The sequence below is a fragment of the Tamandua tetradactyla genome, chromosome 8, assembly GCF_023851605.1.
Source record: "Tamandua tetradactyla isolate mTamTet1 chromosome 8, mTamTet1.pri, whole genome shotgun sequence".
Classification (NCBI taxonomy): Eukaryota; Metazoa; Chordata; class Mammalia; order Pilosa; family Myrmecophagidae; genus Tamandua; species Tamandua tetradactyla.
In genome coordinates, this window is record NC_135334.1 from 1,159,880 (window position 1) to 1,231,968 (window position 72,089).

Genomic DNA, 72,089 nt, shown 5'->3' on the forward strand with positions numbered 1-72,089 from the left:
ATCAAAAGTCTGAAAAAACAAATCACAGAACTTATGGGAATGAAAGTCACAGTAGAAGAGATGAAGAAAACAATGGAAACCTACAATGGTAGATTTTGAGAAACAGAACATAGGATTTGTGAACTGGAGGATGGAACATCTGAAATCTGGCAAGAAAAAGAAAATATGGGGGAAAAAATGGAAAAATGTGAGCAGGGACTCAGGGAACTGAAAGACAATATGAAGCTCACAAATATACATTTTGTGGGTGTCCCAGAAGGTGAAGAGAAAGGAAAAAAAGTAGACTAATGGAGGAAATTATCACTGAAAATTTCCCAACTCTTATGAAAGACTTAAAATTACAGATCCAAGAAGTGCAACATACCCCAAAGAGAATAGAGCCAAATAGACATACTCCAAGACACTTACTAATCAGAACATCAGGTGCCAAAGAGAAAGAGAGAATCCTGAAAGCAGCAAGAGAAATATAATCCATCACATACGAGGGAAGCCCAATAAGTTGATGTGCAGATTTCTCAGCAGAAACCAGGGAGGCAAGAAGACAATGGGATGATAAATTTAAGATACTAAAAGAGAAAAACTGCCAACCAAGAATTCTATATCCAGCAAAATTGTCCTTCAAAAATGGGGGGAGGGGAAATTAAAACATTTTCAAACAAAAAATCACTGAGAGAATTTGTGACCAAGAGACTGGCTCTGCAAGAGATACTAAAGGGAACATGAGAGACAGATAGGAAAAAACAGGAGAGAGAGGAGTGGAGAAAAGTGTAGAAATCAAGACTATCAGTAAAGGTAAAAAGAAGAAGAATTAGATATGTCATATAAAATCCCAAAGGCAAAATGGTGGAAGAAAGTACTGTCCATAGAGTAATAACACTAAATGTTAATGGATTTAACTCCCCAATCAAAAAACATAGAATGGTAGAAAGAATTAAAAAACAGGACCCATCACTATGCTGTCTATAGGAAATGCATTTTAGACCCAAGGATAAACATCAGTTGAAAGTGAAAGGTTGGGAAAAGATATTTCACACAAATAACAATTAGAAAAGAGCAGAAGTAGCTATACTAATATCCAACAAATTAGACTTCAAATGTAAAACAGTTAAAAGGGACAAAGAGGGACACTATGTATTAATAAAAGAAACAATTCAATAAGAAGACATAACAATCATGAATATTTATTCAATGAGCTAGAGTGCTCCAAAATATAAGGCAAAAAAGAGAAATAAACTCATCTACCATAATAGTTGGAGACTTCAATTCCTCACTCTCATCAATGGACAGAACATCTAGACAGAGGAGCAATAAAGAAACAGAGAATTTGAATAATACAATAAATGAGCTAGATTTCATTGACATTTATAGAACATTACACCCCACAACAGCAGGATGCACTTTTTTCTCAAGTTACTCATGGATCATTCTCAAGGATAGACTATATACTGGGTCACAAAGCAAGTCTCAATAAACTTAAAAAGACTGAAATCCTACAAAACACTTTCTCAGATCATAAAGGAATGAAGCTGGAAATCAATCATGGCAGAGGGCGAGAACATTCACAAATATATGGAGGCTCAACAACACACTCTTAAACAACCAGTGGATCAAAGAAGAAATTACAAGACAAATCAGTAAATATTTCAAGGCAAATGAAAATGAAAACACAGTATTATCAAAACTTATGGGATGCAGCAAAGTCAGTGCTAAGAGGGAAATATATTGCCTACATCAAATAAGAAGAAAGATAAAAAATCAAGGAATTAACTGTCCACTTGGAAGAACTAGAGAAAGAACCTCAAAGCAAGCAAAAGGAAAGATATAATAATGAAGATTAGAGTAGAAATAAATGAAATTGAGAACATGAAAACAATTAAGAAAAACAGCAAAACCAGAAGATGGTTCTATGAGAAAATCAATAAGATTGATGGACTCTTATTGAGATTGACAAAAAGAGGAAGAGAGAGGATGCAAATAAATAAAATCAGAAATGGAAGAGGAGACATAACCACTGGCCCACAGAAATAAAGGAGGTAATGAAAGGATACTATGAACAACTTTATGCTAATGAACTAGGCAATGTAGATGAGATGGGCAACTTCCTAGAAAGGCATGAGCAACCAACATTGATTCAAAAAGAAATAGATGACCTCAACAAACCAATCACAAGTAAAGAAATTGAATCAGTAATCAAAAAGCTCCCAAAAAAGAAAAGTCCAGGACCAGATGGCTTCACATGCAAATCGACAAAACATTCAAGAAAGAATTAGTACCAACCCTATTCAAACTCATCAAAAAAAATTGAAGAGCAGGGAAGACTACCTAAGTCATTCTATGAAGTCAACATCACCCCCATACCAAAGCCAGACAAAGATATTACAAGACAAGAAACTACAGACCAATTTCTAATGAGTATAGATGCAAAAATCCTCAATAAAATTCTTGCAAATTGAATCCAGCAGCACATTAAAAAAATTATACACCATGACCAAATAGGATTCATCCCAGGTATGCAAGGATGGTTCAACATAAGAAAATCAATTAACATAATGCACCATATCAACAAATCAAAGCAGAAAAACCACATGATCATCTCGACTAATGCAGAAAAGACTTTTGACAAAATTCAACATCCTTTCTTGTTGAAAACACTTCAAAGGATAGGAATAGAAGGGAACTTCCTCAAACATGATAAAGGGAATATATGAAAAACCCAAAGCCAACATTATCCCCAATGGGGGAAAACTGAAAACTTTCCCCATAAGATCAGGAACAAGACAAAGATGTTCACTATCACCGTTGTTATTCAACACTGTGCTGGAAGTTCTAGCAAGAGCAATTAGACAAGAAAAAGAAATACAAGGCATCAAAATTGGAAAGGAAGAAGTAAAACTCTCACTGTTTGCACATGATATGATACTATATGTCAAAAAATCCACAGCAAAAGTACTAGAGCCAATAAATGAGTACAGCAAAGTGGCAGGTTAGAAGGTCAACACTCAAAAATCTGTAGTGTTTCTATTCACTAGTAATGAACAATCTGAGGGGGAAATCAAGAAAAAATTCCATTTACAATTGCAACCAAAAGAATAAAATATTTAGGGATAAATTTAATTAAAGATACAAAAGACCTATGCAAAGAAAACTACAAGAAATTGCTAAAAGAAATCACAGAAGACCTAAATAAATAGAAAGACATACCGTGTTCATGGATTGGAAAACTAAATATAGTTAAGATGTCAATTCTACCAAAATTGATTTACAGATTCAATGCAATACCAATTAAAATCCAAAAGACGTACTTTTCAGAAATAGAAAAACCAATAACCAAGTTTATCTGGAATGGCAAGGTACCCTGAATAGCTAAAAATATCCTGATAAAGAAAAATGAAATCGGAGGTCTCACACTACCAGACTTTAAGGTGAATTATGAAGCTACAGTGGTCAAAACAGCATGGTACTGGCATAAAGATAGATATACTGACCAATGGAATTGAATAGAGTGTTCAGATATAGATGCTCTCGTCTATGGACAACTGATCTTTGATAAGGCAGTCAAGTCAACTCACCTGGGACAGAACAGTCTCTTCAATAAATATGCCTAGAGAACTGGATATCCACATACAAAAGAATGAAAGAGGATCCATATCTCACACCTTATACAAAAATTAACTCAAAATGGATCAAAGACCTAAACATTAGATCTAAGACCATAAAACTTTTAGAAGAAAATGTGGGGAAATATCTTATAAATCATATAATAGGAGATGGTTTCCTAGACCTTACACCCAAAGCACGAGCATTAAAGAAAGAAATAAATCAATAGGAACTCCTCAAAATTAAACACTTTTGTGCATCAAAGAACTTCATCAAGAAAGTAAAAAGACAGCCTACACAATGGGAGTCAGTATTTGGAAATGATATATCAGATAAAGGTCTAGTATCCAGGATATATACAATCCAAGATTGTTCAATTCAACAACAAAAAGACAAACAGCCCAATTACAAAATGGGCAAAAGACATGAACAGACACTTCTCAGAAGAGGAAATACAAATGGCCAAAAGACACATGAAAAGATGCACAACTTCCCTCCTATTAGGGAAATGTAAATCAAAATCACAGTGAGATATCATCTCACACCCATCGGAATGGCCATTATCATTAAAACAGAAAATGACAAGTGCTGGAGAGGATGTGGAGAAAAAGGCACACTTATCCACTGTTGGTAGGAATGTCAAATGGTACAACCACTGTGAAAGGCAGTTTGGCAGTTCCTCAGGAAGCTAAGTATAGAATTGCTATATGACCCAGCAATACCATTGTTAGGTATCTACTCAGAGGACTTGAGGGCAGGGACACAAATGGACATTTGCCCATCAATGTTTATAGCAGCTTTATTTGCAAATTGCCAAGAGATGGAAACAGCCAAAATGTCCATCAACAGATGAGTGGTTAAAAATCTGTGGCATATACATATGATGGAATACTATGCAGCTGTAAGACAGAATAAAGTTATGAAGTATGTAACAACATGAATGGCCCTTAAGGACATTATGCTGAGTGAGATTAGCTGGAAACAAAAGGACAAATACTGTATAGTCTCACTGATATGAACTGACATTAGTGAATGAACTTGGAGAATTTCAGTTGGGAACAGACCATCAGGAAACAGAAATAGGGGAGATATTGGGTAATTGGAGCTGATTGTAAAAAAATGGATAGCACAATACTACCTAACTGTATACAATACTGTTGGTATGCTGAATGAAGCTGAATGTAAGAATGATAGAGGGAGGAGGGCTGGGGGCACAAATGAAATCAGAAGGAAGGATAGATAATAAAGACTGAGATGGTATAATATAGGAATGCCTAGAGTATACAATGATAGTGACTAAATGTACAAATTTAAAAATGTTTTTGCATAAGCAAGAACAAAGGAATGTCAGTATTGCAGGGTGTTGAAAATAGATGGCAATTCATATTTTTAAACTTTAACTTATATGTAAGGCTAAAGCAAAAAATATTTGGTACAAAATTTATAATTTGACTACTGTATTTCTTAATATAACTTATGTGGACACTTTAATTGAACACCATAAGTATATGGAACCTTGAGTAGGGCATGAGATTTTGTAGGTTTGTCCAGAGTGATTCCCTGATAAATGCCAGAGTGGTTCGAACAGTGAATAAAAAAGTATTTGCAAAGTCCCTCTGGGGGAATGACAAGAAAGGGGAAAAATTCAACTTCCCCATGTGGAGAATTCCTGATATTCTCACAAGCAATGGGGACAACCAAAGCAATAGGACAAGTCCTCACTCTTGGGGTTTGTTCATATGAATATTATCCCCACAAAGGGTAGGCTAAGCCTACTTAAAATTAGGCCTAAGGGTCACCCCCAGAGAACCATTTTTGCTGCCCAGATTTGGCCTCTCTCTCTCAGTCAACATGACAAGCAAACTCACTGCCTTCCCCCTCTCTACATGGGACATTCCAGGGGGTAAACCTTCCTAGCAATGTGTGAAAGAAATCTTGGTATGAGCTGGGACTGAGCATCAAGGAAATGAGAAACCTTCTAGACCAAAAGTGGGAAGAGAGAAATAAGACAAAATAAAGTGTCAATGACTGAGAGATTTCACAGTCAAGAGGTTATTCTTATGTATTATATAGGTATCATCTTTTTAGTTAAAGTATATTAGAGAGGCTGGAGGGAAGTGCCTGAAAATGCAGTGCTGTATTCCAGTAGTCATGTTTCTTGAAGATGATTGCATAATGATATAGCTTTCACAGTGTGACTGTGTGATTGTGAAAGCCTTGTGTCTCATGCTCCTTTTATCTATGGTATGGACAGATGAGTAAAACATATGGATTAAAAATAAATAAATAATACAGGGAACAAACGTTAAAATAAGTTTAGTATATTGAAATGCTAGTGATCAATGAAAGGGAGTGATAAGGGATATAGGAAAAAAAAAATAGGGGACCAAAAACATGAGAGGAAAGTGTAAGGGGTATGATGTGTAAGAGTTTTTTTCTTTTTTCTTTTTATTTCTTTTTCTGAACTGATGCAAAAGTTTTAAGAAATGATCATGGTGATGAATATACAACTATGTGATGATTTTGTGAGTTATTGATTATATACCAAGAATGGAATGATCATATGGTAGGAATGTTTGGGTTTGTATGTTGTCATGCTTTTAAAAAATTAAAAAAATAAAAAATAAATTAAATTAAATTAAAGAAAGAATATATGTTCATAAATTAAGGTTTTACAATGAAAATATTTTTTTTTAATTTTTTTAATGAACAACCAGGTGCACTACTCGAAGTTCTGCCCACTAGGAGGATTTTCCCTCACCATTGTCCTTCAGGGATGTAGCACTGCAGCTGTCCACTTTTGGATGGTACCTGCATATCATGCAGAACCATATGCAACCAGGACCAAGTTTTCTGTTCCCCCATCAACTCACTGTAAGCAACTCCCCAAGAGGCCATAGCTCTGGTTTGGGAAGGAGAAGGTAATGTGGCAGAAGTACAGACCATGGGTATTTGGGACACTCCCTCATGTAACTTGTGCCTTCAGGATCTGCTCTGGCCCTATCTTGTATATACCATTTTCATGTTATAATGGAGTGCTGCTTTGCACACCCAACTTTATGGCTTGGTGGATCAAACAACACCCAGCTCATGATAGGCAACTCAGGTCTCATGGTAACTTGGTGGCCTATGGTTAAGTATTCAGTGTCTCCCAGTAGCAGGCTAAAAACTGTTTCTCAAAAGAACAGTTGTTATCTGCAGCAGACAGTAAGGCTTTGCTCCAAAATTCTATGGGTCCGTATTGTGATTCTCCTATAGAGGCCTGTCAAAGGCTCTAGATAGCTTCTCTATTTGCCACTGACACTTCCAGCACCATTGAATCTGCTGGATCATATGGTCCAATTGGCAGAGCAGTTTGCACAGCAGCCTCGACCTGTCATAGAGCCTCCTCTTATTCAGGTTCCCACTCAAAATTGGCTACTTTTCTGGTCACTTGATAAATGGACCAAAGTAGCACATCCAAATGAGGAATATGTTGTCACCAAAATCCAAAGTGACCAACTAAGCATTGTGCCTCTTTTTTTTTGGTCATAAGAGGGGCCATATGCAGCATATGCAGCAACTTATCCTTCACCTTAGAAGGGAGATCTCAACATGTCCCACACCACTGGACACCTTGAAATTTCACTGATGTAGAAGGCCCCTGTAATTTTGTTGGATTTATCCTCTATCCTCTGACACACAAATGCCTTACCAATAGGTCTAGAGTAGTTGTTACTTCTTCCTTACTAGGTCCAATCAACATGATATCAATATAGTGGACTAGTGTGATGTCTTGTGGAGGGAGAAATGGTCAAGGTCTCTGTGGACAGGATTATGATATAGGACTGGAGAGTTTATATACCCCTGAGGTAGGACAGTGAAAGTATATTGTTGACCTTGCCAGCTGAAAGAAAGCTGTTTCAGTGGTCCTTACTAACAACCATTAAGAAAAAAGCATTTGCCAGATCAATAGCTGCATACCAGGTACTAGGGGATGTGTTGGTTTGCTCAAGCAATGATACCACATCAGGAACAGCAGCTACAATTGGAGTTACCACCTGGTTGAGTTCTCCACTCTCATTCTCCAAGAGCCATCTGTTTTCTGCACAGGCCAAATAGGAGAGTTGAATGGGGATGTGGTGGGAATCACCACCCCTGCATCTTTCAAGTCTTTAAGAGTGGTACTAATATCTGCAATCCTTTCAGGAAGCTGGCATTCTTCTGATTTTGCTAGGAAGGGGCAGTTCTGTAGGTTTCCACTTGGCCTGCCCACCATAATATCCCTTACTCCATGAGTCAGAGAGCTAATGTGTGGCTGTTTCCAACTTGGGATCTGATCACCCCCATTGTGTTTAAGGATGCTAACTTAGTAACAGCAGTTCCCACAGTAATATCTGACCTACAGAGAAGGGTGACTATAGAGCTCTTCAGGGATGATTGAGCTAGTCTCACAAATTTATTTCTCACTGTTCTAGTAAAAGATGCATCCTCCAGACATTCCTGGGGTGTAAGAGCAGGCTTTGCATGATAAATATACTCTAACATTCCAATCTCTCTAAGCCTCTGGATCCCCTCATCTACATTATACCAGGGTAGTTCTGGCATTTCAACCTCAGGTAATGCCGGCCACCTTTTGATCCATGTTTCAGCCAACCATCCGAACAAGCTGTTAATGCCTTTACTAACCCCTCGAGCTATAACATTGAATGCAGAATCTCTGCTTAGTGGGTCCATATCAATAAATTCAACCTGATCCAGCCTTATATTCCTCCCACCATTATCCCACACCCTTAAAATCCATTGCCACACATATTCCCCTGATTTCTGTCTATATAAATTGGAAAATGCATGCAGTTCTTTTGGAGTATAGCATACCTCCTCATGGGTGACACTTTGTACCTCACCTTTTGGAGCCTGTTGGGACTTCAGTCTATTTATAGGTCTGGAAGAAAAGAGGTGTGTGTGGGGGAGGGAGGGTCATGAAAAGAATTAGAAGTGTCTTCCAAGCCAATTGCTTTAGGGCATTCGTTTGCAGATTCTTCTGATGAAACAAGATTAATCACTCCAGGCAGAGGAGAAAGGCTATTTCCCCATGGGGGTAATTACATGCTTCACAGGCACTGAAGGGTTAATCCCTTCAGGTGGAGGTTGGGTGGCCAACTCCTTAGGACTGACTAGAGGTCAAGAAGCCACTCTCTCAGGGCAGGCTGGAGGTGGGGTGGCTATGTCCTCAAGGCAGACTGTTAGAGGGTTATCAAGAAAAAAACTCAGCATGATCTAGGATTTGTGTTCCCACAGCCATCATTGTCAATCCGTATGTTGCCATCCCATTTTTCAGTGTCCCACTCCTTTCCAATCAATGCCTTTGCTTTAATGGCAGACACCATGCAAGGCTGAGATTTCAGTTTATGTTGTAAAGTTGCTCCTTTAACAATAAGATTCTGAGTCTGATTTTTGGAGATCTCAAGTCTGTGGCTATGGGAAATACTCTAACAACAACCAGCCAACAACTCTATACCTCCTAATTCCACAAAACTCCTTAAAGGTGTCAAAACCATTACCACCCAGAGCCTGGCTTCATATAAGTGTACAATTAGCAGAATTGAATGGTGATATTTTGTCTATCTCTTTGCCAGCTCACCCCATGGACCAGTAGTGCCATTCTGATTATGAGAAACAGAGTGCCTTTGAGTCTAGTCAGAGTAGAAAACCAATTGTAAAAACACATTTTTAAAATTCTGTTTCTTAGGAACCACTCCTGGCACCAAGCTGTATTAGCTAGGGTTCTCTAGAGAAACAGAATAAGCAGGAGATCTGTAAAAATAAAATTTACAAAAGTGTCTCATGCAACCATGGGGATGCAAGAGTCCAAGATCTGTAGGGCAGGCTGCAAACTGGCAGCTCCAAAGAAGGTCCTCAACAAACTCTCAGGAGAGGCTGGCTGAAGCATGAAGAGTGACTCTCTCTTCTATATCCTCCTTAAAAGTCTTCCAGTGGTTATATCAAATGTCACTCATTGCAGAAGGCACTCCCCTTAGCTGATGCAATCAACTGTGAATGTAGCCAAGGTGGTCATGATTTAAGGCCACAAAATGTTCTCACAGCAACAGACAGGCCAGTGCTTGCCCGATCAGACAACTGGGCACCACCACCTTGCCAAGTTGATGCATGAGCCTAACCATCACATCCTTCACTGTAGGAGATCTTTCTGTCCAGAAAAGTCCATCTTCATTTCCTTGCATCTCTGGCCTGGTTCTGGCTTTGAGTGGCCCTGAAGGTTACAAACCTCTCATTTGTAAAAAAGCCCTTCAAGGTTTGAGCAAAAAATGTTCCAGAAAGAGAATTTCCAGGTGATAGAAGTGTTTTAAAATGGTCATTCAGAAATGTCAAAGTCATAAAAAATAAGGAAAGGTTGCGCAATATTATATACATGATTTCCTGTCTAATGTTTAATAAAAAGTATAATATATATTTGTCTAGAGAGAAAAAAAGGGGGGAAAGTAAAAAATGAATGGATCTGAGTAAAGGGTATAGGTGTGGTTCTTTCTTATTTTAGCAACTGTCTATAATTTGGAAATTACTTCAAAATTAAAAAGAAATGTTTTAAAAATGGCCCATAGACTCAGTACTCAAATGAACCCTGTATATGAACAAGAGTCTCTGACTGCTCCCCAAGCTGGATCTTCAGATGTGCAAATGAATCCAGCTTGAAAGGACACATGCCCCAGGGACCAGGCTGGAGCTCATGAGTCAATAATTCAAGGTCTTGAGCTTCTCTGCAAGGTAGGTGATTGACAGTGCTATATCCCTTGTGGAAGTTGTAGGAGAGAAGCAAGAGGAAAAAAGTAAGTAAAATGTCAATGAGAGTGGTTTAGGTTAGAATAATACTTAGTAAGTGTTTTAGTTTGCAAGCTGCCAGAATGTAATATGCCAGAAATGTAATGGCTTTTAAAAGGGGGAATTTAATAAGTTGCAAGTTTACAGTTCTAAAACTGTGAAAATAGCGAAGGTAAAGCAAGCCTATAGAAATGTCCAAGCTAAGGCATCCAGGGAAAGGTATCTTGATTCAAGAAGGCCAGTGAAGTACAGGGCATCTCTCTCTCAACTGGAAAGGCACACAGCAAACATGGCATCACCTGCTAGTTTTCTCTTTAAGCTTGCTTCATGAAGCTCCCCCGGGGACATTTTCCTTCTTCATCTCCAAAGGGCTCTGTTGCTCTTTTGAAAATGTTTCCTCTTTTAAAGGATTCCAGAAAACTAATCAAGATCCACCTGGAATAGGTGGAGTCATATTTCCCTCTAATCAAAGATTAATACCCACAGTTGAGCATGCCACACCTCTGTGAAGATAATCTAATCAAGTCACCAACCTACAGTACTGGATAGGGACTAAAGGATGGCTGCCTCCACAAGACAGATCAAGATTAAAACAGGTTTTCTAGGCACATAATCCTTTCAAACAGGCACATTCCACCCTCTGGACCCTAAAAAAGACATGTTTTTTTTCCCATATACAAAATGCATCCATTCCATCACAATATCAAAAAGTTTTAAACCATTTCAGCAACATTGCAAACACAATACAAAGTCAGAAATAGTACAAAATCTCACCAAAGTCAGCTACAGGCATGGTCTGTCCTCAGGCAAGATTCTCCTCTGGCTCTGGACTTACAAAAATCAGAACAAGTTATTTGCTACCAACATACAAATGAGGGACAGTCATAGGATACATTCCCATTTTCTGAGGGAGAAGTTGAAAGGAACACAAGGGTCACTAGACCCAAGCAATTTAGAAAACCTGCAGGGTAAAGTCCATTCAATTTCAAAATCTAAGAGTCATTTATCTTCAGGGCTTTAGAAAACAGCGTTCCCACCCTTTCCAAGCATCTACACAGTGGCCCACCTCTCTCTGAATCAACCTTGGGGGACACTGGGGAGACCACCTTTTTCTCTGCTCCACCCTCCCCAAGCATCAGGGCCACGCTTGAGCTCTCTGCCATCTCCGGGGCACATGCTCAACCTCTCCATGTAGTGGCAGCCAGGCTTCCCCAAACCCCAAGGAAGGTGCTCCACTCTCCGTAATGCCTGCAGCAACACAACTCTTCCACTGCAACAAGATGGAGGGTCCATCCTCTGCCTTCCAGGCAAACTCACCCTCTCCAAGTGCTTCGGTGGATCTGCTCTCCTGGCCTGAGGTCTACTGACCTCAGACCTTAACCTCCATGGCTCTGTTGCTGAAGACATCCTGCCCTCACTTTATCCCTGAGTCTTTCAGTCCAGACTGGCAGCAGTTGCATTTATACAGATCTAACAGCACTCTCGTTGGCTTTCTATGCCGTAGACTCAGATAATGCCCATCAGACAGAAGGAGTTTCCACAAATTCTCCCTGAATAACCCCATCTCCAATAGTCTTTTTCTGAAATGCTGACTGGTTCCACATTTGGTTAATTCCTCACTTGAGGCACCACTATCAGTGGTCTCCCTTCCTGGAAGCCCAGAATTTTTCAGAACATCAACTTCTGGTTTTTTTGTGCCTGAGAATTCAGTTCTCAGCATATATCTTTCCTGTAGCATTTCTCTGTAAGCTGCAAGGAGAAACCAGGCTGCACTCTCCTCATTTAATGTGGAAATCTCTCTTGTTAAATATCCGAATTCATGGCTTTTTAAATCTGCTTTCCAGCCACAGCCACTGGTCAATATTGCTGGGTTATCTGCCATTTTAAAACAAGGATCACCTGCCTTCCAGTTAGCAATAACACACACCTCATTTCTGTCTAGAGCTTCATCAGAGGTATCTTTAGAGTCCACGTTTCTACCAACAGTCTCTTCAAAGCATTCTAGGCCTTCTCTATCAAGCTCCTCACAACTCTTCCAAAATCTTCCCCTTAAAATTTAAAAAGCCATTCCAACATGTTTGGCATTTGCAAACCACAGCACCCCACTTCTCCTGTTTCAAAATCTGTTTTAGCTTGCAAGCTGCAGGATGTGATATGCCAGAAATGTAACAGCTTTTAAAAGGGAGGATTTATTAAGTTGCAAGTTTACAATTCTAAAACCCTGAAAATGTCTAAAGTAAAGCAAGGCTAAAGAAATGTCCAAGCTAAGACATCCAGGGAAAGATATCTTGGTTCAAGAGGGTCAGTGAAGTACAGGATTTCTCTCTCAACTGGAAAGGTACATGGCAAACATGGTGCTGTCTACTAGCTTTCTCTCCAGGCTTATTGTTTCATGAAGCTCCCCCGGGGGTATTTTCCTTCTTTATCCCCAAAGACCTCTGGCTGCATGAACTCTGTGGCTTTTTTCAGAATGTTTCCTCTTTTAAAGGATTCCAGAAAACTAATAAAGACCCATCTGGAATGGATGGAGTCATATCTCCCTCTAATCAAAGGTTAATACCCACATTTGGGTGTGTCACATCTCTGCAGAGATAATCTAATCAAGTCTCCAACCTACAGTACTGAATAGGGATTAAAAGAAATGGCTGCCTCCACAAGATGGATCAGGATTAAAACATGGCTTTTCTAGGGTACACAACCTTTTCAAACAGGCACAGTAGGTGATTTCTCTTTTTCTTTTTTGACGAAAAGATCCATGGCATTCAACCACATGTAGAGAAGTGTGAACCTCAGGAGGTTAAGAAGCCTCTGGATGGGGATTATTGAGATGGCACCCATGTGTCTCTGCATCTCCTGCCAGCAACCCCTCCATGTTGTCTGAAAGTAAGGCAGGAAGAGAGAACCTCCATGGACAATGGCTGAGACCTCCCAAGACAGCCCACACTCACCCTACCCCAGCACCACTCGGCCTCAGCACCAGGACACCATAATTGTCTTTCTCTATGTCCTTGGGTCCAAGCAGGGGCCTCATGCACTCTGTTGAATGAATGGATAGGTGCAACACTGTGATGTGGATGGAGAGTGGATCCCATGTTTCACATTCTGCTCAAGACCGAGGAGGCCACTTGCTCACCCCATGCCATTGTAATGGATTGAACACTTGTATGATCCTGCTGCTCAATGGAACTAACCAAACCCCTATAACATAGGACCCATGATAACCCTCCCTTATACCAGGTGCCAACATTTCTGGGGGGAAGAAAAACGGTTGCCTCTGCTTTTTAGCTCTGAATGCGCAGACCTGGCAATTGCTTCTGAGAAAATTATTTTAAAGGATTCTACTATGCACTTGTCCTCTGAACTCATGTGGTCAGGGAGACTTCCAGAGCCTTCCTGTACAAGGTTATCCCTCCAACCATCACCCAGCCTTCAGAGCCTGTCATGGCACCACTGGACTGTCTGCTTGTCCTGCATAGCCTGAAGTGTCCACCATTTGAAGGTCTCCTTGGCTTGGGGAGCGCCCATCTACTATCTTCAAAAAGCCCATGTAGGGCATGAGAAGATGGCTGGGGAGGTCAGAGAGTGTGTAAGTCTCTCCCCCAGCCCACCCCAAGCCTCCAGGAGCTCATACCTGTGCAATGAGGTAGATTGAGAAGACCCCTGTCTCCTCTTCCTATACCTGCTCAGCACTACCCTTGCCAAGAGCAGAGGTAACAATGGAGTAAGGTTGCAGAGCTTACCAGGGGCTCCTAAAGCAGAAAAGGAAAATAACATAAGTCCCCACTGTGCTAAACAGGGGGGCTGAGCTATAAGAAAAAGGGCATCTTAACTCCATCCTCCTGTGAGAAAAGGATTTGGTCAGGGTCTCTGAAGGAGTGGAGGGCTCCGAAGAGACCCACAGGACCCTCTCTGGGAGTACACACACACATATGCACACACACACACACACAAACACTGCCCCTCAGAGGTGTACTTAGGTATAAAATACAATTGCCTTAAAATCCCTTGGAAGTCTCTCTCATTTGACTCCAGGCATAATCATGACACATTTGGAGTGCAAGTAAGGGGAAAGAGCCCTCAACCAGAGCAGAAAGGGAACCAGGCTTATGACACACAGCCTGTGCCAGGTAACTCTCATGGTAGAGTTCAAATCTTCACCTCCTGACCATGTCTCCCCATGAGGCAGCAGTGTAGCTGCCATAGCTGTGCCAAGAGCATGGGGAGCTGGGTCTGTGCAGCAGAAAGGCATTTATTTTTCTTACCCAGTGATTTATTCACTCCTTGTTGACACATTTCTGTGTGTCCATCCCTGTGATAAATACTGGATGTGCAGTACAGAGTCAGCATGGCATGGGGCAAAGAGGAGAGGAGTCAGGAACATGCCTGTCCTAGGAGATGAAACACCTTCAAAGCAATTGGAGGGTGCTCAGTTTCTTACCTTCAGAAGAGAAAAGCTGTACCAGACTACTTCCTAAGCTCATCCAGCTGGGAGCCTGCAAACTGAATGCAAGGAGGGTTGACAACACTAGCACACAGCCTAACATCTGCAACAAAAATGATGGACAGCAACCCCCTTGTCATGGTCAGGTTCATGTGTCAACTTGGCCAGGTGAAGGTACATAGTCCTGTTGTTGTGGACATGAGCCAATGGTAAGTGAATCTCATCTGTTGCTCATTACATCTGCAGTTGGCTAAGAGGCGTGCCTGCTATAATGAATGATGTTTGATTTAATTGGCTGGTGCTTAAATGAGAGACCTCAATGTAGCACAGTCCAAGCAGCTCAGCATACCTCATTTCAGCACTCGCAACTCAGTCCAGGCCTTTGGAAATGCAGAAAGAAATCACCCTGGGGAAAGTTGTTGAAACCCAGAGGCCTGGGGAGAAGACCAGCAGAGATCACCCTGTGCCTTCCCACATAAGAAAGAACCTCAGTTGAAAGTTAGCTGCCTTTCCTCTGAAGAACTTATGAAATAAATCCCCTTTTTATTAAAAGCCAATCCATCTCTGGTGTGTTGCATTCTGGCAGCTAGCAAACGAGAACAGATTTGGTACCAGAGAGTGGGGTGCTGCTGCAGTTTGCAAATACCAGATATCTTGGAACAGTTTTTTGGATGGCTAAGGGGAAGATTTTGGAGGAACTGTGAAGAGAATGATGGAGAAGTCCTGGAGTGCTTGAGGAGACTGTTGGTGTAAATGGAACCACTGCCAATCTGGATAAAGGGGGACACAAAAGGGACAAATTGGAATTTTCAGAGTGAGATCCATGGAAGCTCAGGTCTGAAGCCAAGTAACCTCAGCCAGGAGAATGGATCCACACATATACATGGAGAGGGTGAATTTACCCTGAGGGGCAAGGATAGGTCTGCCACCTTGTTGCAGTGGAAGAGTCATGCATTCTCAGGCCTTGGAGACGGTACAGCATGCTCCTTGGGTGACTGGGGAGAGCCTGGCTGCCACCACATGGAGGGGTTGAGTGTGTAACCCGGAAATGGCAGAGAACCCAGATATGGCACCAATGCCTGGAGAGAGTGGAGCCAAGAAAAAGGTGGTCTCCTCAATGTCCCCCAAGGTTGATTCAGAAAGAGGTGGACCACTGTATAGGCCCTTGGAAAGGGTGAGACTGCCACTTTCTAAAGCTGAAGGATAAGTGACTTTCAGACTTTGAAATCCAATGGTCTTTGCCCTACAGGTTTTCAGAACTATTTGAGTCTTGTGACCCCTGTGTTCCTTCCAATTTCTCCCTATGGAGATGAAAACCTGTACCTTGTGAATGACCTCCTTTGCATATTGGCTCCAGATAACTTGTTTTGAGATTCATAGGTCCACAGCCAGAAGAGAAATTTTTGCACCTTAATATTGTTTAAGGTGATGCGTATAGCTACCAAGTTGACAAGGGGTGGACTGTCATGGTCAGGTTCATGTGTCAACTTGGCCAAGTGGTGGTACCTGTTTGTCTGCTTGGGCAAGTGTGGCCTGTCTGTTACAATGTGGACATTTCATAGAATTAAATCATTAACACATCAGCTGCATCCACAGCTGATTCCATTTGTAATCAGCCAAGCAGAGTGTCTTCTGCAATGAGTGATGCTCAATCTAATCACTGGAAGCCTTTTAAGGAGAATTCAGAAGAGACAGGCTCTCTTCCTGTTTTGGCTGGTGAGCCTCTCCTGTGCAGTTCATCCAGACCCTCCATTGGAATCGTTGGCTTCACAGCCTGCCCTGTGGATTTTGGACTCTGTGTTCCCATGGTCACGTGAGACACTTTTATAAATTTTATATTTGCGAGTGTTCCCTGTTGATTCTGTTTCTCTAGAGAACCCTAACTAATACAGCTCTCCTACCCTCAGGCTTTGGGAGCCAAGTGAAGCCCTAAATATTGGAGAATTTTATTGCTTTGGTTCAGTCAACCTCTTCTCTGCTATAAATATCTGACAGGTCAGTAGCCACCATTTTAAGCAAGAGTTCTTTCAGGCCATCTCACATCTACTCCACTGGAAAGCTATCTGGCTAGCCTATTCCTCTTGCTACAATGACAGAAAAATGGGGAAAGGAATAAGACTGATCTAGCTTCTGGAAAAAAACCACTCAAAGCCCATCATGTGACCACCTTTGAAAGAATCCCACCTCATGTGTTAGACAGTGATTCTTTTATTCCCAAGGTTGCCATCTTTCTATAGAAGATTTGCCTCCAATGGATGGAATTGAGTCGATGGAATTGAGCTCAATGGAATTGATCAAGGAGGGCTGTAAGTTGGTTTCTCCAGGAAAATGATTCTGAAATGGGTGTGCAAGAGCTGTATTTGGGAGCTTTCTCAGGAGCAGCATCTATGATGCATAAGATAAGTTGGAGTGGTCAAAAAGAAAGTTTGAGTGTAATGCAATCACAACAGAGACCTCAACAGATCCTGTGAGGAGCTCTGGAGCTAGAAGGATGACCAATTCATCCCTGTTGGTCCAGGACATTCCTCATTTTTTCATTGAAAGTCTCATAGCCCAAGAAAATCCTTAGTGCCAAATAAACCAGAACGGCTGGTCACCCTATCCAGGATGGTCCTTCAGAGTTCTTCCAATTAAAGCAAAGGGGTCAAGCCTGTGAACTCCCACACTGATGAGTCATTGGGTACAAGCCTGTATCCAGAGAGAGAGTCTAATTTGGGTGAAGAAGCTTCCTTCATTAAGGACCATTTCTGGAGAGGGATTCAGCTGTGAGACACTGGCAGTCAGCAATTATAGCAGCTGGGGAAGTGAGTGTTGAAGTCCTGAATGGGATCTTGGCTTTGCACCACAGCATCCACTCCCAGCTACCTCTTGTGCCATGAGGACCCACTTGTTCCATATGGTGATTTCACTCTATGTGAAAACAGCTGCTCCAGGAAACTGCTTTGTGTCTTTCCTGAGAACATACAAGGAGAAGATTAGTAGGATGAACTACTACCCCTAGCATTGCAGCTGATCTCAAGGCTGCAACTAATACTCATCTCCTCCCCACTCTACTTCCCATTTAAGATTTCCCTTGTCCTTAGCTAACACCTCTGGTGGACTTAAAGGTTTACCTGGTGGGGTGGCCTAGACTAACATTCCTGAGGGACCTACTCCTGCTCAGACCGTGGCCACTGCATTGGCCTACTTCCTGTAGAGATTGGCACAGAAATACCACAAGTCACCCCAGTGGATCATCTTGTTGCCAAATGAATTCTTCACTGCTACTCTTGTATGGCATCACACCTGCATTAGTTAGGGTTCTCTAGAGAAACAGAATCAACAGGGAACACTTGCAAATATAAAATTTATGAAAGTGTCTCACGTGACCGTAGGAATGCAGAGTCCAAAATCCACAGGGCAGGCTGCGAAGCTGATGACTCCGATGGATGGCCTGGATGAACTCCACAGGAGAGGCTCACCAGCCAAAGCAGGAATGGCACCTGTCTCCTCTGAGTCCTCCTTAAAAGGCTTCCCATGATTGCATTTAGCATCACTAATTCCAGAAGACACTCCCCTTTGGCTGATTACAAATGGAATCAGCTGTGGATGTAGCTGATGTGATCATGACCTAATCCTATGAAATGTCCTCATTGCAACAGACAGGCCAGCGCTTGCCCAATCAGATGAACAGGTACCACAACTTGGCCAAGTTGACACCTGTCCCTAACCATGACAACACCTAACTCTTGATAATTGGGAAAAATTACTCCTGCTACAATGGTTTCTCCATTTCTTGTTTGCTCTTGACACAGGAACCCAAAGGGAGTCTCTAGGTCCAGCATTATAGAACAGAGGATCCAGTGTTGTTAGACCGAAGGCTATGCAAGCCTTCAGGTGGTACTACAAACTCTTCCTCAGAAGGTATTAGTTCCAGTAAAGAGGAATGTCTGCCTTTGCTAATTGGGAGGGATGCAACATAATGAACCTGCCACTGAGTGGTTGGTTCACCTCTTAAGTGATAGTGTGGTATCCGGGACTCTGCTCATCTCTTTTGGTAATAGGTTGGACATATGACAGTGGTAGTAATTAACTCCAGTGAGTGGGAGTCTCTCCCTGCATAGCTTCCAACCCTGCCACCCTAACTACTCTACTCGGGGGCTCATTGTGTTAGTACTGGGGTGGGCAGTATAAAGTTTCGCCAACGCCAATGGAGAGAGCATTCTGTCTGTTTGGTTGCTTTGTGCCTCTTTAGAGACACATGCTCTCTGGTGGACATTAACATGTTAACTCCATGTGTTTTGACATAGGTCCATTCACATTTTTCTTCTCCAGATCTCCTTCCTCTAAGGATATAGTATTTTCTCCTCCTGGCCCCTGAAGAACCAGCCAGTTGCTCAACACTGTCTTTCAGTGCTGAAGTACATCAGCAGTCTGTGGTGCCTCGTACCCACTTACCAAGACACCTATCTGTGAACCAAGCATGGCCTATTCAGCCTCCAGCTTATCATAAGGTACCACCCACATAGCCATAGATATAAACTGAAGGAGAGATACTGATGCAATGTTTGTGGATGACACAGGGGTCTCACAGCATCACAGCTCACCTGTGCTCTCTGGCCTTGCCATCACCTGGTCCCAGATGTCCTGCTTCCATATTACAATGGATGGCTGCTGGACCTTCCTGACTTTATGATTTAGTGAGCCAGACATACTCCTGCTCATGCTAAGCATGACTGGCCATATGCTCATTTGTCATTTCACAGTAAAGCACTTCTCCTCTACCCAGGAACTATAACAGCCAAGATCTGTTTTTCAAATGTGTTTATAATTTTCTGCTTCAAATGACATGGCTTTAATCCAGAGCCCTAGGTGTCTCCACTGCAATATCCCTATTGTAGCTGGCCAAAAAACATGCGCAGCCCTCCTTCTGACAATATACAATATTGCCCAGTGTGGAACATACCACCCCAGAACCTGAAGGAGCCCAGAAGGCATTGTGTTTCTTAGTGTTGGGAAGTACATAAGACAATGATTTGTCCTTCACATTTTTTGTTTTTTGTTTTTTGTTTTTGCTTTTTGCATGGGCAGGCACCTGGAATCAAATTGCCCAGGTTTCTGGCATGGCAGGCGAGAACTCTGCCTGCTGAGCCACCCGTGATCCACCCCCTGCCCTTCACTTTTGAAGAGGATTCTCTGGCATGTCTCAGGCCAAACATCTTCACTGATAAACTGGCACATTTCTATTGCATTAATAAATCTTCACCAGCACATTTCTATTGCATTTATAAATGGGGTTTCCCCTGGGAAATTCTCAAAACATGGTCACTTTTGGGCTTCTGGCCTTAAGTGGTTCATTCACTTGAAATACTTAAGTCTCTGCCTGCTTCCACCATATACCTTAGAAGTTTTTGCATTCTAGTTTTCTTAACATGGACCATCACTTTTTCCAAGCTTCTAAAAGCCAATCTAACAGCACATCAGCACCATACCCTGGAGTGCAAGCCCAGATATTTAATTCTGGATCAAGGGAGTGTGTCCTTACATCAATAAAGTCTTCCTTCTCCAACTTTACATTCCATCTCCCTTGATCTAGTACCTCCAGGATTCAGTCCCAGAGCTCCCAGATCCTGCCAATACATGTGGGCAGCCCTGTCCCTACTTAAGCATATTGTCTTTTCCTTTTCTAAATAGGCCAAGACTTCTAGGACTGAATTTCTGTGCTGGACCTACGTTGTGGATATAATGGCCCAGAGGAAAGGTGGGATGCATCGCAAGGGGGCATGTGCCACCTTTTAAGACAGCAGCCTTTACAGAATCTGCCAATAATAGCCATCTTCTGGGAGGAATAGACTGCTTGTGCAGGGTCAAAGGCTTCATAGAAACCTGAGGATTCAGTATTTCATGGATTGAGGTAAGTACCTCCATCTCCAGTCTCTGGGTGTCACACCTTCTTAACCACAGCCTGAACATGGTGTACAAATCTGCAGGGTTGAGAATTTCAATTCTCTGGAGTTGTCTACTCATGCAAAGGCTGGGTCTGACACTCAGCTTTGCTTTCCCGTGGGCTGCAGAGGTGAGAGTCTCTATACATACTGCCAAGAAGACTTTTACACTGGTGATCACTCGCCATGTTTATCATCTTTCTCCAAGGCATGGGTGACTCCTAGCAACAGCAACCACTTCCATAGTCTTTAATAACTACAAATTCCCCCAAATCTGGCTGATATTTAAGGCAGTTGCTTGCAATGGATACAAGTGCACCTGTAAGTCTCCCCTTTCCATCAACATTCCAGCCCAGATCACACTGGTGGACATTTCCACAATTCCCCTGCAGCTGCATGCCAATGATTCTTAGACTGGCCACGGGGCCTCATGACCAGCCCCAGCAGTGATGTCTTTCCCAAATTCCACATCAGAGTCTGTGTAATAAGACCACTTCTGGAGCCCACTGTAGTGGGGGTGGCTGCCAGGGAAGCAGAGTGATATTGAGGGTGCATATAGGAAGTTTACTGAAAAGCTGTCTGGAATAAGCTTGTGAGAAGTGAGAGCACCAGAACCGGGCAAAAGCAGAGGTTTAACTCTGATACAATTGCCCATGGGAACTCAGTCCATCCTACTGTCTGTGTCAGAGCTGGGAAGGCCTTCATTGTCATCCCATTGAGGGAAGAGAGCTGGGTCTTTATAAGCCCTAATTTGACAGTGATTGGATGTTGGCTGTGCCCAGAGAAGGCTATAACCATGAGGGGAGCATCTTCTTCCAGGTGATTTACTTTCAAGTGAGATCGCTGCCAGAAAAGGATGCAAATGTGAGATGCCAGCACTTCTGGGAGCTAGAGAAGTAAACACATCAGACCTGAGAGTTTCAGTGCAACTTACACACTTGATAGGATCAGGAACTCCTCAGGTGCTCACATACACTTGTCAGAAAAAAGCAGGTTGTGCCACTGCCTATGAGCTCAGCAGGGATCCAGCCTGGCCATCTCCCCCTGCCTCCATTGCAGGGACAACGTGAGCCAGTGAGGTGCTGGGGAGAGGAAATCAGAGCAGGCGAGAAGGAATGCTAAGCTTCCCAGGGGAGGGAGGGGCTGACAGCATTTTTGAATGAAAAGGCAAAATGTTAAGAAAAGAGAGGCAGGCAGACACTTGAGAGAGATGATAGCAAGTGTCATTCAACCAGCAGTCTAGGGTGATAAGCCCCTCACTGGAGCTTATCCATTAGACCTTCTGAAGCACTAGGGCCCACCACAACTGCAGGATCCAGCAGAGGGGCTGGGAGGGAAAAGGGGCTGCGGGAGGGCAGAGGGTCCAGCTGTCTGACCTCCCAGGGGCACTCTCATGGAACCAGACCATCTTTCCCACAGCCAGCAGCGTGTGGGGTAGGATGGAGAGGAGAGACCCAAGGGACAATTCCCAACCTCTGTCCGGACACTTCCCTTCTGCAGCCCACACTCCCTCTGCATGATTCCTGCTTAGAAAAGGGCTCACATAGCTGCTGATCGCAGAGACCCAGGTCCACGTCAGGAAAGGGGTGGCTAGGGACAGTTCCAAAGGCTGGCAGAAGGCCAGCCAACCTGTCAGACAGGGACTCTACTCTGTTGGAAACTCTGAAAAGATATAAGTAAGTGAGAAAGAGGTGGCTTAGGATATGTTCAGATAGTGATAATTCCTATCCTACTTTGTCTTAATAGCAAATAATGCAGTTATAAATACTGGTGTGCAAATATCTATTCAACTCCCTGCTTGCAGTTCTTTGGGGTACATACCAAAAAGTGGGATTTCTCGGTCATATGGTAATTTTATTTTCAGCTTTCTGAGGAACAACCAAACTGATTTCTACAATGGGTGCACCATTCCACAGTGCTACCAGCAATGTATAAGGGTTCCTATTTTTTTCTACATCCTCACCAGCAATTATTATTACCTGTGTGTTTTTATTAAAATAACAGCCATCCTAGTGGGTTGTGAGGTTGTATCCCTTTGTGGTTTTCATCTGCATTTCCCTGATGAATACCGATGTTGAGCATCTTTTTGTGTCCTCATTTGCCATCTGTATATCTTCTTTGGAGAAATTTCTATTCCAGTCCTTTGCACATTTTTAACTGTGTTATTTGTTTTTCATTGTTGAGTTGTAGCAATTCTTTATATATCCTGGATATAAAACCCTTATCAGATTCATAGTTGCTTCAAAGAATTTTTCCCATTCTGTAGGTTGTCTTTTCACTTTTTGATGGTGCTCTTGACATACCAAAGTTTTAATTTTGACAAAATCTACTTTCCCTTTCTCTTTTGCTGCTTGTTCTTTTGGTGTAATATATAACAAATCGCTACCAAATTCAGGTTTTGAAGGCCCTCTTAAGTTTTCCCCTAGGAGTTTTGTGGTTTTAGCTCTTGTGTTTAGGTTCTTGATCAAGTTAGAGTTAATTTTTGAACATGGTATGAGGTAGGGGTCCAACTTCATTCTTTTGCAAGCGGTTGTTCAGTTTTTTCCAGCACTATTTGTTTAAAATACCATGTTCCTCCAGTTAATGTGCTTGGCATCCTTTTCAAAAATTAGTTGTCCATAGACGTGTGAATTTAAATCTGAAATTTCAATACCATCCCATTGGTCTATAAGACTATCTTTATAACATTACTGTACTGTTTTGATTACTATGGCCTTATAGTACATTTCAAAATTGGGAAGTGTGAGACCAACTTTGTTCTTCCTTTACAAAATTGATTTGACTATCTGGAGATATTTGCAATTTTTATAGGAATTTAGGAATCACATTTTCCATTTCTGCAAAAAATAGGTTGTTGGGATTTTGCTTTGTAGTGTGTTGAATCCATAGATAGCTTTGCATTGTGCTGACATCTGAATAATATTTTGTCTTTCTGCCCATGAACACAGGATGTCTTACCATTTATTTAGGTCTTCTTTTGTTTCTTTCAACATTTCATAGTTTTCAAAACAAATCCTTCACATAATTGGTTAAATTTATTCCTAGATATTTGGTCTTTTAGTAGTCATTGTGAAAGGGATTGTTTTTATTTCTATTTCAAAACCCTTTTTGCTAGTATATAGAAACACAGCTGAACTTTGAATGCTAACCTTGTAGCCTACAACTTTGCTGAATTTATCACTTCTAGTAGTTTTCCTGTGGATACTTTGATATTTTCTATAAAAGGGATCATGTAATCTGTGAATGCAGACAGCTTTATTCTTTCCTTTCTTATTTTCATCCTTTTATGACTTTTTCTTGCCTAATTGCTCTGAGAAGGACTTCCAGTACAATGTAGTATAGCACTGGTGAATGCAGGCATGTTTATCTTATTCTTGACCACAAGTCAGTTGTGGGATTTTCATGTATGCCCTTTGTTGTCTACTCTTATTTTTCTGAGTTTCATTTTTCATGAAAACATGTTGAATCTTGTGAAATGCCTTTTCTGCATAAAATGGCATTATCATTGATTTTTTTCCCTTCGTTCTGTTAATGTGGTTTATTATATTGTTTGATTTTCTTATGTCGAAACACCCTTGCATTCCCAAGGTAAATCCCACTTGGTCATGGTGTTTAAGCTGTCTAATATGCCATTAGATTTGGTATTCTAGTTTTTTGTTGAGGATTTTTGTATCTATAGTCATAATGGTAATTGATCTGTAGTTTTCTTTTCTTGTGATATCTTTATTTGAATTTGGTATTAGGGTAATGTTGACTGATAGAATGAGTTAGGATGAGTTCCCTCCTCTTCAATTGTTTGAGAAATAGTGAAAAGGATTGGTGTTCATTCTTCTTTGAATGTTTAGTAGAAAAAATCAGGTAAGCAATCTGGTCCTAGATTTTTCTTTGTTGGGAGGTGATTACCAAACCATTCTCTATATTTATAAATGGTCTGTTAATATCTCCTATTTCTAATTGTGTTAGTTTAGGTAAGTTGCATGTTTCTAGGAATTTATCCATTTCCATTAGGTTATATAATTTGTTAGTATGAAATTGTTCATAGTATTCTCTTAAAGCCCTTTTAATTTCTGCAATATTAGTTCTAATATCCAATCTTTCATTTTGAATTTTAGTTATTTGTACCCTCTCTCTTTTTCTTTGTCAGTCTAGTTAAAAGTTTGTCAACTTTATTGATCTTTTCAAAGAACCGACCTTTAGTTTCATTGATTTTCTTGATTGTTTTTCTATTCTTAATTTAATTTCTCTCCTCTCTGATCTTTTTTCTGTTCTATTTCTTCCATAGGTTTAGTTTGATCTTCTTTTTCTAGTGCCACCAGATGTGAAATAGGTTATTGATTTGAAATCTTTCTTTTTTTACATATAGGCATTAATGTTTGTAAATTTCCCTCTAAGCACTTCTTCAAAGAATCCCATAAGTTTTGGTATGTTGTGTTTCTGTTTTCATTTATCTCAGGATATTTCCTGATTTCCCTTGTGAGTTCTTCTTTGGCCCATTGCTTGTTCCTCAGTGTGTGGTTTAATTTCCATATATTTGTGAGTTTTCCATCTTTCCTTCTATTACTGACTTCTAGCTTCATTCCATTGTGATTGAAGATACTTTGTATGATGTCAAACTTTTTTAAATTACTGAGACTTGTTTTGTGACCTATCACGTGGTTTATCCTGGAAAATGATCCACATATACTTGAACAGAATGTGTCTTCTACTGTTATTAAAGCAGAAGACATAGTCTATTCGAGCGTACGTGGATCATTTCGAGTGTACGTGGATCATTTCGAGTGTACGTGGATCATTTCGAGTATACGTGGACACTACATATGTAGTGTCCATATACGTCTGTTGGATCTAGTTTGTTTATAAAATCGTTCAAGTCCTCTGCTACCTTGTTAATCTTCTGCCCAGATGCTCTATCCATTTATCAGAATGGTATGTTGAAGTCTCCAGCTGCTTTTGTAAAAGTGTCTAGTTCTCCCCTTCAGTTTTGTTAATGTTTGCCTCGTGTACAGTGGGTCACTGTTATTAGGGGCATAAATGTTTATAATTGTTTTATCTTCCTGTTGGAGTAATCCTTTTATTAATATATAGTGTTCTTTGTTCCTTTTAACAGTTTTTTGATTTAACGAATATTTTTCCCCAATAGGATAGTCACCCCAGGTCTCTTTCGGTTACTATACATATGGAATGTTTTTTATCATTTCACTTTCAACCTATTTGTGTCTTTGTGTCCCAGGTAAGTCTCCTGTAAACAACAGATTGTTGGGACATGGCTTTGTATCCATTCAATTTCTCTTTTGGGTGAAAAGTTTAATCCATTTACACTCAGAGTAACTACTGATAAGGCAGGAATTATCTCAGCCATTTTATCCTTTGCTCTTGTACATCTTAGATCTTTTTTGTCTCCTTTTCCTTTATTGCAGCCTCCTTTTGTTTATATTTGACCTTTTGTAATGAAACAGATTAATCTTTTTTCTAATTTCCATATATTTTAAATAATTTCCTTGTTTATTTAACAACCTAAATTTATAACCAAGTATTTTGAAATGATACCAACTTAGCTTCAATAACAATTTCTGCCCCATACCCCTCTGTTCCTCCTCTTTATTTTTGTCACACATTACCATTTTATATTTTGCATGTCCATAACACAAACATATGATTATTTCTTATTCATATTAATAATCCTATAAGAAATAAATGTAGAGGTACATATTGAGTATACAATTATACTGGGAATTGTATTTGTCCAGGTAGTTACCTTTATTAGAGATCTTTATTTCTTCAAACTGCCCCAAATTGCTGCCCACTGTCTATTCCTTTCACCCTGAAGAACTTCCTTTAATATTTCTTGTAAAGCAGGTCTCTTGGTGATGAAATCTTCCCGTTTTTTCTGTAAACATCTTAAACTCATCCTCATTTTTAAAGGATAGTTTTGCCAGATATTGAATTTTAGCTGGTAGTTTTTCTCTTTTGTTACATTAAGTATGTCATATCACTGCCTTCTCACCTCCATGGTTTCTGAGGAGAAACTGGCACTTAATCTCACTGAGGATCACTTGAGTGAGACAAATCACTTCTTTCTGGCTGCTTTCAGAATTCTCTATCTTTGGCATTCAACATTTTGGTTATGATACATCTTGGACTAGGTTTTTTGGGTTCATTTTGTTTGGAGTTCATTGGGCTTCTTGGTTGTATATATTCATGTCTTTTGTCAGTTTGGGGAAGTTGTTGGCCATTATTTCTTCAAATGTTATTTCTGCCCCTTTTTCTTTCTCCTCTCCCCCTGGGTCTCTCATAATGCATTTATTGATAAATTTCATGTTGTCCTACATGTCCCTTAGGATACGCTCAATTTTTTAATTGTATTCTCTACCTGTTTTTCAGACTGTATGATTTCAATTGTTCTGTCTCCTATTCCACTGATTCTTTCTTCTGCCTGTTCTAATCTGTTGTTGAACACCTCTACCCTATTTTTAATTTCCATTATTATGCTTCTCATCCCCAAAAGTTCTATTTGGCTCCATATTAAACTTTTCAATTCCTCTTTGTATTTATGTATTGTCCTCTTGAGTACTATTACTTCTATGTCCATACTTTCCTTTAGCTCACTGAACTTAGGAGAGTTGACTGAATGCCTTTGATTATTTGTTACATCTTTACTTCATCTACTGTTTCAATTTGTTCCTCTGTGTGAGTCATCTCTTCCTGTTTCTTTCTTTGACTTATGATCAATTTTTGCTACCTGGGCATTTGATTATTTTGATGTGCTAATTCTGGAAGTTAGTTTCCCCTCTTACTCACAGTTTTAGTGTAGGTTGATTGTATGTTACGTTTCTTCTTCAATAATATTTGTGGGTTAACCTTTCAGTTCTTCTTAGTCTCTCAGTGTACATTTTGCCCTGGGCATGCACAGTAGCTTTCAGGAATTCACTAGTATGACGAATGATTACATGCTAGGAGAGGATTTCCTCTCCCCAGCTCCTCCTCCTGGATCCTGGCCTGGGCTCTTTGTAGACAGTTTTTCTTTCCTGGCAGCTATTGTCATCTCAGCTCCACTCCCACAAAATAATTTGTCTTTTCACTCCAGCTTTCAGCTGTTGGTCCACACTTCCATTCAGTGGTTCAACTCTCCAAACTCCATGCAGCTTTTTGCCTCTGGTATTTCTGGGCCAGGAACCCAGATCCATGCCCAAGTCTGTCTTCCATGGAGTCAGGTGGAGTCTAAGTACAAAGATCCTGAGTATTTTTATTTAGGTTCACCAGTAATCAGGCCCTAGGGACCTGGACTGGGAATATGTGTGTGGTGTGCTAAAGCACAATTGTGGGAAAATTTAGCCTCAGAGAGCCACATTGGAATGCACTCAAGCCCAGTAGCCACCACCAGGAGTGGCACAAACTGCTGAATGAATCTAAGCATGGGGGAAGGGCCTGGACTGGTAAATTTGTCCCATTGCTTTCCTGCCATTTTTAGGTCTTTTTCATTGTGGTTTTCTGTGTTCTTTTCTCTGATTCAGCTCCCATTAAATTGTTCTCTAGTCTCAGTTGTCCTCCAGGCTTCTTAGAGAATTGAATTTACCTTTTTATTTTGCTGCTTCTTGGAGGGAATGTTCACAAGACATTTTATGCCACCCCCTTGATGACTTCACCCCTGGTAAAACAACTCTTAAGTGTTGTTCTGGGTTTTTAAGACAATTTAAGTTTGCTTAATAGGGTAGTAAAATGCTATACAAATATAAGAAGGTGCTCGAAGGAAAAGGACAAATCCTACTTGTAGCACTTCACATATCACACAGAACCACAGAGACATTCAGAGCTGGAAGAGACAATGCCCAAGCAATAAAATATGAGGCTTAAATTTTATAGCATCCTTCTTTCTCCTCCAAATGAAAAAGTCCTCTCTTTCTCAAAGATAGGGGAAATTTGGAACAGAGAATGAATTTGAAAATAACTTAGAAAAGACTGATTCAAAACTCCATAGCAGACTTCCATTTTTAAGTAGGATGGTGTCAATCTGATTCAAGAAATTAACCTAAAGAGAAGGAAAGTTATATAGTAATCTTAATAAATGTATTAAAAGCCATTTGATAAACTTTATTCATGATGAAAAAAATCTTAGTACATTAAGAATATAAGGGAACATAATTAATTTTATAAATTTTATCTATTATATAAAACCATATAAAATTGCTCTTCTTGTAGATCAAAACCCAAAAGCCAATATCATACTTACAGGGAATAATTGAATGAACAGAAAAAATGTCTACTTTTATTGCTTCTACTCAACATTGTACTAGAGGTTGTAGCCCTGGTTTTAGCCAGGGCAGTAAGACAAAAAAACAAATAAATAAAATGCATAAGGATTGGGAAGAAATCCTTTACTTATGAACAACATTATTGTGAACATAGAAAATCTAGAATTCGCATAAAAATTTCCAGAATTAAAGAATTTTGTTATAAATATTTACACACACACACGTATACATACCGATTCTGTTACAGATTCTCTTCTCTCTCTCCATCTATCTATCTATCTGTCTGTCTTTCTCTCAGCTGTATGCTTATTTAACAGTGCCTGGCATACTGAGCACCCAACTCAAGTTTGTTAGGGAAACTTTAGGAGAGTGCAGCTTGTGTCAGTGGCTCTGACGGAGAGCACGTGATCCATGATTCAGCTGGGCAAATTCCCAAGCTATCAGGGATGTAAAAAAGTGTTTCCAGTAGCGTAGTGTGCTACTTCCCTCACTACCCTAGTAGAAGGTGTAAGTTTGCATTGCTGATAGCATGTTTGAGCATGTCAGGCTCCACTAAATCAGTATCTGAACTAGCTTTAGCACAGTGGTAGCCTTCACTCTATGGAACCTCAATCTAATAGTTGCTTGTCTGTCATTCCTGAAGGATTAAGAATTCATTTTGTGAAGATTTTCTCTGTCTTCCTGTAAAACTCATTTTGTGGAGCAGATTTGTTCATTTGAGAATCCCCAGCACCTAGCGAAAGATCTGGCTCATGGGTGAGGACACCCAGTGTTTATTGATGACTGGATAGCTTTAATTTATTTCTCTCACTTTTGGGATAGGAATATAGTATTAATGCTTTTAGGTATAAAATTCAAAGGAGCTCAGTAAAAACTGTGACACTTACCCAGCTCCATATCCTACATCACTTCTGACATCTATATGTAGTGTCAGCACTTGAGAGAAATCTGCCTGCAGTCTTGAGGCTTCTTTCTCTTATGTTACATGTATACACTGTCCGCAGTGGAGTATCAGCTTCCAAGGTCACTTAAAACTGTTGACTATTGCATGATCCAGTGACCATCCCTAAAATAGAATGTACCCAACAGTCCTGAGGAAATATTCCACAGAGTGAAGGACATTTATCAGTCTAGAAACAAGAAAACTTTGCCAATGTTTTCTAGTCAATCCCATTTTCAGCATACTCACTAAGATAATGCATCCAATCAATTAGAGCAGGGACTCAACTTTCATAAATTGTTGCTTCTTTGTTGAATCCAATCAGAGCTTCAAAGGAGTTACAGAGGAAAAGTGAACTTCAAATGCCCCTGAGGGATCAATTCACACCTTGAAAAATTCATCTAAAAGGTTTCTTAATGGATACCTACCTAATGCACGTTTAAATTCTAATGAAAGCCAATAATAGAATACTAATAGAGTTGTTTGGGTTTAGTTTTGAAAAAGGCAATACCCATTTGCTAGTCTACATTGAACAGCAGAGAATCTTAATATGCAGAAGAATCTGTTTTGAAATAAATTAATTAGTAAATAAGTACCCAGTTCTTCATGAGTAGAGAAACAAATCAACAACAACAAAATTTTTCGTGTAGCCTTTCTAGATAGTATATTCTATTAAATATCCAAATCATCCGTACAGTAAATGATTATATGTTTCATGGAAATGTAAATATATTTTAATATTCATGATTGTAAAATAAACTTTCAAATTGAAAAATGGTGTACAGACATAAAAATGCACAAATAATTGATGTACTTTTGATGGATTTCACAAAGTTAACCTACCCAAGAAACAGAGCGTTAATGGTTCCACCCAAGCACCCTGCCCTTCCCATCTTCTTCCAGTCGCTGCTCCCATTCTCCCCAAAGGTAACACTACCTGACGTCTAATACAATGAATTAGTCTGAGCTGTTTTGATGTTGAAATAGAATCATATGGACTGGCTTTTTTTGCTCAGCACTTTGATTGTAAAGCTCATCCTTGTTTTTGCATATAGCAATAGTTTGCTTTCATTGCTGTATACTGCTCCTTTACACAAATCTACCACAATTTTTAAACCATTCTACTGTTGATGAACATTTGAATTGTTTCCACTTTGGAGCTATTAATAATAATGCTGTCACATTCAGCCTCGTAGATGGTTGGTTTTGATGCATGATGCATGTGTGACGGGTATATTCCCAAGGTATGAAATTGCTGGATCACCAGAGGGCATGCATATTTTCAACTTTAGTAGAAGTCATTGACCAGTCATCCAAATGGTTCCACCAATCCACACTCCAATCAGCAAGGACACATTTCCCAGTTGTTCTAGGTGTTCTCTGATATTAGATGTTGCCAGCATTTTTTATTTCAACCATTACAGTGGGTGTCACCTTATCGTGACTTTTATTCGCATTTCCCTGATGGTCAACTAGCTTGAGCACTTTCCATATATACATATTGTCCATTGAGACATCCTGTTTTATGAAATACATATTTGAGTATCTTTTCCACTTTTCTATTGAGGTTTCCATCTTTTTTGGATTGATAAAAAATTTCTGTACATATTCTGCATACCAGTCCTTTGTTCAATATATGCAATATAAATATTTTCTCATATACCTTGGTCTGCCTTTTCACTCTTGTAATGGTCTCTTTTAGTAAATAGGAAGTCTTCATTTTAATTTCCAATTTGTCAGTCATTTGCTTTGTGCTTCATGCTGACCTAACCAAGCTTATGAAGCTTTCTCCTATGTTACTCTCTAAAAGTTTATTATTTTACTTTTCACAATGATCTACAATCAAACTGAAGCTTAGTTTGTTTGTGGAGTGAATTAAAGATTAAAGATTCACTTCCCCTCCTATTACCCTTTATTTATCTTCAGACATACTCTGCTGGATTAATTTTCTGTTAGATTCCTTCTAGTTTAGTCTTCACTTTTTAATTTGTTTTTTTTATTCCTAACTTTTTACTCATTTATGTCACCTCCTCTCTGAGCTTTTATTTTATTTTGATTGTTCATATTTTATGAAATTTTCTTAAGTATTCAGAGTTTGTTCTGAAATATTAAGTTATAGTTTTCATCTGTTTTGTGGACATGCATTTCTGACATTCTTTCTTTGTCTGTAAGGATATTATTCTGTCCTTTATTCTCACTGCATGGTAGTCAACCATTATCCTTTTCTTTTGCTCATTTTTATATGACGTTCGCTTTCCTGGGTTTTTAGATTTTTTTAGATCAGGAGAGTTTTTCTAGCTTCACGTCTAAAGTTCCCTATTCTGTTGTTTTGTCAAGTGGCAAAATAAAGTTCAGAAATTTCTATGGTCCCCTAGTTCTTCCCCCTCCCCTCAGTTTTCTGGACTGTCCATTTCTTTGCCCCTCGTGGCCCTGTCCTGCAGGGTTCGATGTCTCTTCCCAGCAGAGTATTTGCTCAGGGAGGCGTTTGGTCTTGGGGGGGATGGCTATTTTTGGAGTTCCTCAGGCACAGATTTCTCAGTCCCTTCAGACACTGGAGAGGTCCCCTTGCAATCCCTTGTGTGTTGGAGCTAGCCCCATTGCTCCCAGTTCCACCAGCTTTCATCAAGTTGGGCAACTGTGTCTAACAGTGTTTCTAGTTTTTCTATTTCGGGATTCTGTTCTTAGGTCCACCAAACACGCTTGTGCTTCCCTCTGTTTCATCTCAACAATGCTGATACCACGGAAGACTAGAACCAGTTGACTCCTTCCTACCTGTTCACATTCTGAGGTTCTTAGAGATAACTTGCCACTTATTTTTACACATAAATAGTCTTTCATTTTTTTCTTCCTACCCTGCATCTTTTTATGATAGGTTTACAGGACATTAAAATCTAAGTTGTAGCTGCTGGCATCTTCTCAAAGTTCTTTCAGAAAGATTTATTCTCATTTCCTCAAGGCTTAGTTATTAGAACAATGCCTAAGTTGAGTCACTTGTTCAAGGTCACAGAATTTGTAAGTAAAAGAGCTAGAATTCAAATCAGGGAGCCTGACTGTAAAGCCTGCTCCTTTCATCACTACACTATATAGTACTTCTTCTGTTGGATCCTCAGAAAAGAACCTACTTTTGTTATGACCACAAATCCCCACCTCCCCAAGCCCACACTCACTCAGACAGTCCTTGGAAGACTGGTTTGCTTTCTAAGATTGTCCTTGCTTATAAAGTCTCTAAATTTCACTGGGGATACGTGGGAGGAAGGAAAGGAAAAGTAGCCGGGAACCAAGTATTTGGACTGACACCACAAACTTCCTTCTTTCCTCTCACCTGCCAATAACCCTCTTTCTAGCTACAGAGTCTTTCAGGCCTTCTGCTATGCCATTAACCAACTCCTAGAAAAAGGAGTCATTTTTTGAGGTATCAGTTGTATCCAGCCAAAAACTAGAGCCAGGGACACACAAACTGGTAATCAATGGACTATTTATACAGGTGAAAACAGAGTTGCATGGAAAGTACTAAAAATAATCACCTTCTCCAGAGCTAGTACTAGCAGGACACCCCCTCCCCACCCAACACACACACACCTGGGCCCAAAGGGGCAAAGGAATGGAGTAGGCACTGGGACCTTGGAGAGAAAACAGTGTGGAGAGCTGTCAGTGGAGGGAAGTTGACAGTCAGCCCCAGCTATTGCCCAAAATGAGGGAGAGTGTTCAAGTACCCGCAGCCTCACCTGCCTCCTTCCTTATGATCCCTTGTCACTGCTCTTGCAGGGGCCTGTGATGGGGGACATCCAGGTGTCCTCCAGGTGAAACAGGCCAGGATCTGGAAGAGCAAGTCCGAGCAGTCAGGGCAGTGGAATGGATACTGGGGACCAAGCAGGAGGGTCCAGTCATCTTTCTGGCAAACTGCACCTCAGCTCCCGGGAAACCTGTGTGCCCCGCCCACCCATAACTCTGCACGGGAAAAACCTTCTATGTATTGTGAAATGCCCTGGGTCCCGTCTGCATTCCTTGCTGTAGAGAACTATAAATTAATTCTCTATTTCATTATACCTATATCTCTATTTTATAAACTGCTGGTTGCAATACAACTAACAGATCGACAGATATACATAACAATGCAAGAATTCAAACCCTGGTGTGTTGACTTTAAAACTCAAACCATAAGCACAGTGAAGTTAAGTTACAAGCACAGAGAGGTTAAACTATTTCATAACCATTTCTGTGGCCATTTGTAGAAGAAATGAACCAAGTCACCATTAAGTCAGATCAAAAAAGTAAATAAATAAAATAAAAACCTTCCAAAGAGAAGAAGGCATTAGATTCTAGAACAGGATCCTAAAGGAATCTGAATTCTTCTAACAAGGCTTTAAAGAATGGACAAGAGATTTACAGCGTAGGTCAAAGCTCTACCAGGCCTAAGCGTTGAATCCAACAATATTGAAGGACACAAATTGGGTTTCCAGTAAAAACATTCATAGCCCCAGGGCAGACTCTAAACAGAATTATAAATTATGAGAGGGAGAGCACAGCTCTCTGACATCTCTATAATTCCTTTCTTCTTGCCTGGGGTTCCAATAAGCTAGTCCCACCCAGTTACATCCCATCTACCTGGTTCGCCTTCCCTATGCATGACATCATAGTGATAGCTTATATGTTAGCTGGTGATGAAGGATAACCCTGGAACAATCCCTAAAGACATTTACTTTTTATGAGATTCATCCTCAGAGAGGCTCCCTTCCCCTTTTATTGGTGGTCAACTCCAGGCTGCCCTACATGGAAGTCCCACCCCTACACCTAAGGTGTGAAAAGGGAAACACATGACCCAGCACTTTCCAAAGGTGGGGACCGGGTCTGAGATGGTTCCCAGGCATTCTGGGTGAGGCCAGGCTCTGGACTGGTAACTTAAGGAGGCTCATTCCAACCCTCAGAGCAGAGAGGACAGTAGAAATCTGGGATGAGAATCTTATATACAAATTTCTATTTTGAATTTCAGTCCTAGCCATCTGGCTAGATGTTTCTTATTTGGAGATGCTGAGTGAAACTGGAGCCAAATACCTCTAAGAGAATAAAAAGTTAGCATGAGCAATAAATTATCCTGAGTAAAATAAATTCTGTCTCCCATACGACCCATTTAGTGTGCAATTTATCATCCCTCACCCAGTAGGATGTATCGCACCCTTGCCTGTGAAAGCCGAGAGGGGGGAGGTTGTTGGCAGCAATGACCCTCATTTTTCCTGTTCAAGACAGAAAAGGAACATAAATCCATATTACAGAAGTAGAAATAAAGACACAGGGGCAAGGAAAGGGCTCATGTGGAATACAGAAGGGGTCATTATGAATGATTTCTCTTTGTAATGATGATTTGACTTCATCAGGGCATGAGAAGTGGTGAGGAGAGAAGCATTCCTCATGGAACCATGACAGCACCTGAACCAAGAAAGATCAAACCCTGAATCCATGACATCTTTATCTCCAGAGCATTTTTCTCTCCCCTGAGACTGTAAGTTCTGGTTGTGATCCAAGAGACACTTACGAGCGGGTGTATTGGAAGGAGCAATGAAATGGAATTCAGGAGACTTGGCATTAGATCCTGAATTTTTCACTAATCATAATGGGGCCTTGAGAAAGTTGCTTAACCTCCCAAATAATTAGAAAGGACAAAATGAATTATTTAGAGTGTCATCAGTAGTGAAATTTCAATCCCAAACTACTTGCATGGTAGTGTCTATAACTCTCTAAGGTGAGAAGGTTCTTTGATTTTAAGCTCATAGCACATTTATTCATTCAGTGACTTGTGTGTTCATCTACTCATTTAATTATTACTAGTTGAATGTGGGCTACCAATAAAGAAATAAGGAAACCCATTTTCAAAATGCTTTGAGAACATATGTAAGCCACCATCTCTTTTGCTGTCTCTGCCATACTCATTCCTTAGGCAACAAACTCAATTTTAATTTTTCCAAGGAAGAACCAGAGACAAATTCAGTGTTGGAATGAATAGTATTGAATATCAAATCCACCCCATTCTCAGAAACAACACTGTCAGGCCTAAAATATAGGAGAACGCACCCCTGGAGTAGTCAAAATTATTTTTACCTTCCAAAGCTGCATCTTTACTATCCTTACTCAGGACAATATTTAAGGAAACATCACCCAATTCCATTTTCTGACAGTGATGGAGTAATAAGATCATAAACAACTGGAAAAGTGGACAAACTATATGAAACAACTGCTTTCAAACATTAGGCAACAGTTACTGAAGACCTGTGATCCTGACAGAATGGAAACAAATAGATGAGCCTTAGTACTCTTTCGGGAAGCAATTTCCAGATCTAGCTGAGGGTAGGAAAATCTAAACAGAGTCTGGTGGCCACACTGAGTTGAGAAGATAGAGAACAGAGTTTGGGGGCACCTGTACAGATATAAGAGCTCCATAAATTTGTATAAGGATTCCTTGAGACTTTGCTAAATATTAGGATGTGCATGTGTAGAGTTCATTACAGCAAAACTTGCAGACAGTGGCCATGTAGCTGTATGCTGAAAATTCCTAGGGCTCATATGGGTTAGGAAGATGTACAATTACGACCATCTAGAATAAAGTGCTTTAAGTAAACAACAAGGTATTCAGTGATCATCCTGGAGAGGTTATTTGAGCTAGGGATAAAGTACTTTCCCTGGAGTTAGCATTACTGTAGATCTTCCTGAGTAAAACCTAAAGGCAGGCCTCGAAAAGATCAAATTGACCTATTCAGAACTTGACTGCCCATAAGTTTTATAGCCTAACATTTTTTAAAGATAATAAAATCCAGACATTTATTATATTATATTTACAGTCATCAACATACAATAAAGAATTACTAAATATATAAAGAGATAGGAAAATATAATCCATAAATAAATAGAAAACTACCAGCAAATGTCTCTTATGAACATAGTCACAAGTATCTTCAACAAAATACAAGTAAATAAAATTTAGCAACATTATAAAATATTATACACCATGACAAAACAGAATTTGCCCCATGAATGCAAAGTGGATTTAACATTTGAAAATTAATCAATGTAATACAGTATATCAATAGAATAAAGAGCAAAACTCACATGATTATCTCAACAGATGCATAAAAAGCATTTGACAAAATCCCACATTTTCAAAAACTCTCTAGAAAATGAAGAATAAAAGGGAACTTCTTCATCCCAATAAAGAGTATATACAAAAAATTAATATGCATTTACAAAAGATTCAAATGTTTTCCCTCTAAGATCAGGAAAAAGACAAGGATGTCCACTGGAGCACTTCTATTGACTATTGTCCTAGAAGTTCTAGCCAAGAGAAGTAGGCAAGAAAAAGAAATAAAATGCATCTATATTGGAAAGTTAGAAGTCAAACTATGCCTATTTTCAGATGGCATGGTTTAATATATAGAAAATTCTAAGTAATTCATCCAAAGACTACTAGAATTAATAAATGAGTTCATCAAGTTTACAAGATACAAAATCAACATAGAAAAACAAATTTTATTTCCATAAATTAGCAATGAACAATCTAAAACTGAAATTAACAAAACACTTCCATCGATAATAGCATCAAAATGAATAGAATAGCTAAGGATAGATTTAACCAAAAAAGTGCAAGACTTGTAGTTTGAAAATTACAAGACATTACTAAAATAAAGAAAGAAAGCACTTAAATAAATGGAAAAGCATACCATGTTTATGGATCATAGTACTTAATATAACAATACTCTCCAAGTTGATCTACATTTTCAATGTAACCTCTATCAAAATCCTATCAAAGGGCATACAGGTAGTTCAGAGGTTAGAACGCCCGTCGTCCATGTGGGAGACCCAGGTCCAATTCCCGGACCATGCACCCCCCAAAAAATCCTATCACATTTTTTTTTTGAAGAAACTGAAAACCTGATATGAAAATTCACATGGAAATCAGACTAATCAAAACAATCTTGAAAAGAAAAAAATAAAATTTGAGTACTAGCACTTCACATTTTCAAAACTATAAAGTTATGGTAATAAGGACAGTGTGTTACTGGCATAAGGTTAGATAAATGGGTAAATGTGATAGAATTGAGAGCCAGAAATAAGCCTTACATTTATGATCAATTAATTTTCTACCGTGTTGCCAAGATAAGGGAAAAGGGAAAGAATAGCCTTTTCCACAAATGATGAAAGAGAGAACTGGCTATCTACATGCAAAAAAAATAAATAAATAATATGCAGGACCCCTAACCTATACCATGAGCAAAAACTAAATCAAAGCAGATCACAGACTTAAAAATTAAATTTACAAAAGTCTTAGAAGAAAATATAGGAATAAATATTTGTGACCTTGGATTAAGAAATGCTTTCTTATATAGGCCACCAAAAGTATAAATGCAAAAGAAAAAAAATAGATAAGTTAAACTTCATCTAAATTAAAAGCTCTTTACTACAGGAAAGTGAAAAGTCAACCCACAGAATGGGAGAAAATATTTGCAAATCATATATCTCAGAAGGAATTTGTTTGTAACAATAATAAAAAACAAATAATCCAATTTAGAAATGGGTAAAGGACCTGAATAGACATTTCACCAAAGATATACAGATGGTCTATAAATACACGTAAAGATGCTCAACATCTTGTAAGGAAATACAAGATAAAACCATAATGAAATACCATTTGACATCCACTTAGATGGCTATAATAAAGAAAAGAAAAATAGAAAATAGCAAGTGTTGGGAGGCTGTGGAGAAGTTATAATCCACGTATACTGGTGGGAAACATGAAACAAAACAGCCTCTTTGGAAAACAGTTTGGCAGTTCCTCAAAAACTTAAGCATAGGGTGACCAGTGGACCCAACAATTTCACTCCTGGGTATATACATGTTATAAAAGAATTTATAGTGTGGGCAATGGTGGTGCAGTGGCAGAGTTTTTGCCTGCCGTGTTGGAGACTCGGGTTCCCGGTGTCTGCCCATGCAAAAAAAAAAATTTATAATGTGTACATAAATATTCATATACTATTATTCATGATAGCCAGCAAGTGGAAACAATCCAAATGATCATCCATGGATAAATATAACGGAATATTATTCAGCAATTAAAAGGAAATGTATTCATTTATGCTACAACTTAGATGAAGCTTGGAAACTTTATGCTAAGTGAGAGAAGCTAGTCAGAAACAGCCACAATTTCATGGTTCCATTTTCTTGGAATTTGCAGAACAGGCAAATCCACAGTGACAGAAACCAACTCAGTGGTTGCCAGGGGCTGTAAGGAGAGAGGACTGAGGAGTGATTGCTAAAAGGTGGTTGTGGGGATGGTTGCACAACTTTACGAATATGTCAAAAACCACTGAATTGTACACTTTCAATTGGTGAGATTTATGATATGTGAATTATATCTCAAAAAAGCTCTTAAAAATTTATATGAAAATGCAAAGACTCAAAATAACCAAGCACAATCCTGGAAAAGAAAAGTAAAAATGAAACCATTTACTACCTGATTTCAAGACTAACCATAAAGCTATAATAATCAAGACAGTGCAATATTGATTAATGAAACAGATTATAGTCCAGAATAGATCCATACATATATAGTCAGTTAATTTCTACAAGGCTTCATGGTAATTCAATGGGAAAAGGATAGTCTTTTCACAAATAGTGGTCGAAAATGGGATACCTATATGAATAAATAAATAAACTACCCTTATTCTACAGTGTAGACAAAAAAAAATAAGTCAAAATGAAGTCATAGACCTAAATATAAGAGCTAACCTTCTAAAACTTGTCACAGAAATTTTTGTAATATTGTCTTAGGCAAAGATTTCTCAAGTATGACGCAAAAATATGAACCGTAAATAAAATTTTAATAGAAGTGGACTTCATCAAAATTAAACTTGTGTTCCTCAAAACACATTTCTAAGAAAAAAAAAACAGCAAGCCACAGCCTGGGAAAAAATATTTGCCAAACACATACTAGATTTCAGAATATGTAAAGAACTCTTACAACTCAGAACTAAGGACAAAAACAACACAATAAAGTGAGCAAAATATTTGAATGTATATAAAGAATACATATAAGTGAATATGTATATAAATGACAAGCATATATAGAGAAGCTCAATATCATTAGTCACAAGGGGAATGCAAGTTAAAGCTACCAATGAGAAATCCCTACACGGCCACCAGAATGGCTAAAATTTAAGAGCGGCAATTCTGTATTTGGGGAAGGATGGAACTCTTGTACATTACTGGCTCGAGTGCAAAATGGTACAGGCACTTTGGAAAACTGGCAATTTTCTATAACTTTAAACATACACTATCCTATGATCCCAGCAACCCCACTCCTAAGTATTCATCTAACAGGAACTAAACATTTATCCACAAGAAGATCTCTTCTGGAATGTTCACAATAGCTTTATCTGCTGTAGCCAAGAACTGAAAAAAAGTATGGTTCTTTTTCTGAGTTATGAGTTATAAATAAATGAGTTATGGTGCATTTATGCAATGGAATACTACTCAGCAATTAAAAAGGACGAACTACTGGTACATTCGACAACATGGGTGAACTCAGAAGCATTGTACTAGATAAAGAAGACAGACACAAAAAACTATATGCTGTATGAGCCCGCTTGCATGAAATTCTAGAAAAGGTGACAACATAGTGACAGAAACAGATGCAGGGCTACCAGGATGTAGGGTTGGGGGGAGGCGACTGATTAAAAGGGACAAAAGGGAAATGTTCTGTGTGGATTGTGTGCTAGCTGTTACACACTATACTCATTGGTCTAAACTCCCTTAAGATCCACACATCTTAATGAATGCAAATCTTATCTCAATAAAGCTGATTTAAGCAGCAGCACCTAAAATGTAAAAGTAACAGGCAAGAATCCATTGGAGGGAAATGTGAACATAGGCTAGGAAAGAACCAAACAATGTGGCTCTTTCTTTGCAGAGTTCCGCGTGAAGGGAGATGGGTTTACATGGTCCCAGAAGGAACGGTCGGATAGTTTAACAAAACACACACCACCCTCATTCTGAAATGGAAATGGGACATGCTAGGTAACACTTCCTCCTGAAAATGTAACAGGCTTCCTTCTGCCTGGGAGGGTGTAGTAGAGCTTGGTGTTACCGTCTCTATGGTTTCATTAGGAGCGCCAGCCTCCACTGCTTAGTAAGGGTTTCCCTGAGTGCGCAGGGCGCAGTGCATGTGCAGGGCTGGCCTCAGCCTCCAGAAGCAGAGGAGGGCTGGGCCCCTGGAATCGGGGCTCCCTGGTGGCCCACACTCACCTCCCAGATGGAATGCCAGGGAGTGGATTTGGCCAGGTTCAGACACAAGAGTCTCTTTCATCTCAAACTATGATTCTAATTTCAAGATTTAGGTAAAATTAGGTAGAAACAATGTGAACTGGGGAGGTACTGACATTTTAAAAAGTTAGTGTACAGAAAAATCCACAACAAAATTAATAGAGCTAATAAATGAGTACAGCAAAGTAGCAGGCTACAAGATCAACATTCAAAAATCTGTAGCTTTTCTATACACTAGTAATGAACAAGCTGAGGCGGAAATCAAGAAATGAATCCCATTTACAATCGCAACTAAAACAATAAAATACCTAGGAATAAATTTAACCAAAGAGACAAAAAACCTATATAAAGAAAACTACAAAAAACTGTTAAAAGAAATCACAGAAGACCTAAATAGATGGAAGGGCATACCGTGTTCATGGATTGGAAGACTAAATATAGTTAAGATGTCAATCCTACCTAAATTGATTTACAGATTCAATGCAATACCAATCAAAATCCCAACAACTTATTTTTCAGAAATAGAAAAACCAATAAGCAAATTTATCTGGAAGGGCAGGGTGCCCCGAATTGCTAAAAACATCTTGAGGAAAAAAAACGAAGCTGGAGGTCTCGCGCTGCCTGACTTTAAGGCATACTATGAAGCCACAGTGGTCAAAACAGCATGGTATTGGCATAAAGATAGATATATCGACCAATGGAATCGAATAGAGTGCTCAGATATAGACCCTCTCATCTATGGACATTTGATCTTTGATAAGGCAGTCAAGCCAACTCACCTGGGACAGAGCAGTCTCTTCAATAAATGGTGCCTAGAGAACTGGATATCCATATGCAAAAGAATGAAAAAAGACCCATCTCTCACACCCTATACAAAAGTTAACTCAAAATGGATCAAAGATCTAAACATTAGGTCTAAGACCATAAAACAGATAGAGGAAAATGTTGGGAGATATCTTATGGATCTTACAACTGGAGGTGGTTTTATGGACCTTAAACCTAAAGCAAGAACACTGAAGAAGGAAATAAATAAATGGGAGCTCCTCAAAATTAAACACTTTTGTGCATCAGAGAACTTCATCAAGAAAGTAGAAAGACAGCCTACACAATGGGAGACAATATTTGGAAACGACATATCAGATAAAGGTCTAGTATCCAGAATTTATAAAGAGATTATTCAACTCAACAGCAAAAAGACAGCCAACCCAATTACAAAATGGGAAAAAGACTTAAACAGACACCTACCAGAAGAAGAAATACGGATGGCCAAGAGGCACATGAAGAGATGCTCAATGTCCCTGGCCATTAGAGAAATGCAAATCAAAACCACAATGAGATATCATCTCACACCCACCAGAATGGCCATTATCAACAAAACAGAAAATGACAAGTGCTGGAGAGGATGCGGAGAAAGAGGCACACTTATCCACTGTTGGTGGGAATGTCAAAGGGTGCAACCACTGTGGAAGGCAGTTTGGCGGTTCCTCAAAAAGCTGAATATAGAATTGCCATACGACCCAGCAATACCATTGCTAGGTATCTACTCAAAGGACTTAAGGGCAAAGACACAAACGGACATTTGCACACCAATGTTTATAGCAGCGTTATTTACAATTGCAAAGAGATGGAAACAGCCAAAATCTCCATCAACAGAAGAGTGGCTAAACAAACTGTGGTATATACATAAGATGGAATATTATGCAGCTTTAAGACAAGATAAACTTATGAACCATGTAATAACATGGATGGACCTAGAGAATATTATGCTGAGTGAATCCAGCCAAAAACTAAAGGACAAATACTGTATGGTCCCACTGATGTGAACGGACATTCGAGAATAAACTTGAAATATGTCATTGGTAACAGAGTTCAGCAGGAGTTAGAAACAGGGTAAGACAATGGGTAATTGAAGCTGAAGGGATACAGACTGTGCAACAGAACTAGATACAAAAACTCAAAAATGGACAGCACAATAATACCTAATTGTAAAGTAATCATGTTAAAATACTGAATGAAGCTGCATCTGAGCTATAGGGTTTTTTTTGTTTTTGTTTGCTTGTTGGTTTGTTTGTTGTTGTTGCTTTTTACTATTACTACTACTTTTATTTCTTTTCTTTATATTAACATTTTATATCTTTTTCTGTTGTGTTGCTAGTTCCTCTAAACCGATGCAAATGTACTAAGAAACAATGATCATGCATCTATGTGATGATGTTAAGAATTACTGAGTGCATATGTAGAATGGTATGATTTCTAAATGTTGTGTTAATTTCTTTTTTTTTTTTTCCATTAATAAAAAATAAAATAAAAATAAATAAAAAAAAATAAAAAAAAAAAAAGTTAGTGTAAGGGATCTATTGTAAATCACTACCTATAAGGCAAACGTTCATAGCCCTGATTCTGGCTTCAAAGCTCCTGCTTTTCTGTTCTCAGTCGGACCTTCTCATATCAAGGGCACGAATTGTCATTAGAGATTCTGAAATGCAAGCTCTGGCCCATAAGGACAGGTGATGTGTATAGACATGTGGGTACTATGTTATCATATTTTCTGAAGAAAATGGGCCATCCCATCTCTTGGAAAGAGTATTTCATTTTTCTCGTGTGCCATTTTCTGCCTTATTCCAGCTGGTGGCGGTTTTTCCTAGCCCTCAAAGCACGTGGCAGAAGATCTCTGCTCTTTGCAGTCACCAGATGATAGGAGATCCTTTTACTAGTTGAAAGAAATACAAAATGAAGAGGACACAGTTAGGAGTAAAGAGAAGTACATGAGCTTCCTCACCTGGGGAAACATTACAAAGCTTCCAGCTTCTAGCTTCCAGCTCTCAGTGAACAGACCCACAATTCAATTCCCAGGCTAAATTTCTATCTGGGCAGGTCAAGTAAAACTATTAGAAGTGCTGAGAGAAGTAGCTTTAAAGAGTCTCGAGACAGGGGAATAGCTCTTCCTGATTACTCCAGCTCTACTGGGTCAGAAGGCGCTGGAATCGATCGTTACATTTCAAAGGAGGAGGTGTTTAAGGGGCGCCCCAACTCTCCAGTCAAAGATGGTATTTATTTAGTGGGGATTCCCTCTCTAGGGGAGAAAGTAGACAATCATCGAGGCCAAGTTTGTTTTGTATTTATGTTCTAGGCTGCTGCAGATGTAAAAGCTTCATGTCCAAGACCAGAGAAAGTCATCTGGGCAATGTGTTAATGTTTAACAACCCTTCTTTTTGTCTGTTCCCCTTGGTGTGTGAACATGCAGACATGACTGTTGTTCAATGGATGAAGTGGGCATGTGTGCACGCAAGGTTCAGCCATTGTCGAGACCTGGGACAAACATTCAGGCACGCCAGGGTCCCTCATCTGTAACATGAGAACAGAATCCCTGCGTCAAGTTGTTGGGGGACTAAAGGAGATGAGCCCCGGATGGTGCATGGAGGAGAACAGGCATATGGAAATAACGGTGGACTCCCGTGATCATCCGCATGCACAGGCATAGGAGAAAGCACACAGGACACGTGCACGGGCACACAAGAAAGCATACAGTATGTGCACAGGCACATAAGAAAACACACAGACGCGCAGGTCTTGCCCGTTGACATCAGCAGTCATGCACACATGTGCCCACGTGTGCACAGACATGGGCACAGACTTTGGTGCCTGTACCCATCTCCTCAGCCTGCATGTGCAGGTGGACTGGAACACGTGGGGAGTGGGACACACAGATGCGGACATTCTCCAGCGGGGACCCGCTGTGCTAGGATCACCGGGAATCTCTCCCTCTCAAGGCACCGCCCTCTGTCTGGGACATAAATCAGGAAGGGAGGTTACAGCGCTTACGGAGCATCGGCCTCCTTGCGGACAGTGAAAGGCTGGACTAAGTGGTCAGGGCCCTCAACAAAGGCCCCTGGTGAACCCAATCCAGCTCATCATTACCAACACAGACTCCCTGAGACAGAAGGGGTTCTGGGGTCATCATCCCACAGAGAGGACGAGGCAGATGCCTAGGGCTCCCACTCCCTCCACTCTCCTACAGTGATGCCCAGAGGGAGCAGGAAGCTGCACACAGGCTCTTGCCAGTTGGGTGATTGTCCCCCAGACCCCAGAACTTCAGAATGAGAATGTATGGGTGGTAGAGAGCTGCCACCCCATGCATGGACCCTCCCTGTCTTGCTTCCTGCTTTCTCTAGGCATCTGCCTGTCCCAGACGTCTCCCTCTCCTCACCCCTCCTCCTCCTTCCTCCTTCTTCGCTCTATCCCTCCCCATCTCCCCTCCCTTCTTTTCCCAGATTACCCCTCTATCTGACATCAGCTTCTACCTGCCTCCTCCCTGAGCATCTTCTGGGTCTCTGCCCCTTTTGCCTCCACAAGGCTAGGGATGGGGAACAGAACCCCTGGCCACCTGTAGGCAGCTGTGGCAGGGTCTGACAGCTTAGCTGAGAGGCAGGCACCAAGACCCAGCTTCCAGCCCCTTCTGTGTGGTCTTTGTGACATCATTCCTTGTAACACTCACTGAACCTGTTTCTCCTGGCACCTGACTGGCTTCCTTGAGACCAGGAGATGAGGGTCATGTGTCCCTGGGTTTGTATGCCAATGGGTCAACCAGGATGAAAAGTTCAGGGTTCAGAATTCAGGAGGGGTGCAAGGGCATGAAAGTCATGTAGCACAGCCAGGGGGAGCATCAGGAGAGGCTCAAGACTTTCTGGAGTCAGACTGCCTGTGCTCCTATTCCAGAACCCCTGGGCACCAGCTTTGTGACCTTAGCTAAGAGGCACCTTTGTCTCAGTGAACTCTGCATGTGGAGTTTATGACAGCACAGGATGGAAGGGCTCACACTTTGTTCATATAGTGTCTGGCCCAGAGCTATGATGTAGCCCCATGAGCTGCTTTGGCACCTATGGAGGGTTGAGATTGCGTCCCCCACAAATCAGTATTGCAGTCCCAACCCGTGGTACCTGTCAGTGCACCCTAACTTGGAAATAGGGTCTTTGCAGAAGCAATCAAGGCGAGGTCAAACTAGATGAGAGTGAGCCCTAAACCCAATTACTAGGTCTTTATAAGAACAGGAGAAGAGACACAGAAACACAGACAGACAGAGAAGAGAGCAACCTATGAAGACGGAGGCACATGAGAAGAAAATGGAGGCAGAGGTGGGAGTCATGCAGCCACAAGCTGAGGAATGCCTGGGGTCCCCAAACCTGGAATAAGCAAGGAAGGATTCTCCCCTACAAGATTCAGAGGGAGCATAGCCCTGTGCACACCTGGATTTTGGACTTGGGGACCTCCAGAACTATGAGAGAGAACGTTTCTGTTATTTTAAACCCTCCAGCTTGTGGCACTTTATCACAGCAGCCCCAGGAGACTCAAACAGATCCCAAAAGGCATTGGTTCACGTGTCATGACGCCAGAAGAGACTCTTCCATGAGAGATGCTGAGGATCCTAAGCTCTGAAATGGAGTCTCCGGTAGTTGAAGCAATCTTCTGAAGAGGAAACGAGGTCTTGGTCCTGTACCTGGATGGGAAGTTCCTGGCAATACTGAGTTGGCTCCTTTCATCTCTGACTGCCACAGGCTCCTTTGTCCCTGCTCTTCCTCCTAGCAGAAATAACACCAAACATCTGCAGTATGCTCAACATGCTATAGTACCTTCCCATACGCCATTGTACTCTATCCACAAAGCACTCTGTGAATTAGATTTTCCCTAGTGTACACATGAGAGAGCAAAGACGTGAACCAAAGCATGCACTACATCTACCAAGCTGATGTTTTCAGTGCCACAGAGCTAAAGAATGTCAAGGACCCTTGGAAGGCAGAGAGACAGACAATACTTGGAGCTACCTGTGGCCAGACCAGACAGCACTTGAATGCTCACCAACACCCACTGCGGGAATAATGCCCAGGTCAGCAATTGGGAGCTGGGCAGAAATAGCGCTTGTCTTGCGTGGGACATGCCTTACAAAGAGAAATGTTCAGTTCAACAAAGAATGAGGGGTAAAGAAAAATATCCAAGAAAGGGAGAAAAGATGAATGGCAATGGGAAAGGAATTCTGGAGGCTTAGACGAGAGAATAGCTTTATGTACTGGGTGAGCGCTGAGGGATACAGGGAGCTTTTGTCTGGGAGGCATTGTCAGCCTCCCCTGGCTTACAACTGGGATCCTGCTAGGAGAGAAGGTGGGTGATGTGGGGGAGGAGGGACTCGAGTCCAGAAACTGTCTTTCTATCAATATCCCAGGCTTCCCACTGTGGGTGTAGGAAACGCTGGTGAGGAAGCAGGCGCCTTTCATCCTTGTCCAAGGCTGAGGTCCTCAGGGGTCTCTGCCTGGCTCCCAACCCACCTCACATGGCCCATGGGAGCCCCTGACCCAAGACTGTTCACCAAGCCAGCAACAAAGCGAGGCTAAAGATGCAATCCAGCTGGGCTTTTGTACTGTGACTGGCAATAAAACTCCTCTACAGGTAAGTTTTGGATTTTTCAGAGTAAAGGCCAAATTTCATATTGCATTTTTCATTCCAGTTCTTAATTATTTCAGGGTTCCAAGGACACAATTATAACTATGTGTGAAAGTGTGTGCATTTCTGCTTGCTGGAAATAATAATTTTGCATTCTTTAAGCCAATGGTAGACTGGGTCCTTGGCCCCTGAGCTTTCCAGAAAGGCTGGTGTTTGGCTAACTAAAGCTGGTCCTTTAGGTGAGGAGGCAGGAGTGGGCAGTATGTGGCAGATATGTTCTCTTTGCCAACTCCAGCTCAACACAGGGGCTGTAAATGAAGACCGCCACCACAAAGAGAGTGGTCTGAGATGTCAAAAGCCTCCACAGCCACCTTCCATCGCATCCAAGGGCTCATAGGGTGGCCCTCAGGGCTTCTGGCACCTGGCTCTGCCTCTTTATCATTATACCTTCCTGCCATCCCTGCCAGCCAGCATACTGTCAGTAGAACTAGCAGAAAAGTCAACCAACAGTGACATAAACTGTAAGGACATTTCATCATGGATCTAACCAGAAGTCTGGGGCAGAGCAGTCCCAAGGTTGGTTGAGCAGTTCAAATCAACATCAAGGATAGACTGCAGTTGATCTTTCCCTACTGCTATACTCTGGGATAGGAGGTATCTCCTTTGATGTTTGCAAAATGAGCAGTTCCCACTTTAAATGCAGATATGACCATGTCCACTACCAAGAAGAGACACACTTTCTTCCCACAACTCGTTTTATCAAGGAGGAAACCTTTTCCAGAAATCCCCATCTGACTTTTCTTCAGCTTTCTTTAGCTAGGCATGGGTCAGTGTCCATGACCTAGTCATTAAAGAAGCTGGAAAAGCTAAAATCTGGCATGTTCAGCCCATTGAGGGGATGTCAGAGCGGTAACTTCAGGAAAGCAAACAACGGTATGTGCCAGCACCTTCCAGAGGCTTTGCAACTCCACAGCCTCTGCCTTATTTGTACCTTTTGCATACTGTTTCCTTTTCCCTGCTCTTTTCCCTTTCCACCCTCTTCTGTACTTGGAAAGCTCCTACCTAATCTAGGAAGTTCACTCACGGCCTCTGTGAACCTCCTATGTGGAGAAGTGGCTCTATTAGATCCAACTCCTCTCAGTGCGTTGGGAAGTAAAGTGACACGCCCGCCTGAAATGACATTGCAGGGAATGAATGACCCCCTTCCTGAGAAGCAACAAGGACTGTCCAGAGAGTTAAAAATGAAAACAAGGGCCTCCTGAAAAAAACAGAAGCCACCCTATAAAAGTTGCAATTTAAGCAACAATTAGAAATAAGCTGGTTTCAGTACAATAGATATAGCCTATCAAATTTAGACAAATATTCTCATTTCTCAAAAAAATTAAATAAATACACTGTAATAACCAACCTATAATCATTCCTCGCTTTGTAAAGCCCTCCTTTATAACAAGAAAACTAAAGATCAAGCAATTATTGTAACCTCCCCTTTGGAAATGTCCTAATTGCTTTTATAAAACAGTGTAACCTGCTAACCATTTTCAGACTCTCATTTCAGTTTGAGATCTCCCTGCTCTAGCAGTTTCTCCTTCAGTAAATCCACAATATTAATTATTGATTATCATTGGTGACTCAGTTTCTTTTAATAGCATTCTATCAGTTTCCAGAATGTGAACTCCTTGAGGTCTTTGTATCCTCCAAACCACACCTTCCCATGCTCCCTACTTACCTCCATGCCTGGCACCACACCTGTCTATTCTGCTTATAGTCTAGGCTCAATAAACATGGCAGATGAACACATGAGCAGGCAAATAATTGAACTGAGATATGACGTGCACAGTGCCTGCACTGCCTAAGGCCTTGGCGTGTGTAAGGAAACTGAAGCGTGGGCTCGGCCCACTGCATCAGCAGAACTGTGACTCCTCTTTGGCTTGGACGCTGACCCTGTCCTGGGAGGAAGAGATGAGCTCTTCTGTCCCTAAGCAATAGTTGGGTTCTGCTCAATGAATCGAAGTGTAATCCCTTAAGTTTGGATATCTAGAAAACATGGTTCCCCAAATTCAGTCTGAATTAGTTTTCTATTATGGCTCTAACAAATTACCATAACTGCAGCATCTTAAAACAATTCAAATGTGGTATGTTCGCATTCTATATGTCACAGGTCAACACGGGTGTCCCTGGGCTAAAATCAAGGTGTGGGCAGGACTGGTTCCTCCCAGAGGCTCCAGGGTAGAATCTGTTGCTTACTTTTCTCAGCTTCTACAGATGACCTGCATTCCTTAGCTTGTGGCCCCTTTCTCTCTTAAAAGTCAACAGTAACAGGTTGAGTTCTTCTCTGTTCCCCTCTCTCTAGACACAGCTGGGAAAGTTCTCTAACTTTAAGGATTTATGTGATGACAATGGGCCCCCCAGATAATCCAGGATAAACCCCCATCTCAAGGTCCTTAACTTCATCACATCGCATAGTCTCTTTTGCCATGTAGGGTGACCTAGTCACAGCCTCTGGGAGTTAGGGCATGGACATCTAGGGTCATTATTCTCCTAGCCCCAGTGGGCAGAGATTCATCTGAAGACCAGGCTTGTGGAGTCTCAGGTCACATCCCCAGAGATTCTGAGTAGGTCTGGGGTGAGCGAGGTCAGGAAGCTGCATTTATAACGCACCCATTAGACAAACATCATGTAGGTGGTTTAAGGACCACATTTTGAGAAACTCTCCTCTAGCACAAACAAGATGCTTTCAGTCCCATCATTCCATGGGACGTTCACAGGGCCCTTTGGAGACAAGAGATGGGAAGGCTTAGGCCCATTTTACAGATTGGAAAATGTCTCACATCACACCTAATGGGCTGAGTGGGGCAGGGGCTCACCACCTCAGCCACCAAGTCCTATGCTCCTTGCCAACAAAAGTCACCACTGAAAGTTATAGGAAGTGTCCACGTTGTCCTTTCCAGAGTCCACAAGGAGAAGGAAGCAGAGTGCCCTGGAGGCTGCTCTCTGCAGCTGAGGATTCAAAAGTCAGGAATCCCACGGACCCACCTCTCCTGGACCCACCTGCCATGTGCCCTCCTCCTGCAGGCCTGAGCCATAACTGGGGCGTCCCACCCACATCTACCATTTTAAGGCCTGGCATAGACACATCAACACAGTTCCCGCATGGCTTCACTGCACCTCTTTTGAGCCTTCAGCCCCGCAGCCTCAGCTCCAGGGGAGAGAACTTACCTGCAGGGAGGGAGGCTTGGTGCAGGTCTTCTGTGAGATCCAGCTCTGCTGTCTGTGTCGCTGTTCTCCATCTAATTACTTATAAATAGTGGGATGTGAAATACTGAGAGAATTTGGGGTTGCTCACCGTCTGAAGTCTGGGGAGAATGATGCGCCTCTCTGGCTATTAGGAAGGGGGCTGTATTTTCTAGATCACTGATCTATCATCCTTAAGGCTCCAAATCCAGCACTGTGTGAGAGTCAGCAGCAGAAATACGCTTCTCCTGTTTCGTTTACCTCTGACTGAAATTGTCCCCAGCTTTGTGAATGCTAAAATAGACTGGATTCAATTTGGGGCAGTTGCCTCCTACCCTGACCAGGGTTATTTATCTCATTGATTTCCAGGATGGATGTTTTAGTGAGACCCTCAGAATTATCCCTGTGTGCTTCTGAATGTGGATTTTAAATGTGGCTCTGTGCTGGCCTGGGAAAGGGAGGAGGGGGGAGCTGGTGGTGGGAGGGTGGGGACGATCAGCTTTGCTGTTCCTTCTTCTTTCAGACCTTGCAAACTCCCTCAGCAGACATGCCCAGACCAGCTTTCCTGCACCAACGTGGTGGTATCATGACTGTCACAGGAATTTCCCAGGAGAAGAAGGGTCTAGAGGGCGATGAGAAACGGGCAATTTCCACATTGGCATGGACTTGGAGTACAGATAGTGGAACCCCACTGCAGATTGAGGCCAATGCCCCATCAGACTCAGTAGAAACCATATTCCCCAACCCCCCTGTATTAGTCAGGGCTCTCTAGAGAAACAGAACCAACAGGAGATATCTGTAAGTGTGAGATTTACAAAGGTGTCTCACAAAACTGTGGGAATGGAAGAGTCCAGAATCCATAGGGCAGGTTGTGAGGCTGACGGCTCCAATGAAGGGTCTTTGTCAAACTTCACAAGCTCTACAGCAGAGCCTTGCTGACTGAAAAAGTAGTGAAAAGGTCTCTCTTCTTTCTTAAAAGCTTTTCTCTGATTGGATTATATCATTGTGGGAGCCACTTCTTAGTTGATCATAGATGCAATCAGCCACAGATGCGATCAACGGACTGATGATTTAATATATCAACCTTCCTGTTTATCAACCAGCCATGAAATACCCTTGCAGGAATGGTCAGGCTAGTGCTTGCCTGACCTGACAAATGGGCATCCTCCTTTGGCCAAGTTGACACCAGGACCTCCCACTACACCCTCCCTTCCCTGTCTTTCACCACGTGGTATGGCTCTATACCATCTCTCTGCTAGACCCTGCCAATTCAAGCTTGACCTTCTGATTCATCGGCTGGTGGGTGCCAGGACCCCCTAGCTGCCAGTTGTACTCTCATACACACAGAGATGTGATAATTGGGGGCAAGGAGCTCGCTCACACAGACCCTGACCCCATGATACAAAAGGAAGACACAGGCAACCACTTCAGCTGACCTCACTGTTTCTGCAGGGTCATTGCTACTAAGCTGAAATGATCATAATATTCTTGATTTTCATAAGGCAGAGGGTTTTATAGCTGTGCAAATTCTTTTCTTCTCTTTCTGGACCCACAGCTGGATGACATTTCCCGGCCTTCTTATAGGAGGGGTGTCACTGGCTGATGTGGCCTGACCCATGAACATCTCCTGTCAGTGACCCACCAGGTGCTTGTCCCCTTTCTGCCACATTCTGTGGGCAAGTGCAGTAAACACGGCTTAGGCTTCACATGAATAAGAGACAGGTTTAAACAGCATAAGCCACGGAGAGCTGGGAGTTTATCTGTCAGAGCATCTAGCAGTCCTGGAGCTGATACACGCCTTCAAACAGAAAGTCAGCTCCAGAAGGGCAGACACCTTATCTGCCACAGACAGTCGCACCTCTCCAGCACCTAAAACATGTAGCAGGCATGCCACAGATATTTTTTCAATGAATGAACGAACAAAATGTCTTGGAGACTTTCCACATGTCCTTTGCTCTGCCTCCCTCCAGTCTCTCCAGCACAGATGCCACTTCCTTGCAAAGCTCTCTCTATCCCAGATCTGGGCTGGGCCCCTCCCCATGTACAAGTATGGGGTGATGAACTTACCTCTTGGGGAGTTCGACAAACTGCACTGCATTCCCTGGTTGACCAACTGTGCGCACCGCCATAGGGCAGGGACAGCCTAGCTCTCCATCACTGCTGTATTTCCAGGTCTGAGCTCAGTGCCTCTCCCACAGCTGGAGCTCCAGGAATACATGGCATTAAATAGTGGATTAAATGGTATTTATTAGTGCATATAGACTACTAAGCACTTACATACACAAATGAGCCTCATTGTTCAAATCTATTTGATTCCTTGGTTTGAATAGTGAAAGTTACAATAATAAGAGATAGAACCTGATTTGAATCCGAGAGCTCAGGTTAAAAAAAGAGAGAGAAGAATAAAAAGATCACCCCCATAATTTTAGTTCCTAAGTTCAGATGTAGGGTTTTTTTATCACAGAAGTTGGTGAATAAGGGTTATTTGCACTTTTGTTCATTCAATCTTCACAAAAACCCTGTGAGGATCAGCATCCCTGTGACAAATGACAATCTAGTTTCAGAAAGGGTGAGTGACTTCCCCAGTGATGCACAGCCTGTGAAGAGCAAAGCCAGTCCTGGAGCTCTGCCACAGAGTTTTTCCTCCCTTGTTCCTCTCTACAGAGATCAGAGAGGCTGCCTAAAAATAGAAGCTGCATGTCCTGGATCTTCTGAGAAAGCTCGATTGTGAACTGGGTGTCCTATTTTTCGTGTAGATGCACTAGTACATGTGAGGTTCTTGTGCCGACTCTCAGTTGGATGATGTAGTCTGCATTTATCTAAGGCACTGGCAAATGGACATGGGCAGCTCATTATGCCGTCTGGTCACGTCACACTCTGAGCACTCTAAGCCTAGTCCCTGGAACCACCCTGCTGGAGTACCACCCCCCCTCCCCGCCAAAGCATCCTGCTCCACACCTACTGACCTTCCAGCTGCCCCAACCCTTGCCTCCCACTCTAAGGAATTCAGGAGAGGCCTTTCCTTGTCTCCAGACCTCCCAGGCTTCCAGGGCCGGCAGGCACAGAGAGGGGAAATACACAAGGCTGGTAGAGCTGCCAAACGGGGGGTTGGGGCCCCCAGTCACGATGGAGGATCGCACCAAACATCACTTGAAGTGTTGGCAGCATAGTTGACTTCTGCATCTGAGAAAATATAGTGAATGCTTCAATGCAACAAGAAAAACGCATGACCATCAGAGTGAGAAGCAGGAGGGAAGTAATTACAAAATATAGATTAAATAACCATCAGATAACAGGCCGAATAATAAGCCTCAACACATGGCGATAAAAGAAAACAATTAAGCCAATGGGTTGTGACAGGTTCCCAAAACCTGCCACAAGGTTCCTCCCTCCTACTTGTTTGTGAGAGATCCAACGTGCTCTGGTCCTGGGGAATCTGTCTTCTCTCCTCTGCATTCAACACTAAGAGCTGCTGCTGTCAGGGACTGCTCCCCGCTGCAGCCTACACAAGCTTACTTTTAGGTTCCCAAAGCAGAGGTCACTGTGGGATATTCTGAGAGCTGCCAGGGCAGAGACAGACCAGCTCCGTGTCCTGAAGCTGGCCTTAGACAAGGTTATCCACAGTGTTCTCCAAAGTCTCCACGTTGAACACCTCGGCTTCAATGGATTTGTCCCTTCATTTGGCACCAGGAGGGTTGTTGAACACGTTGGAGCTGGACAGGTTCTCTTTGTCTGTTATTGACGTATGACAAGTCAATCAAACTCCTGGGCCTCAGCTGCCTCTCAGTAAGACAAGGGGGTTCCAAGTGATAAACCTTAGGACCCCTAAGCTTTCTAATGGCAGGAAGACAGCAGCTTAGGCTGACCCTGTCTATTCAATGGCCATGGCCACCTCTTTGAGTCCAGCACTGGGACAACTGCTGTTTTTCTCCTCAGGCTGATATCAGCAAGTTCAGAGGACTTAATCCACCACCCTGAGGCCAAGTATTGCCCACGCTTCCTCCAAAGCCTGTTCTTCTCAGCTGCTTCACTGCATTTCTTCAAGCCTGAAGCAGAAGTTTGCAGCACTCTGTGGTCGCGTCCCTCACCTTCCTCTTGGAGAATGGAAGGAGGAACTGAAAGAAGCCTTCAAACAGGAGGTTTGGAGCTTGGTATGCTCCTAAGGTTCCTGAGTACTGCCAGGGGGAAACTGAGGCCCAGACAGATGGTGTGACATGCCAGTTTTCATTTGTGCAAATCAGGTTCCATCCTGAGACAGTTTCCTTACCCATAAAGTGGGTCTAACTCCACCTATTCACAGTGTTTTGAGAGGAAAGAATAGGAAATCTATATAACACCTGGCCCACAGTAGGTGTTTCCAAAGTGACAGGCATTTTTAATACCATGGTTCTCACAGCTAATGAATGGCCAGCCTGAAGCTAGAATCGGGGTCTCCTGATTGCCGGACCTATAATCTTTCTACTATAATGTGTTGCTTTTGGAAAGAAACAATATGTCCCCCCCCCCCTTAGATTCTGATTACACAGAACTCAGACAGGAACCAGTCTGCGTTAAACACCAGGTGCTGGACGGGGCAGGGTGCATGGGGCCTGGAGACCTAGGTGCCACCTCTTGCTGGCGTCTTGGCACCTGCTTTCACCCGTCAAACAAGGATAAGAAGACCTGCATCCCCAACTTCAGGGGTGTCCTGACAATCCAGCAGGAAGAGGCCTGAAAATAAAAAAAATAAAAAAATAAAAAAGACTGGTTCAAGAAAAAGGTCTGTGACTCAAACTTTGCATAATTGTGAGGGTCAGAAAAGATCATAGATCTGAAGGGGTTTTGCAAATGTTAAAATGCTCGGTCCATGATGGGATGGTCCTCTTAGGAAAGCTGGGCAGGCTGACACAGAGACGACGACAGATGTGCTCGAGGTCACACAGCACAGCTGATGCAGACAGGTCACAAAATTCTGACTTCCCCGTGGGCATTCGCCCTGAATCTGAGCCGATGGCATATCCCACAGAGAGGAGCACCGTGGGCAAGCTCCCAGCTGGGTTTGTTTGCCTGCTGAAACCCCTTCTGTTACAATCCCACTCATCTAAGCAGCTTTCATCTGTCAGAAAGGGCAACTTTGCATAATAAATTACATTGGACTAATCAAATATTTCCATAGATTGAATTAGGTTTAATTTGTTGTCCTCAACTTTTCTTTTCCTTCCCAGTAGGGTTGCCTTCCCTTCTGTCCCCTACCTTTATCACCTGTGCCAGGATGGGTTCTGAAATGGGGACACCCACCCTGAGCCCTCGAAACCTGGCTGGATACACGTGGGGTGCTTCGCTGGAGCTTGCCCTGATCACTTGAGATGCTGCTTCCTCATAACCCACTTGGAGACTCTTCCATATCAGCACTTGTGGAATGTTATCCAGTTCTTTTTAATAGCTGCAAAGGATACAATTTCATGGACAGAGCATGACTGATTTATCTCTAGTAATGGAACAGATTTGAACAGAATCTAAGGCACTGATTCACTTGGGCAAATTGCTCTGAAACTTCTGTAAGATGGAGCAGGCAACATCAGCTTTGGTATCTCGCAGGGCAGAGAGACTCATAGCCAGGGCACCCTGTGCCTGCAAAGTGCTTGGCAGGCTTCCTTTCATGTCCTCTTCAGAGCCAACCATTGAAGCAGGAACTACTATCCCCAGATGGGAAAACCAAGGCACAGAGAATTCAGGTGACTTCTCCAGGGTCATATGTCATACGTCAGTGACGTGGCTGGGCTGGTCACAGGGTCAAAGAAAAGAGGCGTTGACTTACTTCCCTTGCAATAAGCGAAACACACCAGAAAGAACAGATGTCCAACCAGGTGAGGCCAACGCAGGTGCCAACAAGCTACAGCCCTCAGACCCCGTCCTAACCCGCTTGACCTGTGGGGGAAGCTGCCCTTTCTCCTTGTGTGGCCTTCCGTCCTCAGTGCTGAGGAGGGTGGACAGCACCAGGAAATGTGCCCAGGAAGACTTTCAGCATGTTCCAGCCTCAACCTGCAGAATAACCTTTGTAAAAATAAATCCAGCAGAAGACTCAGCTGAAAGCTGCTTCCTAAAAACCGCCAGAGAAATTGGACGCTTTATTTCAGTGGCTTGACAGCTAGGCAGCTGAAATCACTGGGGAAAAAAGGTCTCGACTTAGTATTTCCAGCCCAGGCCTGGCCCAGTGGGGGGCTGCTGGGCCTTTCCAAGCTGCTCACTCTGTGATCCTTACGTAGAGCAAAGGCCCTGTGTCCCCACGCTCCCCAGGAGACGGCCAGTCACCCCATCAGTCAAATCATTCCCTATAATTTTCCTGGTGGTGCAAGTCCCCTAAAACAATGCCCACTCATCTTTCTTCAGGGGTCTCTGGAATCCCTGGTCTCTCTTATTAAGATTTTTCTTTGATCCAATAAACGAATACTGAATTGAACCCCAGAGTCAGGTCATTAGTGATGTAGAATAAAATAAGATGGTTTCCCTGGATCGTATCTTCTGAGTTATGAGGCTCTGCAGCAGCATCTCTGTGCTTTGGAGACCATCAGAATTTTCCATTTGTGCAGCCCGCAGAGTTAGCAAAAGACTTCTCCAAACACCAAGTTCTTCGGTCCTTGCAGGGACCCAGAGGGACACAGCGTTCTCTTCTGCCCTTTTCGCAGACAGGTAAACTGAGGACACAAAGGCTCACACACCTTTCCCCAAACTACGCATGGCAGAGCTGCAAACGTAACCCACCAGCTCATTCAAGATCCCATGTTGGCTTGCTCAGTCCCACCAACGGAGCATAAGCAGCAGTGTAAATCTTTTTTCAGGAACTGGTCCAGCAGGCAGGCAGCACAGCATTGCCGACAGAACGCAAACTTTAGAAGCTGGAATCTCAGGCATCAAGTTCTAACTACCTTTCTGCCCTTGCTCTGGAAGGTTCTGGAGAGGATTCTATGGCACTGAGCTGACCCATGTTCACCTCACCCTGTGCACAAACGTCCTCAGCTCACGTCCTTCCTCACCCAAGTCCACCTAGGCGTCCACTGACCCTTCACATTGTGGCACATAGCACAGGGGTCGTTGGATAGAGGCATCCCCACACCTGATACTCTGGCTGCACAGTAACTGTCTCTACATGTATACCAAGAGGTAAAGGAAAAATCTCTACCTAGCAGGGTGAATAATTTTTTAATGAAAAAAAAAACATATGACAATTTGTGCTTCTAAGTAGTATATAGTTATGGCTGCTGCAAATAACTGAAATAAGCAGGCTAACTAAAGAAAAAGGCAAACTACAAAAAAAACCGCATTTTTAAGGGCATCGGAGAGTGATTAGATGAACTAGAAATATTGACAGGGAAGAACTCTTCTCAGGTAAGCTGAGAAACTCAAACCAATTATTTTCCCCAGGGCGCATTTGCTGAATATGAGTTTGGATCAATGGCAGGGCTTAGCCCAGCCTTGCTGGAAGAAAGAGTAACTCACAGTTGTCAGCTGTTGCATGGGGCTGGAGCCACAACCTGGATGTTTACGGTACCTACAGCACACATGTGATCTCTTTCATGGGACACTTGTTGAGTTCAGGGTGGGGGTGGTGGATGCAGCTCAGAGCTGGCTGAAGTTTAATCCTCAGGCTTGAGGACTAAAAGTTGGGGTGAAATCTCCTGCAGAAGGCCAGCCAGATGGAAGGGAGCCTGCCAGTCTCTCCTCAAAACATTTGCTAGCATTTAAGTCTTTGCAAATAACTGCAACAACTTCTGACAATTTGATTCTAACTCCCTAGAGTTAGGTCAGATTCCACAAGATAATGGCACAGACCTCACAAGTCTGTCCTCACTCAGATCCCAGCCTCAATTTCAGGGTCCCAGGGCCCCCTCGCTTCTAACCAACTGGCTACAGATTCGGAGATTCCCCTACCCCCTCAGGTTCCCCAATTCACTAGAATGACAGGCAGACCTCAGGAAAGCACTATACTTATTATTATTACAGCTTGATTATAGCCAAAAGGATAGAGATAAGAAGGGACGCATAAGGCAAAGTCTGGGAGGTCCCCAAACAAGCATCCATGTCATCTCCATATGGATGCCTGAGCTTCAGGTGCCCAGAGTTTATAGGGGTTTCATTACATGGGTGTGATAGACGGAATCCGTTCCCATGTAGTTGAACTCAATCTCCATCCCCTCTCCCCAAGTGGATGACATGGCTCAAAGCCCCAACCTGAGTCATCTTATCAGCATAAGTACAATCGGGGGACATCCTGGACCCACCAGGAATAAGGAGAGCCAGTCCTACCATACAAAATTCCAAAGGCATAGAGGTTCCCTCCTAGGAACCACAGACAAAGACCTGCCAAGGTCTTTATTGCACTACAAGCTGTCCCCTGGTCTTTGTCTCCTTCAGTCATTAATAATCAGTCCATCCATCAGCGTATCATATATGACCAAAAGGTCACCAGAGCAAGGCTGCCTCAGACTTGCAGATTTCCCCTCCATCTTGTCCAGCAATCTATGGCTTCTCCCTTTCAGGCCTCTGGGCCAATATTGTCCTGTTGCTCTGAACTCTCCTGAGGGATTAATAAACTACTGGATTTACCTCATTGTGTAACCCACTTCTTCATTTCTTTATCCTCAGCTCTTATGGCCTGGAAGGCTGGCACTGTGGGTTTTGTCATCCTTTGGAAGGGCAACCTGGAAACCCCAGTTTCCAGGCAAAGGGAATGAGAACTTCCATGTCCTAGGAACAGAGGCAAGCAGATGGGCTGAGCTTGTATTTTTCTTCCTTTTGCTTTCTGCTTATCTGCTTACATTTAAAACACTTGTCTTCTCCACAGCATATAGATGGGGTTAGCTTTTTTATCCACTCTGACAATCTCTTTCGGTTTTCAGATTGGAATAGTTAGTCCCTTTACACTGAACATAATTATTCATATGATTAAGCATAAATCTGTCATCTTGCTGCTTTTGTCATTTGTCCCTCTGGTTTTTGTTCCTCTATTGACCCTTTTCTGCCTTATTTGGGGTTAATTGAATGTTTTTCAGCATTCCATTTTCTTTCATTTATTGGCTATCAAACTATACCTCTTTATTACTATTACCTTAGATTACTCTGGGGATTACAATATTCATCCTTATCTCACAGTCTAATTAGAATTAACATTGTACCACTTCACAATTGACCCTCCATCCTTCCTACTTCTGACTTTCACACATGTAAGAACTTTACATGTGTATAATTTTACTTTCCTGACTCTATCCTTTGTGCTGTTGTTGCTATATCTTTTACATCCACATATGGTAAAAAAAGAAAAAAAAAGATGCCTTACAGTGATACTATTTTTACACAAATTCCTTTTTTTTTTTTTCACATAGGCAGGCACCAGGAAATAAACCTGGGTCTCTTGTATAGCAGGCGAGAACTCTGCCACTGCGCCACCGTGGCCCACCCCAGTGATATTATTTTTGCTTTGAACATAGGCAGGCACCAGGAAATAAACCTGGGTCTCTTGTATAGCAGGCGAGAACTCTGCCACTGCGCCACTGTGGCCCACCCCAGTGATATTATTTTTGCTTTGAACAGGTCACATATCCATTAAGAAATTAATAGAAGAACAAAGACATTTTTTACATTGACTTATCCATTAAACATCTGTTGCTCTTCAATTCTTCCTACAAATACAGCTTTTAACCTGGTATAATTCTGCTTCAGCTTGAAGAGCATCCAATGCAGGTCAGTCAGAAACTTTTGTTTATCAGCAAATGTCCTTATTTTTCCATCATCTTTGAAGGATATTTTCACTGTATATAAAACTCTGGTATGATAACCTTTCTTTTCCTTTCAGTTCTTTAAAGACGTTGCTTTATTTATCTTCAGGCCTCCACTGTTGCTGCTGAGAAACCAGCTGTCAAACATATCACTGTCCCTTCTGAATGTGTTGGGTCTGTTTTCAAAATTTGATCTTCATCTTCGGTTTTCAGGAGTTTATGATTTGTTTGGGTTTGGTTTTCTTTGTATTGATCCTTTTAAGGATTGTTCAGATTCTTATTTACATAATATTTTTCTTGAAATTTATGAAACATTTGGCCATTGTTTCTTCAGATATTTTTTCTGTCACATATTTATAATCCACTTCCTTTAGAACTCCAATTATACTGTGTGATATTGCTTCATGAGTTAGTGACATTCTGTTACTTTTATACCATTTATTTTTATCTCTCTTCTTCAGATTGAATAATTTATATAAAACTGTCTTCTAATATAACTAATTATATTTTCTTTCATTTCCCATCTGCTGTTTAGCCCGTTCAGTAAAGTTTGATTTCAGTTATTCTACTTTTTTGAGTTCTGAATTACTTTTTTATTTCTGTTTATAGCTGACACTTCTTTGCTGAGAGTTCCTATCTGTTCACTCTTTAAGATCAATATTTTTTAAATTAACTAACATGTTTACAATAGCTGCTGTAAATGTTTTGTCTACCAAACCCACCTCTAGGCCATCTCAAATTAGGTTTTATTAATTGATTTTTTTTACAATGGGTTAGATTTTCCTGTCTCTTTACTTCTCTAGTATTTTTCACTTTATACTGGGCATTGCGTTGACATATTGTACAAATTCAGGATTCTGTTGCATTCCTCTGAAGATGGTAGTATTTGTTCTAGAACTAACTCAGTTCCTAGTGGATTGCCTTAAACACAGTCTTGGTTCTATGTTTTGTTGGAGAGGGGTCTGTGGAAGGCCCCAGGTGATTACTAAACCCTTCCAACAAGTAAGACTCAAACTCCAAAGGCCAAAATATTGCTCTAGAACTTAATTTTAGTCTTTTTAAAGGTTGCTACAGAGTAGGCTTTACTCTTAGGAGTGGTCCTTTCTCCAAAGTTATGGCCTTCGCAGTGTTTCAGCCAGTTGTGCAGAGGAGTTAGTCTCACTCTGATTAGTCTAAAACTCAAATACCTCTCTGCACCAGTCAGCCTCTAATATGTCCATTCTACTCTTAAACATAGCAAAACTGCTGTATGGCAGACCTCACATGCTCTCACCCTGTCCATATGCATCCCAGCAATAGGGTAAGAATCCACAAAAAGACCCTGAACAAACGGCTGCAAACTCCCCCATGTACCTAGCTCTGCTCTAGGCTTCTGCCTACTAAGTCTTAATAAAATACAACCTAACCCCAAACCAACTTAATTTGTTACTGAATTGAAATCAGGCCTTCACCCTTCTGCCTAACAGAAGAAAAAGAGAACTCTAATTTGAAGAAAAACATATCACCTAGAGTCTCTACATCTCTTTTATGTACAATATTGGCACACATTAGAACAAAATCATTAGACACACAAGAAGGCAAATGTATATATAAAGAGAAAGTCGTTGGAATTAGCAGCAAAATATTTTAAAAACTCTGATTACTAATGTCATAAATAGAGGAAAAGATAAACAATATAGATGAAAAGGTGGAAACTTTGACATGCGTAATTGGAATCTACAAAGCAACAAAGCAAAGTTCAGTACCTGGGGAAAAACAAATCAGAGTGGAGCTTACAGTAACGAGCATTTTATTTGGGACACAAAAGTCTTGCACAGCAAAGGAAGCCATACAGAAGTAGCTTCAGGTTTCCAAGGATGACAAAGAATTTTTATAGACATAGAAATGAAATTAATTAGACTCCTATTGGTTGGAACAAGCTTTGTCTCATTAGGGATGGGCTTGGGCAGGTGGGCTTTATTTTGTATCGAGTCAAATGTAATGAACTAGGGCTTGATTGGCTGCCTGGGCCAGCTGTTTGGTGGGGATTTCAAATTCCAAAAGATAAAGAAATTCCAGAGGGTTTCTGTGCTGGTTTGAAACTGTTATGTACCCCAGAAAAGCCATGCTCTCTCAATCTTAAACCAATCTTGTGGGTCAGACCTACTGTTTGCGTGGGGCGTATTGATTAGGTTGTTCCCAAGAGGTGTGGCCCCGCTCATTTAAGGTGGGTCTTGATTAGTTTATGGAGTCCTTAAAAAAGCCAACACAGGGGCAAAAATGGGGGAAAGGACAGACACAGATGTTTGGAGATGCTTGTAGAACTGACATGGAAAGCAGAGAAATGAGACCAAGACACAGACGCTCGCAGATGCTAAGCTAAGAGGTGAAATCCAGATTTTTCATAGAGAAACTAAGTGAGGGCCCACAGAAGCTCGTAGAGGAGGCCACTGGACCCAGGAGCTGAAAGCAACAAAACCCAGGAGCAAAGGGCCAGCAGACGTCACCATGTGCCTTCCAATGTGACAGAGAAACCCCAGAAGTGATCAGCCTTTCTACAGTGAAGGTATCCTCTTGTTGATGCCTTAATTTGGATATTTTCACAGCCTTAGAATTGTAACATGTAACTTAATAAATCCTCCTTGTAAAAGCCAACCCACTTCAGATATATTGCATTCCAGCAGCTTCTTCTCTCTCTCTCTCTCTCTCTCTCTCTCTCTCTCTCTCTCTCTCTCTCTCTCTCTCTCTCTCTCTCTCTCTCTCTTCTTTCTCTCTCTCTCTCTTTCTCTCTCTGAAGGGTCCTCAGATATTTCTGCATACGTTGTTATCAATCTGAGATTACGAATTTAATTGCTAGGTTTAAGAGCATATTTGATATAGCAGAACACAGAATTAGTGAAGTCAAAGGAAATTACACAAGGAAAAAAGACACAATAGCAATGACTTACAGAGTTTAAGATATACACACAAAGACCTAAAATAATGGTTATAAAGCACAAAGCAGGAGAGGTAAATGGAGTTTAAAGTTCTAACATCAGAGAACTGGTAAAAATAATAATTTGTATTAGATAATAAAAAGTCAAAGGTATATGTTGTGCTGTCCATGCTACGTATTTAAAGGATCATAAAGAAGGCATATGTAACAAGTTAATAGGTTATAAAGGAATAATAAATATATAAGATTTACTAAAAGAGGCTCAAAAAGGAGGGAAAATGAACTAAAGTTACTTTTCCAAAGAGAAATGAATAGTGGCTATCAACCCCACCAAATCAGTAACCACATCACATGTAAATGGAGTGCAGGGCTGCTTGCCCAGGTGTGTTCTATTTGTGAAGACACCTACTTACAATTTTTACACTTCTCTGTTTGTATTTTATACATAATTTAAAAGTTTTTAAAGGCATTGATATTTATATACATTCTGTAAAGCCGTATGCCAAAATGCCAAAGGTAGTGAAAAATGGGCTAGTGCAAAATATTTACATCTTTTTATGTATATTCTCTAATACTTCATAGTAAATACATTGCACAGTTACAAAAACTAAAATATTTTAAAGCCAATGGAAAATAAACAAATGCCAAGATGATAGTGCCAAAGTCTGTCCCGGCCCCTCTTCTAAGCTCCCCATTCTTGTTGTGTCATTCTGAATATATGTGGCACATTTCTCCCTCCCTGCAGATGACAGCTCACCTGGATTCCCAGCTTTAGAGCAGAAACTGAAATAAAGGAGATTGGAAACGTAAGGTCCTTAACTTTTGACAAGCTACAAAAGGCTCTTGTAAGCCTGTTATTTATCTTCTCTTCCCTCCACTACCCCTTTCTGCAGACCCTTCTGTTCCAGCCCAAAGGGAACAAGTACAGGTTTGGGGGCTGGGCTCTCAGACCGTGCAAATCCCCCAGGTGGAGCCACAAAGTGGGGGCCAGTGGGCAAAGGGAAAGGAATAGAGGTGAGCTTCTCCGGTCCTTCCCACAGCCTGGAAAGTATGGGAAGTTCTTTAGAATGTCTCATAGAATAATGGTTGGGTGGGCTATCCGGAGTTCTCTTCAGCATGAAGAAAGGATTGGGCCCTTGCAAACTGTATGTCTCTCTCAGTTCAGTTCTTGGGGACAAAAAGATCTGGTGTCCGCAAAATCCACAAGGATTTTGCACAAGGCAAAGTGCAGCTACCAGGACAAGCATGGAAGTTCCAAGTTGCAAAGTCAAACAAGCCATCACCTTCTCCCATCTGCACCCCAGTAGTTCATATCAGCAGCATTACATCAATTTGAACAATCAGATGAGGGGAGGAAAGGTGAAGGGTCAGGTGACAGCAGCTCACTCAGATGTCCTATGGTGCCCCGAACCCCACATATCCCAGTTAAACTCAGCCCTACCCGTGAAACCTACCTCTCCTTGGGCGTTCTTCTGAACGCCATCCTCCCAAACTGAAGAGCCTGGAGCCAGCCCTCGCCAGCCGGATGCCCTTGTTCCTCGGGTGCCCGCTCCATCTGCGCGCGGTCCCGTAGACCGCCAGAGACCGCCTCATGTCCTCCTCCTTCTGCTTCCCTACCTACCCATTCATCGGGCTGACCCAGAGAAATCTCGGCTGTCCTCGGGCCAGTCCCATTTCCAGAGCCCTCGTGGTTCTTCACGGCGAGGGACGTGAAGGTCACTGCTCCTGACTGGCCACCCCGGCTGCTCACGCGAGGTCCCCACCGCCATCCGCCTCAGCCGCTCGCCTCTCCCCGACGCAGAATCTCTCCCTAGCCTTGAAGAAGCCCCCTCTCCACTTGGGTACATGCACTTCACTTTGCTTGCTCGGCGTCTCCACCTCCCCACGAACGCCATCTCCCAGCAGGCTTTCCGGGGCAGAGTGTGTCCTCCGCCGGGCTCCCGAAAGGCGTCGCACACCCCTAAGGTGTCAGCTGCTAAACATTCACTATGAACGAAGTGATGCTCCGTGGCCTTGCGTTCCTCACCCAGTCGGGTATCCCAAGGCCAGTCCCGTCATTCTTCCCCTTTGGCTGATGAGCAGAATGAGACCCGGAATTGCTTTAGCCAGTGCCTGGAAGGCAGGCTTAGCTGAGACTTCAGCCTGGGTCTAGACCACCCGGTCCTGGTGGTGCCAGCAAAGGGCTCTGGTGGGAGCCAAACTGAGGCAGGGACCTGGAGCAGAGGGACAGCAGGGTCACCCCTGCTACTCCAACATTCAGGTCTCCAGAAGACACTCCCGAGTGGGGAGACAGAAGGGAGGGCAGACAGGAGCCTACAGATGCCCAGGGAGTGCAGAGGGTTCTGCTTCTCAGCCGTAGTCACACAGAACCCAGTGACCATGGACTCGTGAGCTACAGCAGCCACTCTGCATCCACCATCTCAGCCAGGGAGCCTGGGGTGCACTCCAGAGCAGAGTGCAGGGGGCTGATCCCTGGTGCCCTGGAGCCAGTGAATGAGCATCTCTGAGCTCTCGTCTCAGCTCATTGAAAGGGATGTGAGGACAGTGACCTCCTTGGAGGCTGTTTGGAGGACCAAGAGGGCAAGTACGTGGAAAGTAGGCAGGCTGGTATGGGACATATGTCAGGCACCTCCCTGCTGTGTGGTGTTGTTATGTTGGAGGTTGCAAACAGAAGAAACAGCAACATCAGGAGACTGACAGGAAAGAGGTCAACAAGGAGGACTTTCCCAATGCAATTGTGGGGTTTCTTATCATTTTTGTTTGTAAACTGCCAGAATGTGATATACCAAAACTGGAAAGGCTCTTAAAAAGAGGAATTTAGTACATTACAATTTTACAGTTCTAAGTAAATGTAAGTATCTAAATTAAGACACCAACAAGGGGTCACCTTCACTCAAGAAAGGCTGATGGGTTAGGAACACCTCTGTCAGCTGGGTAGTCACGTAGCTGGCATCTGCTGCTTCCTAGCTCCTGGGCTCTGTTGCTTTCAGCCTCTGTTCCTGTGGGGGCTCCTCACTTTACTTCTCCAGGGCTGGCTTTCATCTCTTGGCTTCCCTTGGCTCTGTCCAGGTTCTGGCTTGCTTGATATCTCATTGCAATGTCTGCTGAGCTCCAAACATCTCCAAACATCTGTCTCGTCTCCAAGTGTCGGCATCTATGTCAGCTCTACTCTGAAGATTCTGCTGGCTCTGAAGCTTCTGTCATTTGTCTAGGCTCTGTCATCTCTGACCCTCTCCAAAACGTTTCCTCTTTTAAAGGAGTCCAGTAAACTAATCAAGACCCACCTGGAATGGGTGGAGTCACATCTCCATCTAATCAAAGTTAATACAACAACTGGGCGCGTCACATCCCCATGGAGATAATCTAATCAAAATATTCCAACCTATGGTATTGAATCAGCATTAAAGGAAATCTCACAAGATTGGATCAGGATTAAAGCCTAGCTTTTCTACAGTACATAATACTTTCATACTGGCATACTTATCCACAGAAAAGGCACGAATTTCTCACCATGCTCCAGCCTTTGTGTTGTGCCAGCCCCCAAGAGTCCCACTGCCCCCCAGCAGAGGGAAGGGGGCTGCCCCAGGCCCAGACAAGATGATGAGGATGAGCGCTGCTAGGAGTAGCTGTGTGGACTGCAGATCCCAGAGGGCGGGGCAGGTGGGGTGGGCAGGTCTCTGTTTAAACTGTCCTTCTCCTGAACCGTCTGCCCACCGCTGACTGAGCAGAAGCCATGGGAGACCTTCCTCTGTGCTCTCTGGCAGCGGCATCTGGACTTTCCCTGACTCAGCACTTCCTGAGCTACATCTCGAGCCTGCTGCTCACCCGCAAAGTCTTCAAATACAGGAACCATGGTCCTCAGTAGTCCTTGGCCTTGACCACAGTGCCAGGAAAATAGTGCATGGTCAATAAGCATGGGATAGAGGGAGGGAGGGAAGCAGGGAGGGAGAGGGGAGGGAGGGAGGGAAAGGGAGAGGAGAGAGAGGGAGGGAAAGGAGGAAGGAAGGAGAGGGGGTGGGAGGGATGGAGGGAAGAGAGGAAGAAGGGAGGGAAGCAGGGAGGGAGAGGGGAGGGAGGGAGGGAAAGGGAGAGGGAAGAGAGGGAGGGAAAGGAGGAAGGAAGGAGAGGGGGTGGGAGGGATGGAGGGAAGAGGAAGAAGGGAGGGAAGGGAGGAGGGAGAGGGGAAGGATGTTGCAGGATAAGACTGGAAAGATGAGTGGTGGAGCCACAACAGAGAGAAGTGCCTCAGAGAGCACTCTGTTGCCATCAGTTCTTCCATCTGGCAGCACACAGTCCAACAAGGCAGGATAGTTTAGGGTGGGAGGACATGCTTACCGCTCCTACAACAGTCAGAAAATTCATGCTAACTTTAGTACTTTGTTGATTAATAGCCTAGTATAATTCATTTCCAATACTGCTTCAAATACATGTGTTTGAGAGTACTGATTTTACAATAATATTAAAGTACAATCCGTATGCAATCCTTCCGGCCAGCCATTGGAAAACCTTCTAGAAAAATCCAGAGCTTAAGAACGTGGAAGTCTTTGAAACTTCCCCCATTTGGACAGGGAGAGGCAAACCCTCCAGGGGCATGGGAGGACATCGTCCGGTGCTGATCTCTGGCCTTGGAGGACACACTGATTGTAAGTGGGAACTGGGAATCTGGATACGCCGTGTATGTGAAACATCCCCCGTCAGCCTGGAAAAGGAGGAGTGCAGCAGCACAGCGACCATTTTGCAGCTCTGTGAGAATTAAGCACCTGCCTCCTGTTCTAAATCCAGACTCTCCCTCCACAGCTCCCAATCTGAAGCACAGTGAGACACCAGCCAGGAGGCCAGGCATTTTCCAAGGAGCAGGCCAGTGAATCAGGATCCTATCTCGAACAGAAACCACAGCCATCACCTCCCCAAGCTCCTTCTGGGGCTGTTTGTGGGCAGAAAGCTACAAGCTGAGGCCGGCTGAGAAGCGCAGTCCCCGTAGCCTGCAGAGAAGAGGCAGGTACTGAGAGGCAAACAGGACTGAGCAGCCAGAGGTGGAGATGTCAGGCGGGGTGCCCTGTGTCTGAGCCAAAGGGCGTCTCTGTGTCCCCAGGGGAGCGAGGCTGCCCCATGGCCAGAGGAGGTCAAGAGAAACCAGCTCCCACTCACAGGGGAAGAGGAAGGAGGCAGAGCCCAGGGAGGAGGGCCAGCAGGGTCAGCGAGGAGCAGGCAGGAGCTTCATTCATAGTGGAGGGATCTCTCTGAAGCCAGTCACTGCCCAGTGCCCCCTCGGAGCTCGCAGCCATGCACTGGACCTCCCCTGGGGTCTGATGAACTTCCTCCCCCAGGGCCACGCAGGCTTCATTAATTCACCCGACAGACGATCCTTAGGGGCCCACTCTGAGCCGGGCAGGGGCATGCTGAGACCTGAGTCTGGTGATAGCAGCCAGCCGCTGGGGGCTGGGGATGAGCCCCTGAGATGCAGCTGCCCCAGGGAGGCCCCCACCTGCATCCCCAGGGCTCCTGGTGGCCAAGCCACCCTGGCTCAGCCAGGTCTCCTGACCGCTCTGAGTCTAGAAAGCGGCAGTGACCCTTTCCAGCTTCTCCTGAGCCTGGCCTTGCCACGCCTGCTCTCAGGCCACTGTGCTGCAGAGATATGGAAACCTCAGGGAACTTTTTCTTTTTTCAAAGGAAGAGAAAGAGGGGACAAAAAATAGCAGCACACAATTAGGAAGCCGCTGAACTTCTGTGCAAACTAATGAATAAACCAGCCCTTGACAACTTCCCCCAACTGCTGCTGACAGGATAATTGTGCCTAATTTCTTAATTTTAATGCCGTTGTTGCATTTGGCTTCTGCTAATGAGATGTAAATATGTGTTGCGGGTTTGTGGATTTGTTTAATTGCAGGGTAGCGAAACTGCAATTGGCCAGAAGGTTGGTCTTTTATTTACTTATTTTTATTTTTATTTGCCCTTGAATGGCAAAGAAAATGAAGCTTGAGGGGCGAGTGGTCACAGTCACTATTGTTGTCTGCTTCTTTCCCTAACCCCTTCTTTGGGAGACAGAGGAAAGTCTAGTGCTTCCTGAGGCCGCTGGTGTAGGTTGTGGGTAAAGGGTAGGGAGGGAGGGTTTTGGAAATCTCTTCCCTCATGAGGTCATCCTGGTTGGGTGCAGTCTGGTTAGGGTGCACTCGTGGGGGACCCCACCCCATCACCAAGGAGGACTTAAAGCTAAAGGGGTGGGCGCCTGCCTTGCCGGCTGAGATATGGACAAAAGGCCCAAAGCTACTTGCAAAGTGACTGTGGGGGTGGGGGTAGGGAGGGTGGAGCAGGGAGAACCTGGGTGGGGCTGGACACAGGTCCCCAGTGTCATCCCTGTCTAATAGAAGGGGCACCACTGTCGGGGATTGTATCTCACTTTATGTCACAGGCAAAACGGTGGCCAGGGGCTTTAAGCTTGGACAGTTGGACCACAGAGGCCATGGTCCTGTCCGGTGTCACCCATCCTCCCACCTGCTGTCCAGCCTCCCAGCCTGTCACTGTCCCCTGTGCCAGGCTCTAACAGAGATGGGGGCTGTTCTAGTTTGCAAGCTGCGAGAATGCAATATACCAGAAATGGAGTGGCTTTTAAAAGGGGGAATTTAATGAGTTGTTAGTTTACAGTACTAAGGCTGAGACAATGTCCTAACTAGAACAAATCAATAGAAATGTCCAGTCAAAGCTATCCAGGGAAAGATACCTTGGTTCAAGAAGGCTGATGAAGTTCAGGGTTTCTCTTTCAAGTGAGAAGGCACATGGTGAACACAGTCACAGTTTCTCTCTTGACTGGAAGGGCACATGGCAAGCACAGCGTCATCTGCTAGCTTTCTCTCCTGGCTTCCTGTTTCATCAAGCGCCCCGGGAAGCATTTTCCTTCTTCATCTCCGAAGGTTGCTGGCTGTGGACTCTGCTTTGTGGTGCTGCAGCATTCTCTGCTCTTGCTGAACCTCTTTCATGCTCCAAAATGTTTCCTCTTTTATAGGACTCCAGAAACTAATCAAGACCCACCCAAATGGGTGGAGACACACCATCACCTAATCCATCTTAACAACCACTCTTGATTGGGTTATATCTCCAGGGAGATGAACTAATTACAGATTCAAACATACAGTATTGAATAGGGATTACTCTGCCTTTACAAAATGGAATTTTGATTAAAACATGGCTTTTCTAGGGGACATACATACATCCTTTCAAACCAGCACAGGGGCCGTGCCTTTTGAGCCAGAAAGGGCTTCCAGTCTCCCGGAGCTCAGGGGTCACCAGTCCAACCCCTCATGGGTATGTCTAGTCACCTGACCCTTCCTGCTTTAATCATATCTCTGAAGGAGCTGCAGAGTCTGCAGTGTCCAGTTCAGGGTTCACATCCTTTCGAGGTAGGAAGTTTCCCCATTATGATTGACTTAAGTCCAACTCCACGGTTTTAAATGGAAGCTCTTCCCCCTCTCTTTAAACAGCCTTCATGTACTTAGAGAGAGACATTTGGTGCCTCCTCAGCTTTTGCTTCTGAAGGGTGATTCCAACAGCCCTTGCAATTCCCTTCTAGCCTTCTGAGACCCTCTACTGGCTCCCTCTTATGTCCTGTCAAGGCTACAGACCCCAGATTGACCACAAGACACACTTTACCATGGTCCAAAGATAAAACTATTCCTTCTTGGTCTTCACAAGGACCGATGCCTACAGCATGCCTTGTTGGAGTCCTCACCTTCCCCTGTCTCTAAACCAGCCCCTCTCTGTCTTCCTGTAGTCTGCCTTCCACTTCCAGAGCTAATAAACCAAACCCTCCAGGTTGCACCTTAGGTATTATTTCTCCTAAAGGTATCTATGATAAATGAAAAAGATTTCACAATCCCAAGCAATGTATCTCTAAAGGTGGGATTTTCTATTCAATGAGAAATGACAAAATTGATTTTAAGAATACAATATTAAAAATATCTAGGGGGCCTCAAACACTGCCTCTGTTAGTAAGGATGGCCCTATCTACATGTGTTTTCTTTTTCATTTTTTCTCTACTTCTGTGTTTTCCTTCACGTGATACTCTTGCCATTTCCTTTTCTTCTTTCCTGGCATGAAAGCAACCAGGTGAAGTAGAACATGCCCTGACCAGATGTCAGAAGACCCATCCTCTAGTCTTCTAAACAGAAGTGTGAAGAATAGCATGTCACCTTGCTTTTTAAAGATAAGGAGTTCCTGTATTGGTAGCAATAGTAAAGTCATTGGATACTCACCCACTTGAAGTTCGAACACTTTATTACACACTCCAGGCAAGTTTTCACCCAGTAAATGTGCAAACCCTTCTAGAACCCACTTCTTCCTGATGAAAACCGTCCCATGGTTTGAGAAGCTATGAGAGTTCTGGTCTACCCAAAGGAGCAGGTAATGTTGACCAGTGGGAAAGAATGATGAGTGAGAGGCCCTGGATTCACCCTTCCCAACCACGTGCCTTGTTCAGTGCACTTTCATTATCT

The 72,089-nt window shown here is 42.5% G+C and overlaps 1 long non-coding RNA gene across 1 annotated transcript; it reads right to left on the reverse strand.

The window, feature by feature from the left end:
• Nucleotides 1-27,786: 27,786 nt before the first annotated feature.
• LOC143643140 (uncharacterized) lies at nucleotides 27,787-45,726 on the reverse strand. The gene is made up of 4 exons (XR_013156143.1): nucleotides 45,576-45,726; nucleotides 33,696-33,787; nucleotides 29,918-30,096; nucleotides 27,787-28,807 (listed from the first exon to the last, which is right to left on the reverse strand). It is a non-coding gene; the product is annotated as an uncharacterized LOC143643140 (long non-coding RNA).
• Nucleotides 45,727-72,089: the final 26,363 nt, after the last annotated feature.